The 72,089-nt window shown below is 37.2% G+C and overlaps 2 protein-coding genes and 2 long non-coding RNA genes across 6 annotated transcripts in view; 2 read left to right on the plus strand and 2 right to left on the minus strand.

Moving 5' to 3' along the window:
* Positions 1-391: 391 nt before the first annotated feature.
* mthfd1b (methylenetetrahydrofolate dehydrogenase (NADP+ dependent) 1b) lies at positions 392-22,810 on the plus strand. The gene is made up of 27 exons (XM_046856211.1): positions 392-579; positions 2,710-2,794; positions 4,478-4,537; positions 4,671-4,724; positions 5,965-6,101; positions 6,687-6,787; positions 7,490-7,626; positions 7,790-7,901; positions 8,863-8,990; positions 9,081-9,178; positions 9,836-10,009; positions 10,213-10,349; positions 10,438-10,484; positions 10,959-11,066; positions 12,052-12,126; positions 12,291-12,393; positions 12,484-12,560; positions 12,670-12,810; positions 14,829-14,897; positions 15,184-15,295; positions 16,050-16,189; positions 17,182-17,223; positions 17,747-17,847; positions 18,528-18,705; positions 18,819-18,926; positions 20,502-20,654; positions 21,650-22,810. Exons 1-27 carry the CDS (start codon positions 542-544, stop codon positions 21,737-21,739), a joined length of 2,805 nt encoding a protein of 934 aa, XP_046712167.1. The 5' UTR covers positions 392-541; the 3' UTR covers positions 21,740-22,810.
* A 3,108-nt stretch (positions 22,811-25,918) lies between these two features.
* On the minus strand, positions 25,919-27,458 carry LOC124390240. 2 transcript variants are annotated; one of them, XR_006926706.1, is made up of 5 exons: positions 27,444-27,458; positions 26,753-26,844; positions 26,552-26,593; positions 26,380-26,393; positions 25,919-26,255 (listed from the first exon to the last, which is right to left on the minus strand). It is a non-coding gene; the product is annotated as an uncharacterized LOC124390240 (long non-coding RNA). The 2 variants fall into 2 exon arrangements; XR_006926705.1 differs by lacking the exon at positions 27,444-27,458 and having other exon boundaries at positions 26,753-26,856.
* A 7,092-nt stretch (positions 27,459-34,550) lies between these two features.
* Positions 34,551-49,411, minus strand: LOC124390172. Its single transcript, XR_006926696.1, has 2 exons — positions 49,200-49,411; positions 34,551-34,736 (listed from the first exon to the last, which is right to left on the minus strand). It is a non-coding gene; the product is annotated as an uncharacterized LOC124390172 (long non-coding RNA).
* LOC124390171 (coiled-coil domain-containing protein 9B) overlaps positions 43,227-72,089 on the plus strand; it is a 49,618-nt gene continuing 20,755 nt past the window's right edge. The window contains exons 1-8 of one of the 2 annotated variants that reach the window (XM_046855953.1): positions 43,227-43,386; positions 43,545-43,663; positions 49,177-49,269; positions 56,571-56,678; positions 57,341-57,445; positions 57,562-57,702; positions 58,039-58,170; positions 71,804-71,881. In XM_046855953.1, the coding sequence (XP_046711909.1) occupies positions 43,368-43,386; positions 43,545-43,663; positions 49,177-49,269; positions 56,571-56,678; positions 57,341-57,445; positions 57,562-57,702; positions 58,039-58,170; positions 71,804-71,881 (795 nt within the window). In that variant the 5' untranslated portion in view covers positions 43,227-43,367. The remainder of the gene's footprint in view (positions 43,387-43,544; positions 43,664-49,176; positions 49,270-56,570; positions 56,679-57,340; positions 57,446-57,561; positions 57,703-58,038; positions 58,171-71,803; positions 71,882-72,089) is intronic. The other variant, XM_046855954.1, reaches the window with a different exon arrangement.

Here is a 72,089-nt window from a genome sequence, read left to right on the forward strand (position 1 = left end):
AGGGTAAAAGACCTGCGGCTGGAATAAAGTGAATGTCATGACAGCCACTGCTCTTAAATTTATGTGCTAAAACTGGATATTATTTATGTGCTAAAACTGGATGCTATGCTGAGGAAACAACTGTATGTACAGCAAATTTTAGATAATAAACAGTGGATACTGAGTAATGATCCTATTAATTTTCACCAAGACAAATTCACATCTTATTTAATAAGGATTGATTATGTATAAAATTTTCCATTTGTGTTATAGCTTTCATTTTCCCAACTTTGCATAAGTGTTATGTGTAGTTGTGTTGTGTATAACTGTAACATGGACATTATATGTTCGTTCAGAAAAGCCAGCCTGATTGGTTCAATTAGTTACGCCTACACCAGTTACGTCAGAACTCACGGCCATTCACGAAGGCTGTTTGCGCACAGGTCGATCAGCGGAAATTCTGTGTGCACGTTTCCAGCGCGTGGGTTCGCGTTCAGCTCCGTGAACTTCAGGAAAAGTTTCAGGGCAGTCAACTTCATCTTTTGCAGAAGAGAAATCCACCATGTCGGCCCAAATTATCAGCGGAAAAGAGGTCTCAGCGTGAGTTTTTCATGCATTTTCTTTACGCAACGCACATGAAACATGCAGCGGTAAATAGAGAGCGTTTTTGACGTGCACGTGATTTATTTTCGAGGGATCACGTTTTTTCAGGTAGACGTGGTGCCGATGGACCTTTTGAATATGTGCACTTACGTGGGGGGAGTTAGGAATGAGGAAGTGCTTTGTTTTTAATTAAGCACGTGCAACTCTGATGTAGTCTTGTGTTACATCTATTTTTCTATGCGCTATGATTTTTTAGTGAAATGCTGCAGGTGTGCATGAGATTTCAAATGAAGTGAATGAAAGCTTTATTTAGTTGTGCATTGTAACTAATAAAATCTGCAATGCAGTCGATTCCTGTAAGATAGTGGTTTTATTGATGTATATCATAACTTCCATCAATCTGAGATGATGCATTGATAAGAAATAAGAGATAAGATTGTGGAGCTTGTTTTCAGCATTCAGATTTATCACAAGGCTGAAATCTTTCTGGGACAAAACTTCATGATTGATTTAGAAATTACAATGGCTACCACTGACCTACCTTTTAACCATGAACCCTGTCTCAAAGCAGCTTTACACAGATACAGTTCCTACCACTAATGCTCTCACCTTCTTTACTTTTTTCAAATCATTGACTATCTGATGACCATAATGAGCTCAGTCCTGGAATTTAGAGGCATGATGTAATCATTTGGCCTGCACACTGACCTTTGTGCATGTCTTTTTTTTTTGTCATTTAGAGATAAAGACAGAACCAGTGTTCTATTTGTTATCATATAATACAAGGCTATGTTAGAAATAGAATTAAAATAAGAAAAATGTCCAATAATCTAGTGTGTGTGTGTGTGTGTGTGTGTGTGTGTGTGTGTGTGTGTGTGTTTTACAGGATTGATTTTTGAATCCTAATGCGTTCCTGCCTGCAAAGAAATTTCCGACTTCTGTTTCTTTCTCTTTTCTTCTGTTTCCTGTTATATAATAAAATCAGAGTAATTTTATCCACACTGTGTCTGGTTAGGATAAAGTATTTCCTGAAGATGAATTACTGGTCATTCATCGTAAATACATCACGAGCACCTTACTTTTTCTGATTCAGTCATATGTTTATCAAAACGTCTCTTCTTCGTTGCACAATTTCTAGACACCTGGTTTCACGTATGCAATGGTAAAGTTAGTAGCTTTCACTTAACCAGGACTTAATGAGATCTCTTTTTATAAGAGTGACCTGGTCAAGAAGGCAGCAAAAGACACAACAATTAACATATTCAGAATATCTGGGTTCTGTGGGATCCCAGTTTCTTCTGGATGCATGGCTCTACATTGTGCTTACTGAAGCTATTGTTTAGTATACGGTTTTACACCGTCTTTGATTGTCTCTTAGATGTGCCAAACCTACTCATAATTAAACTATAAAACAACTGAAAATTTCTCATCTCTCTCTCTCTTTCTGTCTCTCTCTCTCTCTCTCTCTCTCTCTCTCTCTCTCTCTCTCAGATTTAAACATGCATACAAATTCAGTTGCAGTCTTATAAAAAGGCAAGAGGTTTACTGAACAACTCAATGTAGTAGAGCATCCAGAGCTGTGCCACAGATGTTTAACCCAGACATACACCGATCAGGCAAAACATTATGCCCACCCACCTAATATTGTGTTGCATTTATATAGCATTAACTTCTTCAGCAATTTGAGCTACAGAAGCTCGTCTTTTGGATCGGATCACACGGGTCAGCACTTTTTAAAACAGTTACTGTGATTGATGTCTGTATGATGAGGGGAAGAGTAGAGGGATCTGGACCGATACAAGTAGTACACAAATCTCTTTGGGTAGACATGAAGCAGGGCCTAATTCTTACATAAGCAGGTATCCATATGGCATTGTGGGTAATATTGAAATGTATTAAAGTAAAACTTGACCAAAATAAATATCGGCGCTCATTGTAGATGACGTCCTAATTATGAAGAATAATTTGAACGCTGTTCAGCATGAAACGTTACTTTAAAACCGGAAGCAAACGACAATCATGACAGAAATGGCAGACCTCATTTACAAAAAGCTCACATTTTTCAAAACTGATTTCTGAAATTTCTTAGAATAAATTGTTGATTTTTTTTTTCTCCCCCCGTCACAGTCAGGTGAGAGAGAGGCTGAAAAAGGAGGTGGAAGAAATGAAGGCTCAAGACCCAAACTTTAGACCAGGCCTGGTGGTGTTACAGGTGAGTGAGAATAAGTTTGTTTGTGTTCTATTGAACTTAAGACACCTGCATGTCATAGCAATATGATATTTTATATTATATATTATATGATCTTTATATGATATTGGTGTTCTCATTTAAACATTGTGTTGACCTTTTAGTATTTTAGTTGATTGCTTCAAGTCAACAATAATTTTTTTGTGTATATATAGATTCATTTACAAATTGCTCATATTTCACAAATGAATTTTTTTTTTTTTATTAATACAAACCCTATTCCAAAAAAGTTGGGACACTGTACAAATTGTGAATAAAAAAAGGAATGCAATAATTTACAAATCTCATAAACTTACAGTATATTTTATTTACAATAGAATATAGAAACATATTAAATGTTGAAAGTGAGACATTTTGAAATGTCATGCAAAATATTGGCGCATTTTTGGATTTCATGAGAGCTACACATTCCAAAAAAGTTGGGACAGGTAGCAATAAGAGCCTGGAAAAGTTAAATGTACATATAAGGAACAGCTGGAGGACCAATTTGCAACTTATTTGGTCAATTGGCAACATGATTGGGTATTAAAAAGAGCCTCTCAGAGTGGCAGTGTCTCTCAGAAGTCAAGATGCCATTCGCCGTTGACGGATAAAACTCTATAGGACAACCCAAGATGTTATCAGCGCTCAGTTCAGAAGCCTGCATCTCTGATGGTATGGGGTTGCATGAGTGCATGTGGCATGGGCAGCTTACACATCTGGAAAGGCACTATCAATGCTGAAAGGTATATCCAAGTTCTAGGACAACATATGCTCCCATTCAGACGTCGTTTCTTTCAGGGAAGACATTGCATTTTCCAACATGACAATGCCAGACCACAGACTGCATCAATTACATCATCATGGCTGCATAGAAGAAGGATCCGGGTACTGAAATGCCCAGCCTGCAGTCCAGATTTTTCACCCATAGAAAACATTTGGCGCATCATAAAGAGGAAGATGCGACAAAGAAGACCTAAGACAGTTGAGCAACTAGAAGCCTGTATTAGACAAGAAGGGGACAACATTCCTATTCCTAAACTTGAGAAAATCCCTAGACGTTTGCAGACTGTTATAAAAGAAGAGGGGATGCCACACAGTGGTAAACATGGCCTTGTCCCAACTTTTTTAAGATGTGTTGATGCTATGAAATTTAAAATCAACTTATTTTTCCCTTAAAATGATACATTTTCTCAGTTTAAACATTTGATATGTCCTCTATGTAGTATTTTGAATTAAATATTAAAATTTGAAACTTCCACATTATTTCATTCCGTTTTTATTCCCAATTTGTACAGTGTCCCAACTTTTTGGAATTGGGTTTGTAGTAGTTTTAATGGTTATATTTGTAAATAATAGCTAATATAATGGAAATGTTGATATCTACCACCATCCATCATCCCTGCATTACAACTTTAATTAATTCTGTCTTCTCCTGTATCAGCAGTATAGTCTTGTTTTGTTGAATTTCTAATAAATTAGTTTTTTGTGCTAAATCAAGTGGTCTATTGGTTGGTTTGTCTTTCCATCAAGCTCTTAATTCAAGATAGTTTAGTCCTCTATCTGTAGGGGAATATTCTATGATGTGGCACAAGGTGCTCTATGTGGTGTGCTTGAGAAAAGCAGCTCTTCACAAACATAGATCGTTACATTATATCTATCTTGCAGGTCGGAAATAGAGACGACTCCAACCTGTACATCAGCATGAAGCTGAAAGCAGCCGCTGAGGTGAAGAACAAACTACATACATTTTTTCTGCTGACTATTATATAGTTTAACAGGCTGTTTAGGATATTAGTCTCGTCCTTTACCAATTAAAAAATCATTTTCCGGTATGTTTTTTGTTTGAATGTAATTTTAGATTGGAATCAATGCTAAACATCTGAGGCTTTCACAGACTGCTACTGAAGAAGAGGTGAGAGAAACATATATTGTGTCCGTTCTTGGTTATTATGCGTAAAACAGAATCAGAAAACAAAAGAGGTGCAACTTAAAAACTCCTTCCTATTAGTAGCTGGGAATATTTGAAATATTATTTGCACATAATTACGGCTGCAACTGACGATTATTTTGATAATCGATTAATCAAACGATTATTATTGTTTTTATTTATTTATTTATTTATTCCAGGTTTAGCGAGTAATCTGATAAAAACTAATAATTTAAATAAGCTGTTTTCCTTATTATAACTCTATAGGACCCTCATTTAGGGTATTTATGTATAAAAGTTTAACTCCAAAAGCCAGATATTGAGTTTAACTATCTTAAATTGTGACATTTTAAAGCTTATATTGGCTGTAAAAGTTTATTACTTTGGCTTATATTTTTCTGTAAAAGAAGAAGAAAAAGCATTTAAGTATGCCTGGTGTATATTGTGTAAATCAACATTTGTATTGTTTGTAATGATTGCAGGTGGTATTTTATTTAGTTGTGAAGATATAAGCATCTGCAATATAATTTATTTAATTGTGTATAATAATTAAATTATATATGCAAATATTAAATATACAAACATTGAAAACTAGCCTTTGAGCGTAGTAAATCTGCAGTTAATCACATTTGAAAACTGGTAGATTACTGTTGTAGTAGACAAATGCTATAAAAAGAGAACGGAACGGTACGATTATCGTAATCATTTACTGCTGCTGTTATTTGTCATTTTATATTTAGTGTTTGTTTGCGCTGTTTTAATTGAATCCATCACTACGGCGAGCTGATTGTGCAACCTAATGCTCGCGAGTCACGACAGAACAGATCCAGTGACTGACTCGAAGTTACAATTTACACAATAGCAGTTCATTAAACTGCACCATTTTTACAAGATTAGGATTTTACAGTTTTTGCTTACGGTTCTAATGTTTCATCTTCGTGCGTGACATCAGTGTGCTTTCTTTTCTTACTGCCGGTTGACCCTGAACTCTCCATTTCCAAGTGACCGTGTTATCTGGCCGTCATGCTAAAGCGTAACTTGACCAGCCCGAATAATCTATAACGCCATTCGTTGACGACGAATTTCATTATCGAGTTTATCGATTAGTTGTTGCAACCCCCTTCACATAATTAGTATTTTTATTCATTAAAACCCAGTTATTTTGAATTAATGCATATCAAAGTATTGTTAACTTTTCTCTTAAAACAATTCCACGTGTGCCTAGGTCCTGAAGAGCATCACGGAGGTCAATGAGAATTGCAGTGTGCATGGGCTCATAGTGCAGCTGCCTTTGGACTCTGTTCATCCCATTAACACTGAGAAGGTCACCAACGCTGTAGCTCCAGAGAAGGATGTAGATGGGTAAGTGAAGAGACTTTCCTTTAGCTTTCCTGTCTACCTCATAACAGGATTAAAACATTCTTTCAAAAACCATATAGACAAATGTTTGTGGATATCTGAAGATTTATATAGGCTGTTTTGAACAACTGTTTCCACATTTAGTTCCTAGTTCACTGTAATAACCTCCACTCCTCGTGGATGATGCTCCACTATATTTTGGAGATTTGTGCTCATTCCACAAGAGTTGTAGTACAGTCAGGTTGTCAGATGAGGTGGTCTGTGGTGTAGTTAGTGTTCCATTTAATCTGAAAGATGTTTAATAGGATTGCGGTTAGAGCTCCATATCAGGCTTCTCAATATCTTCCACTCTAAACCATATCTTCATTGAGCTGGCTTTGTACACAGGGACATTGTCATGCTGGAACAGGTTTGGGTCTCTTGGTTCAAGTGTATAGAAAATTTTATGCTAACTTTAGTTTACCTTCAACTTTGTGGAACAGGCATGTGCTCCAATATGTTTGTCCAGAGAGTGTAGAGATCTGTATTTATTTTAATGAAATTTTTTTGAATGTATTTATTAATTAGCAGAGGCTTTTTGTTTTATAGTTTGACCAGCATTAATGCAGGGAAACTGGCTCGAGGTGACCTTGGGGACTGTTTCATTCCCTGCACTCCTAATGGCTGTATGGAGCTTATTAAACAGACAGGTAGGTGTGTGGGCTTCTGCTCTAATAACTGATAAAACATGCTTTATTAAACACTCTTTTGTATTGTGTATACATATTTTCATATGCCATTTCAAGAATGGAAAAAGGTGGGTTTTTTTTCATAAGAATGATTTTCTTCATAGACACACGCGTACTTTGAAATATTTTAATAGCCCTTTCTATCAATGACTGCTCATGACGGCTAAATAGTAAATGAATGTCTGCTTAGTGCTAAATCTTATAATGCAGCTCATCCACTGCAGCGCATCCCTATCAGAGAACCTATCTCTACCCTCCTTCTGTGGGATTCTATTTCATTTGTCCTAATTTAAAAGCAAATTTTATTCGTTGTCATTTGTTTTTTTTGTTTTTTTTTTGAAACCATGAAAACAATGGATTTGCCAAAATTTACCCTTAAATATTTGTGTTCAATTGAAATGCGAATGCAATTTAATCAATTTATTAATAATGTCATAAACGAATAAAAATATTTTTTCCTCTCCAAACTAAATCTATCTTCATTTCTGTCACATTTATTGGGCAAATGCTCATGTGAATGTTCACAATAAACTTAAATCCGGTTTGATAAAGAAGGCTAGATGTCACTGCCATATTGTTTAAAGAAATTCTTTGTCATGTTTGCAGTGGTTTAATTATAAAGAGGAGTTTGATATAGTTAGTTAATGCAAAGCTTTTCCACAGGCGTATCTGTGGCAGGAAAAAGGGCTGTTGTGATTGGCCGCAGTAAGATTGTGGGCGCCCCAATGCATGACCTCCTGCTCTGGAATCATGCCACTGTTACCACCTGCCACTCAAAAACTGCTGACCTGGCAGCTGAGGTAAACTTCCAAACATGACACGTGTACAAAACTGCACTACGATATGATGTGTCTCTCTCTAGCAGTGTAGTATCGTGTCGATAATATGTTCTATCCCACAATTAGCATTGTTCTAAATGCAGAGATGATGGATTACTAAAATATGCACCATTTTTCCCCACAGGTGGGAAAGGCTGACATCTTGGTGACCGGCATTGGGAAGCCGGAGATGGTGAAGGGCGAGTGGGTAAAGAAGGGTGCTGTAGTCATTGACTGCGGTATTAACCATGTTCCAGGTGTGTGGAGGGAGAAATACACTATATTTCCAAAAGTATTGGGTCAAATGACCTTTCCTGCTATATGTGGTTCTTGTCCAAACTGTTACCACAAAGCTGAAGGCATTCAATCATATATGAAGTCTTTAGATATAATCAAATATACTAAGTTATCATTCACTTCAACTTGGAAACACCTGTTCCAGCATGGCAATGCCCCTGTGCACAAAGTGAGCTCATTGAAGATCTGGTTTACATGCTTTGGAGAGGAAGATCTTGAGTGGTCTGCTATTGAGCTCTGAACTCATCCCTATTGAACACCCTTGGGATTAATTGGAATGCTGACTGCACCCCAGGCCTCCTCACCTCACCTACATCAGTACCTGCCTTTCGTAACACCCTTGTAGCTGATGAGCACAAATTTCTAGAAGCACACTCCAAAATCTAGTGGAACATCTTCCCAGAATAGTGGAGGGAATTATAAGAGCAAATTAGGACTAAATGTGGAATGCAGTGCTCAAAAATCACATACCGTACTTACGACCAGGTGACCCAATACTTTTGTTTGTGGCTATGAGGCCCCTCATTGCATCTTAACCATCTGGGCCATTTCCTGCTTTCTTTGAAGACATGCAAATTTGGCTTCTCGAGTGGCACAATTCTCAGGAGTCCCTGATGTTTCTTTCTTAATAGGAGGAATATCAGTTCTCATCATTGTCAATCATGTCATAAACGTGTAATCTTCAGTATGAGGTAGTGGGGAAAATAGTATTTATTGTTGCATTGTTTTATCAGCAACCTTTCTGACAATATTGTGGCTGACCTCATGTGACTCAGAGTCAGCACATGGTCACAAGGCTAGGAAAGAGACTAGATCAATTACGGCTTTTATTTACTTTGACATAAATTGCTTTTTTTTCCTTTTTTTTTTCTTCACAGCAGTGAAAAAGATGTTTTTTTTTTTTTTTTAATCTTCTAACAGACAGCACCAAGCCGAGCGGAAAGCGGGTCGTCGGTGACGTCCACTTTGCCACTGCTAAGGAGCAAGCAGCCTTCATCACGCCTGTCCCAGGTGGAGTTGGACCCATGACTGTCGCCATGCTCATGCAGGTATTTGTGATGCATTCTGTTTGCGTATTCTATAGCAAAAAGAATGTTATCTTTTTCTGAGCTGTATTTATTATTTTTCTCCTTCATTAGAATACTGTGCTAAGTGCAAAGCGCTTCCTTCAAGCACATGAACCAGGCAAATGGAACATCACTTACACAAAGCTCAACTTGCAAAAACCCGTACCCAGGTTTGATTATTTCTTTCTTTCTTTCTTTTTTCTTTTTTTTTAAATGTATGTTTCATGTCGAATTTTGAAATCTAATTTGTTGAAAGGTATTGATTTACTTTCTTTTAACAGCATGCCTCAGATAGCAGCATTAGTTTGTATTCTGAGCGCAGAATCATATTAACGCAAATGTTTTTTTTTTTTTCCTGGGCACAACATTAAATCTTCTAGTGAAAAAAAAAAAAAGACTGATCATTGATACGTGATTCTTTTAACATTCATTTAACATCTATGGAAGGAGTCTGATGCGTGTGCATTTTATGAAGGTTGGCATGTTGGCATGTTGGCATGTAGCGGTTAAAGGTTAAAGGGTGAGATGAATATCGATACCTCAAACGACAGTTAAAATGAATGAGTCATATAACAGTATACAGGTTGAGGTAAACATCATGATGCATGCAATATGCATTGGTACAGAGGGAATAATAGGGGAAAAAAACGTTATAAATCTGTGTAGTGCCTCTCGGCCACTTATTTTATAGCATCAGTTGCTAATGGCAAAAAACATACAAGCTTAAAAAAGTTCCTGTGTGGTCTAGATAACCATTTACACCAACTGTAACTATCTGGCATCTCAACACTGAGAATTTTGCTTCATTTTGCCGCTCTCTGTCACAGTGATATTGTTATCTCTCGCTCGGGTATACCAAAGCCCATTGACCGTCTGGCCAGAGAGATCGGGCTTCTCTCGGATGAAGTCGAGCTCTATGGCAAGACCAAAGCCAAAGTTCAACTGGAAATTATTGATCGACTGAAGTCCCAGGTTGATGGCAAATACGTGGTTGTTACCGGGTAAGAAATCTTTTACAGTTCACCTAACATTTGTCTTTATTGATCAATGTCCAAAAGGAGTATTTTGACACGTTTGTGTCAAAATGATCCAGGTATTTGTATAAATGAAAAGATTTCGGACTGTAGCTCTGTTCCAGTGCTGTGCATAAGAGGTCAAAATGTGGACTTATATAGAGTATGTTTCGGGCCTTTTGTTTTTGAAGTATCACTCCAACACCACTCGGTGAGGGAAAAAGCACCACGACAATAGGGTTAGTGCAGGCTCTCGGTGCCCACCTCAAGTGCAACGTATTCGCCTGCGTGCGCCAGCCATCTCAAGGCCCCACGTTCGGCATCAAAGGTAAGTCACGTGATCGACTCGCATGATTTGGTGAGCATGTCTCTGACCACATTCACTGACCATGAATGTAAACATGTTTTCTTACTAGGTGGTGCAGCTGGAGGGGGCTATTCTCAGGTTATTCCTATGGAAGAGGTAATTTGGCAGCTATCTGGCTAATTTGAAAAGTTGTTTCCGAAACATGGAATGAAAAGCTGTTCTTAACTGTTTCTTAAATAAAAACAAATCCTGAAAGTGAATTTTTCTTATACTACAAAAATTTTGTCAATTGAAATGTTTAAAATACACAAATGATTTTTTTAACCATTTATATTCACAGTTTATTATCTGTAAGACACGTCAGTGGACAATTTATTGACTCTTATCTGAGATTTGATATGATATGATAATCTCTTTATTATTAGCCTCGGGTTATGTGACTAATCAGCCATAGTTGTTCCAGAAATAGTAACGTGGTGGTAGTAAATTAATACTAAACCCTCCATTCGAATTACATTTGTCTATATCATCATTACGGATTAAAAAATAAATAAAACCCTGATCAATTAGACTTGAGAATTCTGAATGCATACAGATTAATTGCTGTATTTTGTTTGTATTTGGTTGTAGTTTAATCTTCATCTCACTGGTGATATCCATGCCATTACTGCTGCAAATAACCTGGTGGCTGCTGCCATCGATGCTCGCATGTTTCATGAAGCCACTCAGTCTGATAAGGTAAAGAATTCATCAGGCACATTTTGAAAGCATTAGTGTTGTGTAAAGCTGGGCAATATGACCATCTTAATATCCTGATAAACTATGTCAACCTACAGTTTACTATGATGTTGTTTAAGACTAAGATTATTAGCATTATTGCATTTAGGTTTGATTTTTCTTTTGTCATTTTAATACGCTTTACACTGGTAAATATTTTACACGTGTTTTATTAAATTACAGTTTACTAGCAAACTTTTTATATCTAGTTTGTATTTATTTCCTTTAATATCCCCATGCCATGTACAGTAATCCCCCTATTTACCACGGCTCGAATCTCGCGCCCCCGGTTTATCGCAGAATTGCATTTGCCAAATAACTAATGAGTTTGTCAGATTTCCCCGGTCTCTCACGGATAGCACGATAGACCAAAAAACTTATAGGGAATTGTTTTATGATATTTATGAATTTGTTTTTTGTATTAATAAAAATATAATTATAAATTTTAAAATGAAGTAAAATGGTAATACAGCACAGAAAGTAAAGAATTCAGTGACGAGTATCTTTAACGCAGCCTCTTTTTTTGACGTCATATGACACTTCAACCAATAAACAAGCAGAGAAACTACACATAGGCTACGCTACTGCAGAACTGTACACTGTACAGTACATGTACTCACTAAATGTGATACAGTGCACTGTGTTTCTACGAATTTGCCCAAAATTCATCTCACTATATTTTTGCAAATGTTTTCTGTGTGTGGGAGGATGATTTACGGCTTAAACAATAAAAAAAAAAAAAAGCATTTTTGTGATGGTGTCGGTTTATCGCAGGCGGTTTTGGAACGGAATTATCGCGATAAACAGGGGGTTACTGTAGATGCACACCACTGGGTTGTACAATTTCAACTGTCAATTCAATTGTCATATCGTGCGTCCCTGATGTAATAATATCATTAGCTAATATATACTTGCAAGCTCTCTTTTGTGCTCATAATCCCTTCAGGCACTTTTTAACCGCCTGGTGCCACCAAATGGAGGCCAGAGAACGTTTTCTCCTGTGCAGATCAACCGGCTGAAGGTATGAATATTTGTTTATCACACGTTTTAAAGACTGCCTTGCATTGTTTTTTTTTTTTCAAAATGTGCTGTAGATCAGTGTAATTTTTTGGATAAAACATTAGCGTTATTTGTTTAACATTTATTATTTTGCCAGTAAATAATGTGTATGTTTTGTTACTGCAGAAACTGGGTATTGAGAAAACCGATCCGTCTGCACTGACTGAAGAGGAGATAACTCGCTTCGCCAGGCTGGACATTGACCCTGAATCGATCACCTGGCAAAGAGGTGAATTGACTGCTGTGATTCCTTTCCACTCATGCTGAAATGCACTGATTTGCTTCCTGATAAAAAGTGTTATTTCCCTACAAAATGTAGTGTTGGACACAAATGATCGATTCCTCCGTCAGATTACCATCGGCCAGAGCCCCACTGAAAAGGGCCATACCAGAACAGTAAGCATTCTGAATGCACTAATATTGTAAACGTAATTGTGTATAGTATTGGAATGTAATTATTACAAGTGCCTGCTCATGAGCTGGAAATGTGTGCTTTTTTTTTTAGGCTCAATTTGACATCACAGTGGCCAGTGAGATCATGGCTGTTTTGGCTCTCACCAGTAGTCTGGAGGACATGAGGCAGAGGCTGGCAAAAATGGTGGTGGCAACCAGTCGCAGTGGCGATCCCATCACCACCGAAGACCTGGTCAGTGATTTTTTTGATGTTTAATCTACATTCAGCAATCTCTTGTGGATTTTTTTTTGTATGTCTTTGCTGTGTGTATGTTGGAAGACATCCAGTGTGTATATTATGTCGAGAAATTCTAATCTATTATTAAAAAGCACATGCAGTGGAGGTCAGGACCAAAGTTTTGACTACTAAAGTGTCTGTAGAACTCGTGTGATTCGCCTACCAATGAGAGTCCAGACACTATCGAGCATGCGAGCTGCCTTCCAGTAGAAAAGAAGGCGGTAGAATGCACAACGTGCATCTACAATTGGGAATGTAGATAATAGAGTGCACCTGATCTGATTTTAAATGGGAGTGAAGATATTAGCGTGCACGAGTCGAATTCCAATGAGAGGCAAGACAGAAGAGTGCATGTGATTGGACTACCAAGACAGTAGAGTGGAATGGATTCACATGCCAATAGAAGATGGTAGATTTCACATGATCCGACTACTTATGGGTGTCAAGACAGTAGAGAACATAAGATCTGATACCTGATTTGTCAAATGCTAGTTACCTCACTTAATTCTAAAAGTCTGAATAAATACTGTTGCCTTCCTAGTACAGTGACTGGTGAATTACAGATGTTAAACTGCTGCATGTGTAGCATAGCTTCAAATAGCTTAAAGTGTGCATGTATTTGTTGCGCTCAGTTGCTTCGAAGTTAAACAGAGTGGACAAATCAGTTTTACCCTGTGGACAAGTTACCGTAATTTCCGGACTATAAAGCGCCGCACCCACCATATAAGCCGCACCCACTGAATTTGACAAAGATGTTTATTTTGAACATAAATACGCCGCACCTGTCTATAAGCCTACATTGAAACTAATTAACTTTACACAGGCTTTAATGAAAGACAGTGTCTGTTACACGGCTTGTATCTAAAAAGCAGCCTACCAAGAAAGTCATTATTCACTTTCTTCCTCCTTCCTTTCACAACAATTTCTCTCGGGAGTTTTTCTTTTGGCATCGTCGTGTGTTTAAAAATCACCATCGGTGAAGCTTTTCTCCCGATGCCGTGCAGCTCAGAACACAGGTTTTTTTTTTTTATGCCCGGTTGTTTTTAGCGTGACGAATGATTCGCATTTCCTGTAGACAGTCCGAGTGAGCGGCAGGTCAAACGTCAGAGGAACCTCATCCATATTTATGATGTGGTGCGGCCCGATTCAGTGGGAGCGCATCTGATTTAATATAAAGAATTTCATTGGTTCACCTGAACCCGTTCAGCAATTTCATTGGTCTAATGTTATGGGGCTCAGTGTTTTGGCATGAAGTTTGTGAAATCGAGAAAAACCCAGGAAAAACCATTTATTAGCCGCTTCGTTGTTTAAGCCGCAGGGTTTAAAGCGTGGGAAAAAAGTAGCGGCTTATAGTCTGGAAAATACGGTAAGCTGTGGAACATCTAGCAAAATTAATTTTCTTAAAAACATTTTTTTTTTGTATAAACACATGCTCCATTTGGTTCAAATGTTCATTAGTGTTGCAAATCATTTTTTCTTTTTTCCACCCTTGGTTTCTTGTGGATTCTACTGACTATGCAAAAAATCTGCTCTTTCCCTATGAATAACAGGATTCCAGCATAATGCAATTGTCAAATGAAGCTACTGAATGAATGTAAATTGGTAAATATAAATTGATGTTGAATTGGTGACTTGAATTAACAGCAGCTGTCGGTCACCTCACATTTAAACACTAGTCAGACTGTAGACATCAGCCATTATCACATTCCTATACGATGAAAGAGCACAATAGCTCACTGTAAAGTTAACCAAGGACTTTCTGTCTTTTTGTTGAAAGCACAAATTTGACCTTTTCACCACAGATGTTACTAGAAGAATATAATGTGCACACAAAGAGGTTGTAATAGGTTTCAGTTGGCTAGTTGGTGCTTTATAGCTGAGTGAACCTGCACAACCTGCAAATAAATTTCCACTCGCTATAAAATCAATTTATGATTAGTCCAGCCCTCAGTCTTCTTTTAATCTGTTTTCAGGGAGTGTGTGGTGCATTGACTGTGCTAATGAGAGATGCCATCAAACCCAACCTTATGCAGACCCTAGAGGTATGAGATCAATGCAAGAAAAGAACATGCATTATTAGTTAAGTTAGCAGTGGTCTATAAGTTTTGCATTTTTATATATATATATATATATATATATATATATATATATATATATATATATATATATATATATATATATATATATATATAATAACAATTTTTAGTGCTTGGAACTTCCTTTATTTTTTTATTCTAAATGCAAAGTAGAGATCTGAGAATACACATTCAGTACATTCGGGTGCTTTTCTTTGTCATAAAAGAAGCTTTTTGTCTTTCTATCTGTCAGGGTAACCCTGTGTTTGTTCACGCGGGCCCTTTCGCCAACATCGCTCATGGGAACTCCTCCATCCTGGCTGATAAAATTGCTCTGAAGCTTGTCGGGCCTGAAGGGTTTGTTGGTATGACAAATTAAGCTTTTAAAAAAAGCTCTTGCAAAGATGATTAAATTAAAAGCTTGAATGGTAGTGTTATAGAAACATTACAGCAAATTTAGCGTTAGCAGTGTTCAGACTTTATAGCCTTTTCTACATGGCAAAAATCAACCTATCCGACTTTTTCAGTCAGTAGAATCAAATGAATTGTTTTATCTCCGCACGTCCGTTATAAAATTAGTCAGGACAGTTTTGGCGTTTCTGTATGTAGAGTATTTTGACTGTTTAACTGCCTGTGAGCAAGTAATGAGAAATTGTACAGGTGTGAGATTCCTGCTGGTCAAACAATTTACTCCTCCATAAAAACATTGTACAGAGATCAAGCTGATGGCAAGTTTTTTTTGAAAAATGCAGCTGCCACAATAATATTATACTCATTTATACCTAGCAGGGTATAAAAAAAGAAATACTAATGAAAAACCTTTGCAACCAGCAGCCTTTTAACTACTACAGTATATAAGTCACAGATCCCTATTAGGCTTTTATTTTAGACTTACATAATATTTTGTATTCTTTTAAAAAATATTTTTTTTAATAGTTATTTAATAGCACCATAATAGTTTATTTCACAAAATTGTTGACCAATTCATATAGGCTAATACTTTATAAAGTCCTTAATCAATATAATAGCTTTAATAATAATAATCACAAAAATATACCTCACTGCACCACTCGTGTTTATTTTTTATCTGCTTTTGTGCTTGATGTTTCTTTCTGGCAGTAACTGAGGCAGGCTTCGGTGCTGACATCGGCATGGAGAAGTTTTTCAACATTAAGTGTCGTTACTCTGGGCTACGGCCTCACGTGGTGGTGCTGGTGGCCACTGTGAGAGCGCTGAAGATGCACGGGGGTGGACCTAAGGTGAGTCGGAGCACTAATTAATAGCTAATAAAAAATACGATTCTCTGAATTTTTAGGGAAGGACCAAATGCTTTTTTTTTTTTTTTTTTTTTTTAATACTGTAAATTATCTATACTCAATGCCCATTTTATTAGGAACACCTCGGTTTATAAAGTTTTCCAATCTGCCAATCATCTGACAAATCAAACCATGTTGATGGAGGCCAAGAGCTTAAGTAAATGTTCACATCAAACATCTGAATAGGGAGAAAGTTTGATCTCTGTGACTTTGATTGTGGCATGGTTTTGGTGCCGGTGCTGGTTTGAGTATTTCAGGAACTTCTGCTCTCCTGCACTTTTTAACACACAACAGTCTTTAAATTGTGCACAAAATGGTGCCAAAAAAACAAACAAACAACTAAATTGTGGAACAGTTTTGTGTAGGATTAGCAGGATTGAAATGGCATTTTGATCTGTGAGGAAGGATATTTAAACTCCTTAAATTATTATGTACAACAGTGGTGAGCGAAAAAGCATCTCAGCAGATACTAGACAGGTGAAGATTAGGAGGTAAGGAAATCAGCTGTCCAGTTTAGTTAGTTTGTTACTCATAAGCGTTAACAGGACACACGTACAGATAATGCTATTGTGTTATGTCTCTGATGTAATTAATTGCAAACATATTCAAACAAAGGACAAGGAAGTAGAGTAATATCCTAAATCTGTGTTCAGCCCTTGACCCTTTCTTCTCCTTTTTTTCCTGACCTTTCTTGAGCTTAATCTGACCTTCGGAACAACAAACTGGTTGAAACCTGAAAATTATTCAATATTTAGGGTCTGTGTCAATAGTAAGTGACATGCTGAACATGTTGGTGATAAATATGTTGAATTATTAAAAAAGTGACTGAAATTGTCTTTGTTTAAATGCGCTTTTGCACAAATTTAAATATGTGAAAGTAATACTGCAATGTTATAGTAATTGAAGTATTTGAAATGTATTTTTTTTCCCTCCAGGTCACAGCTGGCATGCCTCTTCCTAAGGAATACATAGAAGAGGTGATTAGTTTTTCTGTCTGGGACAAATCTGCTTGTGCATATATAATATTAGCAGCATATCCTTTATATTGGTATTCTGTATAAACAAAAATTGATGTCATGGTCTGTCTGAATACTTACTTTTGATTGGCTGAAGGTGGTTAAACTGACTCATTCAAGCTAGTTTAATTACTGTTTAAATTTTTTGTGCTGTAACTATAGTACCAGACAGTCACATACAATGTAAGACAGCTAGTATTTTCCAGTATAAGTATTTACTAATGACCATACTGAGCTAAATCAATGATTTTATATGGTGATTTTGAAAAATGGGCTGAAGCACAAGATAAATTTTGCTAATATTGAAATGGGAAATATAATAAAAATGGCAAAAGGAAATAACACAAAGCTTTATTATCAGAATCAGGATTGTTAGTAGAGATGTAGCACACCTAGCTGTGGATTATCTCTTACAAATCTGTGCAGTGTTTTACTTACATTTATAGAAATGTAACTATCACCTATTCATATGGTGGTGATCTAGAACTTGGAGCTGGTGGAGAAAGGCTGCAGCAACCTCAGGAAGCAGATCGAGAACGCTAAGCAATTTGGTGTGCCAGTTGTTGTAGCAGTCAATGCTTTCAAGTAAGTGATGTAATGGCAATAAATATAATCAATTTAATTTCTCACACAGACTGTACATTACATTAAAAAGAGGTGTGAGAGATTAGATTACAGTGAAAGACTCGTCTCATTCATAAATAGGTTTTCTATTCTGATTGGTCAGCATGTGCTGGATTGTTTTTTCTTAATTCAAAGTTGTATAATAGAGTAATACTTTATACAAGGACTTGTATAGGAGACCTACTACATAAGGTACATCTAGGCTAGTAATAAATGAATTATAACAATTTTTATCTATTTATATAAATACAGCAATGAGGATTTTAAGCTGTTGATGCTTTCTGTGAGATGTTTATGCAACAATCTTGGAATGAGTCTTCAGTGTCAGTGCTTTGTGCAGTCAGTGGTCATGGTCTAACTTGATTGAAAGCCTTGATTGACATATTTGTAGTTTCTTGATAAATTGGCAGGCTGCATATTTTGAAATATGTTGCACAATATTACCTGTAACTATAAATGGATAAAAATGTATAATCATTATTTGTGTGGTATAGGAGAAGTAACACTTATGGGCTTGCTGCTTAAAGACAGAAATTTTTGTTGTTGATTATTTTCCCATAACTGTATGCCCTGTTGTGTGTTATACTTTACATTGGAACTGAGATAGTTTGTGAATGTTTTTGCTGCATGCTTGTGTTCAGGACAGACACTGATGCTGAACTGAAGCTGATCTGCGAGTTAGCTAAACAAGCAGGAGCATTTGACGCAGTGCCCTGCACTCACTGGGCAGATGGGGGCGCTGGAGCCACGGAGTTGGGCAAAGCCGTGCAGAAAGCTTCTAAGGCACCCAGCAACTTCAGCTTCCTTTATGACACTGAGGTAATATCATTCACAATTTCAGCACTTTGGCTGTATTGTATATACTTCATAACTTTGTTGATCTTTTGAATGCTATTATATGTATAAAATGCTTCTGTATTGCATTTCCTCAGCTGCCCATCATCGATAAGATCAGAATAATCGCACAAAAGATTTACGGCGCTGACGATGTCGAGCTCCTGCCAGAAGCCCAGCATAAAGTGGAGCTGTACACTAAACAGGTAAGACATTTATCAGGGTTGCATCTTGTGCTAGCGCTTGGAGGTCAGGTCCAGAAAGTCCTCTTGAGAAGGAAACCAATTACCTCATCACCACGGTTAGAGGCCCTGATTTCTGGAAAAAGTATTGTTTTTTGAAGTGTAGTCACATGTTCAAATCCAGTTTATTAATGTGTGTGTATTCATCAGCTCCAAAACCAAAATGTATTCACACACACACACACACACACACACACACACACAAAAATAGCGAAGTGCCTTTTCAATGATCCCACCATACAGAAATGAGTGTCTGTATGGTGGGATCATTTGAAAAGACACTTCGCTATTTTTTTGTGTGTCATTTATCAGGGTTGCATCTTGTGCAAGCACTTGAAAGTCAGGTCCAGTAAGAATTCTCGAGAAACTATTTTACCTCATCACCAGGGTTTTTTGATTAATAGTACTCTAAGTGCATGATCCATTGAACCAGTATCAGAATGTATTTATTCATGCAGACACCACAGCACTTTTGTAAGTGTCTCTGGATAATAGGCTTCTGCTGAATACTTCAAACATAAACATAATCCAAATAATGGCACAATGTCATTTATACACTCAGTGGCATGTAATAACAAGATGTAAGATTTTATTTATTTTTTTATTCTAACCCTTTGAAGCCTGACATATGAAATAAATGACAGAAAATTCTTATTTTCTCAATTTTTTGGCAACTGTTTTGAGGATGCAACACATGATCAGGTGTCCTTAAAAGATTTGTCAATAGAGTGCCATATACTGTTTTTGACTGAAGTATTATTTGAATGTTTGTGTAGGTGTGGGAGAGTGGGTAAGGTGTGCGTGTGTGTTCTATCAAGATGTGATATGAGGTCACTCATGGCAACATAAACTATATTCCACTAGTGTAGCCAAAAACGCCAAACAGCTTTGTGTTGAAACTTGTGTCTGGAAATAAAGGTCACATTGTTTTTTTTTGTTTTTTTTTTAAAATCTAGCAAACTTGTATCTGCAAAGTCTAGGTTTGGGCAGGAATGTTTAGAATATGCATGCATGACTATGCGTTTTATTCATAGCTAACTTAATGCCGGTTGATTATCACAAGACAGTAGTGCTGTAGACAACCTCAAAGCATCTGGAACACAAGACACCCCTCGAAACACAGTGTGCTGCATTTAAAAGCTTTGGACTAGCAAAACATGTCTGCTGTATGATATTACAAAATTTGTTTAGCTGCTATTATTTTTGCCTGCTTGCTATCCAGGCAACCAGAACATGGTTTGGTCGATCGAACTTGCCCAAGCCGCTGAAATCTGTGGACGGTTTTAATTTTATCATCTCCATTTTGTCAACGTCTCTGCAAAAGAAAAGCTATTCATGCCCATGTGACAGACAGGAGCAGAAAGGGTGGAGGCCCCTTTGGCCAAAAATGCTTAAGGAAGCATGTCATGATTCTACTCTAATTTAGATCAATTAGTCGTACGATGGGTAAAATAGTTGCACTTAATCACGTGTACAATAAAATGCATGTTACACATGTTATGATTCTAAACGTTTTCATCCCTCCCCTTTTCTTTGTAGGGTTTTGGCAATTTGCCCATCTGCATGGCAAAGACGCATCTGTCTCTTTCTCACGATGCTGAAAAGAAGGGTGTGCCCACTGGCTTTGTCCTGCCTATTCGTGATATTCGTGCAAGCGTCGGCGCTGGCTTCCTCTACCCGCTCGTTGGCACGGTGAGCACTTTTTTGTCATTTTCACTTACTTTTCCTTCACATGCACTATGGAGAGAAATACATTCAGGAAAACTGACTGTAATGGCTTAAGCAAGAATTTCCATTTCTGTTTTTACCTGATATTAAACTCCTTATATGATTATGATAATTCCTACAAGTCTATACTTGTTGAATTACCTTTGCACCTGTCAGTCCATATAAAGTATCAACATTTTCTTAAATGTTTTATTCCTCTTATTCTATACCAGTTTGTCAACTCTAATATTTCTTTTTTTCCCTTTAAGAACAACACAACATTCATGTACATGCTCAGTTTTAGTTACAGTTAATATTGTGAAACAACTTTGTTTCTAATATCACTCAGTTTTTATGCATTCTAATTATATTAGCTGTAATGTATACTAAAACTTTATAATATATAATGTTATAATTCCCCCACAGTCTTTTCTTTCTGTATGTCTACTGAAGACATAAAGTACAGTTGAAGTACTTCCATTAAAACATTCTTTGTCCAAAGCATTCCTTTAAAACAGTAAATGACCAGCATACACATGTTAAGAGCTTAAAAAGTCCATTAATAACACATGGCATCACTTTTACTTAGGAAAGTGGCATTTGGAAGTCTGGAGAAGGAGAATCCTGAAATTCAGGGATAGTGACAGACCTCATATAGCTGCTGTTTGTTGACAGAGTTGAAATACTCTAAGATTCTGTTGCTGTAATGTTATAAATATGACTAAAATGTCTTACCTTACCTACTTTGATCCTGCCTTAAAAATAGCCAATGATGCTGGCATGGCATTAAAAGAACAAAAAAATAATAACATCTATGTTTAAAGCTTCACTCTATCAATCAGCTTAACAAAAATTGAAAAATAAACTAAACAAGTTGTTCGAAAATTATTATAAAAAAATCAACAGTTTTGACAGTTTTGATAAACAGTTTTGATAAATTATAAAATATAATTTGGACTTTTTGTGCTTTTCTGATGCAGATGCCAACTATACCAGGCCTCCCAACACGCCCCTGTTTCTACGACATAGATCTGGACCCAGTGACCGCCGAAGTCATCGGACTCTTCTAACAGATCTTATACCCTTTGTAGGTGCACTTCTACACCAGATGTTTGTAAGTGTTTATTTAGGGAGAAATATGAATAGAGTTAGAATCATTTCCTGACTCCTATATGATGTTAGTATTAATAGTTGTGTGGTCAGGTTTACAGCTGTCAGAGTATTCCCCATCAGAGATGTTCTTATAATTGAAAGCTCCCAGAGCCATCAAAACCCAAAATAATGTTTTCAATGAAGCCAGAATGTATTTTTAGGCTATCAAATCTAGCATCTGATTGGACTGTGGAATTTGTACGTTGTGGGTGGATTTACTCCAACACAAACTCACCTTCTAATTGGGCATGCTTTGAGCAATTATGTATTAGTATGTTTTGTATAACACCATGATTTTCATGATGAAGGTGTGAAACATCATGAAAATAATTGCAAAGTCGGTCAGCAGACAACTGGCCACGTTATTGTGTGCTTATTACATATAATACAAAATGCAGAAATTTGAAAAAAATCCATTCCAATTTATTATTTTTTTTTTTTTATTTCCTTTCGTTAAACACAGAATTAAAATTTGTCACAAATAATGTTTATGCAAACCTGCTAGAAATTGCACAGTGGAACATTTTTGCATTTGTAAAGAAAGTTCAGGAAATTCTTTCCACGCATACAGCATTTCGTTAATGGTACACTACATGATTAATGAGCCACTATGTTAATTAAAGCTAACATTTTCAGGAAAACACAGAATTAAGAAGTACTGAAGAACTAAATATGGTGTATGAAAGCTGGTGTGGAGACAAATCTGAGCACCGTAATAATTTCTGATGTCCGTTTCCTTTATATCCGTTTCAAACAAACTGTAACATGCAGTTTTGTAATAGGAAAAACTTACAAAATGTAAAAAGATTATAAACTGTGAAATGTTTCTATGATGTCTTAAGCTTGACTGTTTTCTTAACAGAATTTGACTGTGTAGGTGAATATTTCATGTATATCAGTGTTTTGTCTTTTTTGCATCATGAAACATTTCAACCTACAACTGGAACCCAATCTCTTTTTGGAAATAAAGTCGTCCTTTCATAGCGTTATTGTGATTCTTAATTTTTTTTAGCACACTACAGCAAGTCCAAATACCAAAGTGAGACGGATAAATGAACACAGCGTTGAGCCTACAGGACAGTTGGTGTGGTACAGTGCCAACAGGACATTATTTTGCTCTTTGTAAAGTGAAAAGTACAGCAGAGGGGCAGAGCTTTCTCTTAGAAAATCCCACTTTTCTGGAAAAGCCTTCCAATTAGTGTTTGGGACACAGTCTCTGGCTATAAGTCTAGGCTGAAAACATATTTGTTTAATCAAGCATTTTGTGAATATATTATTAATAAAAGAACAGCTCTGGAGAGATCATGGATATAGTGTTCACTCAGGTGTGTTAAAGGTGGTCTTCTTATATCCCAGAGATCCCTTGTGTCTGTATTACCTTTTGTCTTCATTTTAGTTTGGCTGTCCTAGCTAATCTTGCCAGAGTCCTTACTTTTACACCCTGATCACATTGTACAGTGTTTTGAACTTATATGTAACAAGAAGTCTACCTAATAATGGCTGTCCCCTTCGTTGAGTGAAACATGCTCTAAGGTACCAGTGATCCTGTCTTTTTCTCATTTCTGGACTTTCCTGATTCATCCTGAAGCCCTACCTCTGAATGGAGTTCTTTTCCAGTTGGGACAATTCACGACAGAGGCTGGTTCCACATAAAGATCCCCTAAGATACTGAGCTGAGTTCAGCATGGAGATGGATTTGTGATTAAAGAAAACAAAACAGGTTTGGATCTCGTAGGTCAAGTAAAGAGAAAATGTAATTTTACTAATCCAAAGACTTTCTTTGTGTGCCTCAAACATTGTGGTAGCAGTTTGAGGAAGAACCACATAAGGCTGAAAAAACAGTTCTCCCAATACTTTTGTCCATTTAGTCTAGTCGAGGGGGGAAAAAAAGGACCCGATTTATAGTTGAGACTGAGACACTGTTGAATCAAACCTGTTTTGATGAAGGCTCATCACACCCACTTGATCTAATTTGCAATGAAATGTAAGCCTGGAATGTCTGTTTGAATTTTTCTTTGCTATTAACCCGATAATAATAACCACAGTCAAAACTGTTAAAACAGAAAGTCGGAACACACATTAATTCACTTATCCTCCATTACTTGTGACTTTGATCCGTGTCCTTATCTTAAAATACCGATCAAAACCATACCAAGCCCAAAATATTCTGAACATTGTTTTATCTCATAAAAAACAAGACATATCTAGGTGTTCTTAAGCCATGAAGTGCGTAAGTGATCCATTTTGTTTACTGAGATTGAGGGTAGGGTTAAATGTATTAATTATCCTATTAAATCATTCTCCTCACAGCAAAAATGTGTCTATGAAAATATAAATGTGTGTGTCTGAGAGAGGTGTATCCAAAATGTATACAAAAAAATAATACTGGTAAAAAAAAAAATTCTAATTCAAAAAGTTTTTTTAATTTGGAACTTTGAAAAATGAATGATACCTAAACTCGCCCATAATGTTATGCTCGCCCAAGTTAGATTAAAAAGTCTGATCAGCACCCAGCCAGACTAATTATGAGAGAGTGTGACATTTAAGACTCTGCTATTGAAGCATAGCATATCACATATCATATATCATCCAGAGCAAAATGCCAGAAGGTCTAGATGAACATTATAATCGTTAGGAGCTGTGGTATGTTTTTGTCTCAACTTTGTCTCATTTTCATTTTTTACTGATTGTATTCCTAATTTACGTTGTCTACTTTGTGTCCTTATGAAAAAGCATTAGAATGTAAATTTAAGTGTTTTAAATGTGAGATTACAAACCAGTTTGTACTGCATTGTGCTGTATGCAATAACTGGTTTTGTCTATATGTCTTTCATTCTTTAAATATAATGAACATGATTATTTAAGTGCCATGGCATCTGGAACACACATGAAATGAAAGAAATGTGTGACTTTGCAACGTTTATTAAGAAATCGAGCTGGATAGCATTAATGCATTATTCAGAAAATCTATTTGTGTATTTTGTCATATACTGTCTATACTTTGTAAACCTTTTGTGACAAAAGCAGACTGAGAAAAACATGTTCATGTACTGCAACATACCTGTGTAAATGGCAATAAACTTGAAACTTGAGCCATAAGTACTAAATAAAGGGTTTTAAAGACTGAAATAGTTGAAGAGTTTGTCATGAAAGCAATAGTCAATCAAAGATTCTCGAGCAGACACTAATAAAAAATAATTGCCATGTTATTGAAATCGTTTTCCTCATAATAATGCCACCTAGCAGGCAAATGAGGCGAAACGTAATAGTAGAAGTGCATAGAGGGTGGATGGAAAATATTTGCGTTGACATGAGTTGGCATTATGCCTAAATTCTGTTTATTCCAAATAGTTGCAGATTAAATAGCAAAAAAAAAAGTTTACGGAGCAAATGGCAAATAATGTGAGATGTTTCAGGGTTGTTGTTGTTGTTCCACCGAAGATTCTCTATTGCTGGTGCCTCGAGCCATTGTTGAGATATGCTCTTATTTCCTGTTTGGTGACTTCACTCTTAAAATTTCTTTGTTAGAGGCTAACTATTTTTTAGATAAATGATAAAGGATGATCTTAGACAAAAGATGTGGAGTCTAAAGATCATCTAAACCAAATTTGTACCAAGATTGTACATTTTGCAAACAAACAGACTAAAAAAATTGACATGAGCAATGGATTCATGAGGAAAATAGTTTTGTTTTTTGGGTTCAAAAGTTATAAGCATTTATGTACCTGAAATCTGACCCAGTGGTGGCGCTAGAGGCATTGGGGTGCAGAAACCAAAATGTCCTTTGGCACTCTACCCATTCAGTGTGGCAAATGGTTACCATACATTTTAAGAGCTGCCTTTATTGAATTCGTAAGTAGTAATGAGTTTTATAGTGGAAATATAACCTTTTCAGCACCATAAAATATATTGACATTTTTTTAATGTGCACTAGTTTTATTGTTTGTTTGGATGTATGTTTAAACACCTTGCAGGAGTGGCATGATCAGTACTGCAGAGATGATTCATAAACAAAGTGGGTTCATCCTTAAATCTAGAATTCAAGATTTAATATTCATTTAGCATCTCGCTCTGTAAAATGTAATACCTTGCAACCATTTTATTGTACATCTGATTCATTAAGCCATTCTTAAATACCAACACTTTATTGATGATAAGTTAATTGACAATTAACAAATATATGTTGATTACTAATACATGTTTTATTTCATTATTGATGATCATGCAAGGAAAAGACAGACTTCAGAAGTATATTCAATCAGCTTTTTAACATTATTTTTTGCCTTTGAATTCCTTTCCTTTTTCTTGTCCTTGGCCTTGACCGTGTCCATGTCCATGTCCATGTCCATGTCCTTGACCCTTGCCTTGACAATCTCCTTGTTCCTTTCCTTTACCTTTGCCCTCCTCGTGGCATCCTTTCTTGCCCTTATCACACTGCAGCAGAAATAAACATCAGCTTCATATTTCTCTAAACCAATGATGCTATTCCTTCTAATATATACAGTAGGCATACAGAATATCTTTCAAAATAATTTTTTAAAATGATTAAAGCTGTTACCTGTGGTGGTTTATCTTTCCATGCAAAAAAACAAGAAAAAAATAAAAGAGCAATTTATTAATATATATATATATATATATATATATATATATATATATATATATATATATATATATATATATATATAAAATTGAATACTTAAATATATATATAAATATATATAAACTCTTACCTGGGTTATCTGCCATTGTTCTCAGGAATAAGAGCACAAAAACTGCATGAAGAGAAACAAGCAAAGTGTTTAATTTTGTATTTATTTAGTTTGTACACAGTTCAACAGAAAAATATACATGTCCATCACTAATAAAACATTTTTTTAAACTTCTCATGCTGCACAATAATCACTTAAAAAAATTGTTGTATTGTGTCCTACCTGTTGCTTGATGAGTCTACCTGTGAAGAAACCAGGTGCACTGTCTGCATTTATGATGTAGCCACACCCTGGAGCAGATGGACTAGTACAGACTGGTATAACATGTTCAGTAAGTGAAGAGAAAAGTTAAGGCCAACCCTATCATAAGATGCCGGTTATGCAATCAATTAAAGTAGATGAATATCATAATAAAATGTTGATGATGCCAAGATATTTGGAAGAGACGGGAGGAGAAAACAAGGAAATAGTATATGAGAAGCAATTTTCTTTCATCGGTTGCTATTAGAAGATCTGTTTCTGAACAATAAAATGTAGTAACTGTCCGTATACATTTGAAAATAGTCCTATAATAAACACATTGTTTGATCTATTAGTAACTGCAGGTTTTACTAAATAATAGTATTTACAACACTGTTTATAATCGATGTAAATGCACTGGGTTGTGAATGCGTTCTGTGCATAAGTGTTTATTGTTTTTTTCTTGTTTTTGTTCTTTTGCAGTGGTTTGTTGTTTGCACCACTCTACAATGCCTTGTCATACCAGGTTCTTATTACACAGTGTTTATCTTGTTTGCAATCATGGGATTCCTTTCAAGCTAATTCACTATTTCTAACCCCTTTGAGCTTCCAAAATGTTTCTAGCATATGAGAAACAGTGTAAGAATAAAATGTAAGGTTTTGCATTACTGACACTTTCATGCAGTATCCATGCAGTATCCAGACAGTCACCCTGCATGCCATGGCAGAGGAAACCTGTATTAACTGGATATAAACGACAAAACAAAGCAAAAAACATCAGCCTGTTAAGCAAGGTTCTTTTTTATAGGTCATAGGCATTGGGTAGGTAACAAGAGAACACACACACACACACACACACACACACACACACACACACACACACATGCACGTACAGTACACACACTCACACACAAACAACAAGCCCAAACCGAATGGGATTTTATCTTTCGCTGGCTCTTTCTCTTGTTTATATCTTTCTGAATTTCATCTGAATTGATAGCTTTGGTAAATAACACAAGTCACAACACAACATTTATCAGGGTCAATAAAAAAATCTACAAACAGGATTGTGAAGTACCAGGGGTCTGAAAAAAACTAGAAAATAACATAGACTAAAAAGAATTCAAAACTATGAACACTTTCAACAAATTGAGTTTACATCTACAGACCCTACACACTGTATATACAATTGTTAACAGACAGACAGAATAAATTACTGATCAAGGCAGATGCAATTCAGGAAAAACAATACAAACAGGAAGTAAAACAGAAGGCTGCATTATAAAAAATAAAACCGGGCAATGCAGAGATCTTCACTGCCTTATAATTCCTACATTTTACCTCTTTTTAGCACCTGAGAAATTGGATCATGTGCACATGTTTGTACATGTGATGTGCATAGGTTGTTTTTCTTCAGATTATATAGAGTTGAGTCATTTTACAGTTTCTGTCTGGTTCTATAAGCAAGACAGGTGTGTTTCTGAACTGAGGAAGGGAGGCTGGATTGAGTTTCCAAGTTGAGGTTGTGGGTGCAGATACAGAGAGTAAAATACTGTATGTCTAATAATTACCGAATGTGGGCCAAAATATTTTTTTGCATAAGAAAGAGTAGGCAAAAATATGATTTATTTAGATTTTGTTCCAGGTGAGCTTAACATTGAAAAATTGTGAAATTGGAAGCACAGGAAGCTTATTCAAATTACAATGCTATCAAATTACAGTGGTACAGCTGGTAGCATTGCTGCCCTACAGCTCCATGGTCACTGATTCGATTGTGAGCTCAGGCTACTGTGTGTGTCCCACCTCACAGAAAAATAGTGTCTGCAAATGTAATTTAGCATTACTATTTAATTTGTCAGAGCTGACACTAAATACAGTATGTCAGATAGGGTAGACCTGGGTTAATAATAAATTATAAATGGGCTGTATGCTTACACAAAAAATTGAGAGGTCTTGTAGCTAAAACAGCAGATGGTATCAGTCCTTCTGACTCAAAGACCAAGGATCTGACTGTGAAGCTTTGAGACAACATTGTTAGATAGAGATGTCCAACAGTCCAACTACAACACTAAATACTGTAAGTTACAGGGAAATTGGAATATATGCATTAGCAATATCTTCTACTATTCACAGATTTTTTTTTGTTAGATCTTCAAAATAATAGACAGAAATAAACCCCTTCTTAGAAAGATCATCTGAGAAACCTGAGAGCTTTTAGAAAAATATATGTGATCTAATGATAGTAAAGTTAAGGTACTTGGTCTAAAGCCCAAACATAATGTTTAGCACCAACAAACATTGCATTCAATTAAATGTAAATGGTCACATAATATGCTTTACAGAAGTAATTATATTACAAATATAAATAACAAAATTATTAATGAGTTCAAATATGGTTCTCGTCAATGAGCAATCCAGTGTTAATGTTGGCAAGGAAAAGCTTCCTGAGACAACATGAGGAAGAGTTTTTGAGAGGAACCAGACTCAACAGGCAGCTCATCTTCATCTGGGTGACACCGAATATCAACAAAGTGGTCAACTGAAACACAACCCAACACTTACGGTAGCACGGTTTCTTTGTTTAAGCATCATAACATCAAGCATCATGCTTTATATTTGCTTTTCAGCAGGATGAACAGGAACACTTGTTACAATCACAACAAACGATGGCAACATGGATTGACCCAAATATAAGCCAACTGTTCAAGAGAACATGTTTCAGTCAGCTAGACATCTGCATTGATGAGGAAAATTTCAATTCCATCAGGACAATTAGCAAAAACACAAAAACTACAGAGAAATAACCTGTGTGTGTGTGTGTGTGTGTGTGTGTGTGTGTGTGTGTATATATGAACACATATGTATATGTATAGAAATACATATTAATTTAGCAGCTTTTTTAAAATCTTTTATTATAAAATCATTCTGACAGCCAAATACATTAAAATATGATTACCATCAAAATAATGTAAAGAGAAAAGTAATATTTAGTAATATTTAGGGTTTCAGACTTTCAGATGGTGCTCTATTTGAAAACTTTCAGTAAAATTGCTTTACTCTGGTGAAGGAGAAGAAAACGCCTACAATAATAGCATAGACACATTGACAGGAATTTTAACTGCACATTCACACCTACATTTTTCTTACCTGACAAGACCTGTCTAGGTTAGAAGGGGTTTTTTTTAGAGCTTGTATTTTTTTCTACACTGTAATCAGCAAACAAAACAACAACAGTAGTATTCAATATGATTCATATGTCATATAACACATTATTGCCACACTTTCTTGATGTAACACAGTGTACAATGCTTCATAGGAAAACGAATTTACAACCAAAGGTGCAACCTGTTTACTGTCGATGCTAATAAAATTAAAAGAATTACACAAAAGCAGAGAACCAATACAACTGCACAAAGGGATTATATGAACTCAAGGGTTGACTAGCTTTGAGAAGAAAGGGGTGCGGTCAAGAACAGTGTACTTTGCCAAAATACTCATAATTGCACACTGGAAAAAAAATAAATTATATATATATATATATATATATATATATATATATATATATATATATATATATATATATATATATATATATAAAATATATAAAATTTGTATAGTTATATGTATTTCAGTTGCTTAGGCGAGGAAGCACCACCTTCAAAATGTTTGTGTGCATGTGTCATTAAATACTGCATTGTTTAAAAAGACAAGGATGTCTCTTTTGATTGACATTAATAAAGACCAAACACCAATAACAATGTCATAAATACACACAAACAGGGTGGGGCTGGAACCACATTTATGTCATTGTATCTCTGGATTTGTAGCCTGTATGTGGGTGTGTCTATGTGGGTGTGTGCTCACTCCCTTGTTTTACACACTAGAACATTCTGAATCTACACATATAATGTTTTACATTTTGTACTTTGTATTTTCTTAATAATTAAACAAATTTACTTTTATTTCTCCACAATTATTGTCTTGGCACTAATCTCCCAGGCAGATATTTGTTCTGTAAAACCTTTTAATCCCACTTCTTAGTGCTCTGTAATGTGTCCAAGCCTCATCGCTGTACTTTAATGTTTCTTCCTTGGCCTCAAGTGGCATCAAGTAATTATTGAAGAATCACTTTAATACAAGAGGCCTTCTGTTATATTCAGTGGCCACTTTGCAGGTGTGTCTACAGAGGCTGTCCAACCAGTTATGAGCTATTATGTCAACAGTTGTTTCTGCAAAGCTTTTGTTCATAGCTTAAGCCATGCATGCAAATCCATACAGAGTCAAATAAAAAACAAAAACAAGGCAGCAAATCATAATGTTTGGTACCATCAGATGCACCAAGATTAAATATATTGCATGCTTCTCTTGTATATGTATGCTTCTCTTTGTATAGTGTGCATGTGTGTGTGCATGTGTGTGTGTGTGTGTGTTTGTGTCTACAGTGTATCCAGGAAAGTGTTCACAGCTTTCTTTCTTTTTTATTTTTTTAACATTTTGTTATGTTACGAACTTATTCCTAAATGTATAAAATCCATTATTTACCTCAAAATTCTAAAGCCAATGTACCATAATGACAACATGAAAGAAGTTTGTTTGAATTTTTTGCAAATATATTAAAATAAATAAAATAAAAATAACATGAACATAAGTATTTACAGTCTTTGCCATGACACTTAAAATTTAGACACAGGTGCATCCTGTTTCCACAAATCATCCTTGAGATGTTTCTACAACTTGACTGGAGTCCACATGTGGTAAGTTCAGTTGATTGTACATGATTTGGAAAGGCACACACCTGTCTACATAAGGTCCCTCAGTAAACAGTGCATGTCAGAGCACAAACCAAGTCATGAAGTCTAAGGAACTGTCTGTAAACCTCTGAGACAGGATTGTATTGTTGAAGGTCCCAATGAGCACAGTGGCCTCCATCATCCATAAATAGTAGAAGTTCCAGGACTCCAGGACTCTTCCTAAAGTGGCCACCTAGCTAAACTGAGCAATCGGGAGAGAAGGGTTTTAATCAGGGAGGTGACCAAGAACCCAATGGTCACTCTGAAAGAGCTCCAGTGTTTCTCTGTGGAGAAAGGAGAATCTTCCAGAAGAACACACATCTCTTCAGCACACAGTGGCCAGACAGAAATTAATTTTTCAGTAAAAGGCACATGACAGCACACCTTGGGTTTGCCAAAAGGCACATGAAGCACTCTCAGACCATGAACACTCAGACACCTGATAGAACAAAGATTGAACTTTTTGACCTGAATGCCAAGCGTCATGTCTAGAGGAAACCAGGCATTGCTCATCACCTGGCTAATACCACCTCTACAGTAAAGCATGGTGGAAGACTAGTTAGAATCGAGAGAAAGATGAATGCAGCAATGTATATCTGGAGACCAGGGCGATGGTTTATAATCAAAGTCAAGTCAAGTCAAGTCAAGTCCAGAAGCTTTTATTGTCATTTTAACCATATATAGCTGATGCAGTACAGAGTGAAATGAAACAACGGTTCTCCAGAAACCCTGGTGCTACATAAAACAACATAAAGCAACAAAACAGAAAACACAGGGCTAAGGACTAGTAAGTGTCCTCGCCACATAAAGTGCATTGTGTGCAACCTGGTGTAAACAGTGCAAAGACAACACAAGACAGTGTAGGCTAAATACACAAAACACAAAATGGCTCCGCCAGTAAACCTGCTGTATATTACACAATGCGGTGTGTAAAAGTGTACTGAGTACCGGAGTAAACATTGTAATTAAACAGAATGTAAACAAAATGGTTTGTGCAAAAAAAAAACAATAGCAGCAGTCAAAAGAAGATGTGCAAAAACAGAATGTAAACAGTTTGTAGTAATGAGGTGATATAATATGGGCATGGATGTGTGACGTGAGTACGATTGCGTGTTTGAATCCGGGTTGTACAAATCAGTCACACAGTTGAGTGTGTGTGCTTGAGTTTTAGTGCAGTTCTGTGTTGAGAAGCCTGATGGCTTGAGGAAAGAAGCTGTTACACAGTCTGGATGTGAGGCCCGAATGCTTCGGAACCGCTTTCTTGATGGTCGCTCTGTGCTCTCCTGAAGTCAACAACTATCTCTTTAATTTTCCCAATGTTCAGAGACAGGTTGTTCGCTCCACACCAGGCTGTTAACCGTTGCACCTCCTCTCTGTATGCTGACTCATCGTTCTTGCTGATGAGACCCACCACAGTTGTGTCATCGGCAAACTTGATGATGTGATGCGAGCTGTGCATTGCTACACAGTCGTAAGTCATTAGAGTGAACAGCAGTGGACTGAGCACACAACCCTGAGGGGCCCCAGTGCTTAGTGTAGTGGTGCTGGAGATGCTGTTTCTGATTTGGTCTGACTGATGTCTCCCAGTCAGGAAGTCCAGGATACAGTTACAGAGGGAGGTGTTCAGGCCCAGTAGGCTCAGCTTCTCAATCAGGTGCTGAGGGATGAATGTGTTGAATGCTGAGCTGAAGTCTATGAACAGCATTCGAACATATGAGTCCTTGTTGTCCAGGTGGGTGAGAGCCAGATAAAGGGTCATGGAGATGGCATCGTCTCTGGAGCGGTTTGGGCGATATGCGAACTACATATGTTCCAGTGAGGGTGGAAGCTCGGTCTTGATGTGCCTCATGACGAGCCTTTGAAGCACTTCATCACTATGGGTGTGAGCATGATGGGACGATAGACATTGAGGCAAAAGACAGTAGACTTCTTCTGCATGAGAACGATGGTCGTCGTCTTGAGACAATTAGGAACAACGAGGCTGCTCAGGGCGATGTTGAAGATGTCGGTGCGGACATCCGCTAGCTGTTTTGCACATTCCCTGAGCACTCTGCCAGGAATGTTGTCTGGTCCAGCAGACTTCCATGGGTTAACTCTGCATAGAGTTTTCCTCACTTCAGCTGTGGTTAGACAGAGCACCTGGTCACTGGGAGGAGGGGTGGTCTTCCTTGCCACCATGTTGTTCTGCACCTTGAACTGGGCGTAGAAGTCGTGCAGCGCATCCAGGAGGGAGGTGTCACGGTCACAAGCAGGTGAAGTTGTCTTGTAGTTTGTGATCGCCTGGATGACCTGCCACATGCGCCATGTGTCTCCACTGTCCTGGAAGTGGCTGTGGATCCTATTGGCGTGCGTGCATTTCGCCTCTCTGATGCCACAGGACAGTTTGGCCCTCCCTGTCTTTAAAGGCCTTCTTGTCCTCTGCTCTGAAGGCGGAGGCATCCACGGCTTCTGGTTGGAGCGTGTGGTGATGGTCTTGGAGATGGTCATCAATGCACTTGCCATTGTAGCTGGTCACTGTTGACATGTACTCCTCCAACAGGACAACAGCTCTAAACACACAGCCAAGATAACAAAGGCGTGGCTAGGGGACAACTGTGTGAATGTGTTGAGTGGCCCAGCCAGAGCCCAGACTTGAACCCGATTGAACATCTCTGGGATCTGAAAATGGCTGTGCTCCCCAATCCAACCAGATGGAGCTTGAGAGGTTCTGCAAAGAAGAATGGGAGAAACTCCCAAAAATAGGTGTGACAAGTTTTAGCATCATATTAAAAAAAGGCTGTACTTGGTGCAAAAGGTACTTCAACAAAGTATTGAGCAAAGGCTGTGAATACTTATGTAAATTTTTTATTTTGTTGTTTTTTAATACATTTGCAAAGATTTCAAACAGACTTCTTGTCATGATGTTGTCATGATGTGGTTTTGTTTGTAAAATTTTGAGGAAATTAATACATTTTATCCATTTTTGAATAAGGCTGTAACATAACAAAATGTGGAAAAAGTGAAGTGCTGTGAATACTTTTCAGATGCACTGTATATGACTAAGCACAGGTTTGTTTAAGCAGAAGCTCAGTGATTGTGAATTTCACTCATCCTCACAACATCCACAGAGGGACAATCGAGAGCATCCTGAGCAGCTGCATCACCGCCTGGTTCATGGAATTGCACCATCCTGCCATCTGGAAAAAGATACAAAAGTATTTAGGCCTACATCTCCCAACTTGTTTTATGTAGCACCGTGGTCCTGGGGAAACGTTATTTTATTTTACTGTAAATACTGCACTATATATGATTGGAATGACAATAAAAGCCAACTTAAATAAATTAAATTTTAAGACATAATTTGTCTAAAATATCTAAAATTAATAGGTTTTTAAGAGACTTTAGGCATGGCACAAAACATTCTTAGACACTTTTAACTTTAAATCCATATTGCTTGAAAAAGGTTTTTCTCATAGCTTAGTGGTTTATTATAAACAGGCTTGTCAGAAGTTTGTTAAAACCTCTCTGACAGAGCACTAAACGTCTCTTTGGGCATTCATTTATATTACTATATCCTGAAAAAAACAACTGAGTGATTAGGGACATGTGCACTGAGATAAAATAATGCTGTATTATTTTTATTTTAATAGACTATAAACAACAAGCACAATGAACAACTGTGTCTCATTCCTGAGAGAATTCTGAATTTGATATAGAACTATGAATAAACTTAATTGTAGCCCCATTCCTGTCACTGATCCTACTAGCTAACAATATGATTTTTTTAAGACAGGCACAAAGGGATCAGAGAAACCCAAAGGAGATTGGCGGATTTCTTTATTCTAGTGGTGACACACTTCAACAACAATAAAGACTTTATCCGTTTGTATCACTAGCTGTTGCTAAGAGAAACCCATAGTACAAATTTCATGCTTTGACAACAACAATTACAGCCATTTTGAATATCTAGTGCTTTTGTCTGCCTACAGATTGAGGCGCACAGTTTGCATAGCTGTCAGAGTCGTACTGCCATGGAGCCAATGTTTGCAGCCAGTTATATACAGTATAAAGCAATATTACACAAGCAAGAGTATTGGCTTTAAATATTTAAATCCAGAAGTTATATTCCTGAAAATATCATTTGGCACGTCTGCTGACATTGTCACTAACACTACAGTAGTAACAATTCAAACTAAAAGTAGGATTTTAATTATTATATTTTTACTTATATGTTTTGTAATTGCCATTCCTTTACTAAGATCTTTTAAATGCCCAACATTAGCAAATAGAATTGAGCAAAGACCAGGCCCCTATGCCTTGTTTTTTATATATCTGAAGGGAAAAAGATACATAAAACTTTTCAGTGTAACTATGGAAATATTGTAGACAACTCTATTGTCTATTTGCTTCAAATTAATATAATTAATATATTATATTAATGAATATATAAAAGTACTTACTTCTAACTAAGAGTCAGAAAGGAGTCATATAAAAAAAAAATAAAGGCAAGAGTAAAATGACTATAAAGGGCAGGTTGGGAACCCAAGGCCGTCATTATAGATTATGGTGTGTGCTTTTAAGTGTGTTGCATACTCAATTATATGCCATATCTTACTCTACACATATGTATACTGAGTAAATGACAAACTCCTCCTTACAATAAAAAGGATAACAAAAATTTATTCACACAGATTTAGAATTCACACAGTGCAGTCGTACTCTATAGGAATTCCTTTTTTTCTATTAGCATTACTAATTACTATTTACTTACAAGTGCGATCAATAGTGGTTTTATCAGCTTAATTTCAGTCTGGTTTAGAAGCTGTACAGCCCAGGAATGTAGGCTCTCCTACACTGGAGCCAGAGTAATCGGAACAGCCCTCAAAAATAATCAAAGACAAAGAAAGGTGCTTCATACTTATCACATGTACTTTACTGCATAGTGGAATTCTTTTTTTACATATCTCAGAGATGTTATGAAGCTAGGGACAGAAAGCATGGTCAGCCATGATACACCACCCCTAGAGCACAAAGACCAGGGCTTGAACTATCCCCCTCCTGATCAGTAATCCAGAGCCTTAACCACTGAGCTACGATATACAAGGACACTAGTCACCACCAGCACAGCTTTTTAAGACTCTGGCCATCAGATCCTAGAAGATCCTAAAAAACACATCCACTGTCTTTTTTTACCCCCATTGCTGCAAACACAGATGGATGAAGACAGACTTACCTTCACCCTTCCTACACACATTCTACTGCTAATATTGTCATAGACAACTGAATCTTCCTCCGGATAGGTTGAGCACACGCACACACACACACACACACACACACACACACACACACACCCTTGCAGTATTTTGCACTTACAAGGTTTCCATTTTTGCATTGTACACTGTACATTTTATATATGCCCATGCTGTTTTTGTCTCGCATTGCACTACTGTAGTTTCTGTCACTAGTGTACTTTTGTTCATTTGTAATTTACAGCACATATTAAAGGTTTGAAAAAAAAGAATTGTATTGTTTTTAAGACACATGCATGTTCTTTTGTTTGTCACTTTGTCTTTTGTTTATATGCAACAAGAGGCAAAAACACTCAAGAGCTGAACAGTGAATGATTGGAATACAGATGAGTACAAACTTGACATTTCTGAATCACACATTCTTTAACATCCTTATCCTTGTCCATTTTCCATTTTCTTTTGTAGGAACTGACTTATAATTTCACCCATTGACGTTTGCCACTGTAATGAAAAAATCAATATAATTCACTTCACCTCTCAGTGGTTTTAGATTTCTGGATGACTGAAGAATTTGTCTACTGTATGTCTCTTTGCTGATTAACAGGACTGACTTTTTAGCATTAATGGTGTGTGTACTAATAGCATGATGATGTCAAAATTCACCAAAGATCATTTAAAAATGAACAAATTACATCAAAGAAATAATAAAACATAATTGGTCAGAATTCCCTTTGGTTATTCCATAGCCTTCAGCTAAACCTTCTTGTTGAGTTGAAGATGCCCTTTGCTGTATATTACATATATTTCTTATGAAAAGAATGATTTAAAGCAGAGATGTGATATAGAGTCACAACAAGGCAGAATAAAATATGTGTGGTATAGATTTTATGAACAAAAATTGTATAGCTATTATATGCTGGGGATGGGGGAATGACTCTTGAGTATTTCTATTGACCTACTGTAATTTTTATTTATAATAGGCTGAGCATCAACTTACTGACCTTTACACTACACTGTTGGGACAAACATTCCTACTCTACTCTGTACATTCTGTATTATCTCTCATATGTACAGCGATGAGAGTGATTCATGTACAGAAGGTGCAGTAGGTAATAATATATGGTATATATAAATAAGGATATATGTAGTAATATGCAGTATTGTAACTGTGCAAAGTAATGACATGATATAGTTATGTACAAGTATGAATGTATGTATGATACAGTATATACAGAATAAATATGGGTGGAATATACACTAGTGCAGTGATAAACATAGTTATGGATCTTGCAAAAAATACGTGGTGGGTAAAGGAGTTCAAAATACACCGAAAATGGCAATGCAGTTGTGTTTTTGTAACAACCACAGGAAAAAAGCTATTCTTCAGTCTGTTTGTGTGGCTCTGAGGCACCTGTAGCGTCTGACCAATGGGAGAAGTGTACCACACTGAGATGTAGTTTGTGAGAATGCTTTCAATGGTACAGCGTTTAAAAGTTCTCCAATATCCTCTAGCACAGACGGGATTTATTTATTTATTTATTTAATTTATTATCCTAGATAATACTGACTACCTGTCCAAAGACACCACAATTTCCAGGTCGTCTTCTAGAATCAGATCTTTTTATGTCTGCTATTTAACTCACATGAGATTAACAGTACATATGCAGCAGTTTATTAAAGCAGTAGTAAGCTGAAACATAATAATCAGTTTTTATGGTTACCAATCTTCTTCAACAATATATAGGTGTGAGAGATGAGTGATTTTTTCATGTACTGATATATTTCCAGACATTTGACTTTGAACAACATTTACAATGTCATACATTTAGCCACATATTTAAATAATAATAATAATAATAATAATAATAATAATAACAATAATCCATTATTATATTATATTATTTGATGCTGATGGCATTCTGACGCTACTGCAACAATCTATGAATAAATGTCATCGAATTTCATATGAATGAATGTCACCGAATTTAAAAAGAATAAATGTCATCAAATTTAATAAGAATAAATGTCATCGAATTTAATAGAATTTAAATGTCATAAAAATATTAATGCCAGAATTTAATTAATTCTTTTGTGATTTTGCTGATGGTGTTCTCTTTTTCTCACTCAGGAGCTCCAAATGTCTAGCTTCCAGAATGGATTGTGCAAAATGAGCATTATACTGACCATGCTACTATCTGGAGTCTTGGCATAATCTCTAGATGAAATCATATTTTAATGTTGCAAACAGATGTTAAAAAGTCTTCCCAAAAATTTCTGTCTGATCATATCACTGCTCACATTCTGCTGCTATTTGATAACCTGGTGCTTGGAACAGGACAAATAATGTAAAGATTAAATATATTTGTGTAATTATTTATTCGTGTGCAGTATAAATGTTAGGTTTGATCATGCCCGAACAACAATTTTTGGAGAGGCTTAGGAGAGGTATCCGATGCAATCTATGATGCCCTTGGTGTAAAGCCGATCAGGGAACGAACAGACAGCACACAGTGTGGTATGTACTTTCTTCGGTTTAATGCAGGAAACAGACAAATATATACAGTGCCCTCCACAATTATTGGCACCCCTGTTTAAGATGTGGTCGTGGACTTCTAAAAATTCTCCTTTTTTTTAAAACAACATAGAACCCAAATGCAAAAAAAGAGAAAAATCCAACCTTTCATTTAAGTACATAACTTTGGTGGTAAAAAAAATACATTTAGAAAAAAAAAACTTGAAATCATGTGTGCCACAATTATTGGCACCACTAACAATTCGTCTGAAAATTTTAATTTAATTTAATTTTTTTATATATTTTTCTGTATTTGCTAAGGTTGGTCAGGGTATCTAGGGACTTTTAATTAGTAATTCATGATTTCCTGTTTCCCTGGGGTATAAATATGACGTGACACAGAGGCCTAATTCTCTTACCCATTTGTCAACATGGCAAAGACAAGAGAACACACCATTCAAGTAAGGCAGATGTGTGTCGACCTTCATAAGTCAGGCAATGGCTACAAGAAAATAGCCACTCGCCTTAACTTGCCGGTATCTACAGTCAGAGGAATCATTAAGAAGTTTAAAACAACTGGAACAGTGACAAACAAGGCTGGAAGAGGTCCCAAGTTTATCTTGCCACAACGCACAGTGAGGAGGATGGTAAGAGAAGTTTCCCAAGCTCACCGTCACAGAATTGCATCAAAGAGTGGCATCTTGGGGTCACAGAGTCTCCAAAACAACCATCAGACGCTCTCTACATGCCAACAAGCTGTTTGGGAGGCATGCAAGGAAAAAGCCTTTTCTCACTAACACTCACAAACGTAAACGCCTGGAGTTTGCTAAGCGGTACTGGGACTTCAACTGGGATCGTGTGCTTTGGTCAGATGAGACTAAGATTGAGCTTTTTGGCAACAAACACTCTAAGTGGGTCTGGCGTAAAACAAAAGATGAGTATGCCGAAAAGCACCTCATGCCCACCGTGAAGTATGGTGGAGGATCTGTGATGCTGTGGGCCTGTTTCTCTTCCAAAGGCCCTGGGAACCTTGTTAGGGTGCATGGCATTATGAACGCTTTGAAGTACCAGGATATTTTAAATAAAAACCTGATGGCCTCTGCCAGAAAGCTGAAGATGGGTCGTCATTGGGTCTTTCAGCAGGATAATGATCCAAAACATGTGGCATAATCTACACAAAAGTGGTTCAGCAGTCACAAACTCAAGGTCCTCCCATGGCCATCTCAGTCCCCAGACCTCAACCCAATCGAAAACCTGTGGGGCGAGCTAAAGAGAAGAGTGCATAAGAGAGGACCCAGGACACTGGATGATCTAGAAAGATTGTGCAAAGAAGAATGGTCAAAAATCCCTCTCTCTGTGTTCTCCAATCTTGTGAAATGTTATAGGAGGAGATTAAGTGCTGTCTTGTTGGCAAAAGGAGGTTGTACAAAGTATTAACATCAGGGGTGCCAATAATTGTGGCACACATGATTTCAAGTTTTTTTTTTTTCTAAATGTGTGATTTTTTTACCACCAAAGTAATGTACTTAAATAAAAGGTTGGATTTTTCTCTTTTTTTGCATTTGGGTTCTATGTTGTTTTAAAAAAAAGGAGAATTTTTTGAAGTCCACGACCACATCTTAAACAGGGGTGCCAATAATTGTGGAGGGCACTGTATACACTGTATACAAACCCTGAGCTAAAACTATTCCTTATTGGGTAATATGATATAGAAATCCAGAGATGTGTTAACCCAGACAAGAACGTCATGTATACCTCGTAGATCTTACAGGCAATGCACAAACAACATAGGAATGTGTGTTAAGAGAAACAAATGTGACTAAATATATTTTTATCCAGCCATTGTCGAATAGAAATACAGCTATTAAATTCACACAAATATGTTTGAGCTGGCGCAGTTTGCGACAGATGCGGTTTGCAAACTCTGACTAGTCTCTCCCATTCAATCAAGGATGTAAAATGCTGACATTACTTTATGCCTTCTAAATGGCCTTTTAAATCAAAATCTCTTAGGTTAATGTAGATTATATTGATGGCTGCTTGTTATCTTCCCTGTGCTGTCTATAAGCGATGACGTATGATGTCCGGGGGCATTATAGGTGTATCATGGAAATAGGAAGCAAAAAAATCATTCTACAAAATAGTGTCAGTTAATTTTTCTATACGCATCTACAGTTAAAGCAACATCTTTCAAGCAACACAGATTTGAATCTAGTGTTGATTGGGAAGGGTTTACGACGGTTCCCTTTGGCCCCGGCAACACGTGATGTGACGGATATAATCGGATTGGATAGAAACTCTAACCTAAAGCAATATTGGGAATGATATATACATATTCATGGATAAAAATATATTCAAACGTGAGCGATTCACGTGAGGGAGAAGGTCTTGCAGGCCCTGACGGCAGCCACTGATACACATATGTTTCTGTAAAACTGCTTTGTTATATATATGTATTTGTAATAAAGTAGTCCCCAAGGTGAAATCTGTGCACAACTATTTTTTTTTTTTTAGAATTATGAGTAGAAATAGGATTTTCTACAGAGTAACTGGTAACATGTTAGAAATATGAAATGTTTAATTCGTGAATGAATCAGTGTTTCTGAGCAAAACCTGTAGATGAACGAATATAAGTCTCTTTCAAAGTCACGTGACTGTGTTAGGTCTGAATAGGAGTGGTGCTCTGCTATCACGTGACATGAGAACCTAATCTTTTTGTACTGGATGCAGAAAGTCACTATTCTTTTCACACATTTTCTACATTTTTGAAATATTTTTTTTATTCTGTCAGGATTGTTATTTTCCACTAAGTCTGGTAATAAAGAGTTTCATAGTTTAGCTTTATGATGAAGCCAGATACCAGTTTAAAGTGACTAAACAGCGCTTTTACCTTAAAACAAAGGCCTCTGCGCATGCGCATCCAGACGTGTTAGGGAATGTGGGCTATTAAACATATAACACTTATACTATATTTCGCTCTAATTAATAAAATTTTAAAGATTTGGTCATTTTTCTGAACGAGATTCAACCCATCACTGGTCCCGCCTTCTCGTTCTTACTCTCCACACATGGTCATGTGGGTACACGCCCTCACACATCCATTGGTCCAACTGATTCTCGTCTCAAGAACTAGACAAGTGATTGGTTAGGAAGAGTAGGGGGGTGGAGTCTAAAAACAGCCTACATAATGCCGAAAACACTGGTCTGAAAACAGACATTTAATGGAATTTAATTGTATTATTATTGTTGTAATAATTAAACAAATTAAATAAATAAAAAATAAACATGTTGAATAAAAAAAAATCGAAATGTAATTAATGTAAAGTGTCTGCATTTAAAATTAAGAGCAGTTATTTATTTACAATTAATAAATAAACATTTTATAAAATTAATAAATATATAATTGTTTAATTGTATATATATATATATATATATATATATATATATATATATATATATATATATATATATATATACACACACAAACATGCAGATCACACGGTGTGAGTAGTTTATTTTGATCAATTAACAAATGATCTATCTATCTATCTATCTATCTATCTATCTATCTATCTATCTATCTATCTATCTATCTATCTATCTATCTATCTATCTATCCATCCATCCATCCATCCATCCCACTTTCTTCCCTTATTTTCTGGGCAGAAACAGTTAACTGATGACAGGAATTAAACCCAGTCTGGTTTAAGATGACAGGAAGTTAATGACATCTCAAATACACACTGCATTCATGGTAAGCAGAAAAAACATGCAGAAGCACAACATGCAGCACAAAAACACATCATTCTTATAGTTTGATGTGTCGTGAATATTGACTTGAATCTGTCGGTTTATGTGATGGTTGGTTGATTGGATAATTACAGAAATGTGCAGGTGGCCAAAGACACTGCAGTACTCTTAACAAGACCAAATGCGCCATCTAGTGGTAAACACAGGCTCCGCGTCTGCATACTACACTACTTAGTACGTTAAAGAAAATAGTACAGTGTTTTAAATGTCCACACAAGCCTCAGTGGTCTGAGCACTGGCTTCAGTGTCCTGCGACCATGGCGTACTACATCCAAGGTACATTTCTCTTTATTTGTTATAAATAACGAGTTGCTTGTTTGGCCACATCATAAGTTTAATTAACAACGTGGGGCCTTTATGGCATGAAGGGCGTCAGCCGGCTGCACTACAAGACTGAATGGATGTTTATGTTTGTTTTGTTTATGTTCATGTAGGTAAAATAAGAAATCAGTGGGCCAACACAGGCGTGTATAATTACCCTAAAGATTCATTTATCGACCGGGAGCACCATTTCAACATAGAGGATTTCCAACATGTTGATCTCAATGAAAAGGTAACTGCAGATGTACAGTATGTAAAGATGGAGGTTTCCAATAAAAATGATCATCATCATCAAACTGATGAAACTTACTGGAATCTGGATGACTTGGTCCCAGTAAAACAGTCAAAACAAAACAAAAAAACATAGACGTTCTTTTGGTTCTTAATGTTATCCACTAAACAGAACATGTCACCAATACAATTAAGAACCCACAGGAACCACTTTTCATTAACACCAATGGACTTTGCACTATTAGCATTACATATGCATTTATAGTTTCAGAGTAGATTGTGGAGATGAAATGGTATTTTATTCGCCCTGACAAGGAAATGAACTCATACAGATTTACTTTGTTAGGCAGTTAAAGCTCTGCCCATTGTGCATAGAGAGCCCATGTTCTCCACAGGCTTTGGGGGTCCTCTGGGTACTCTGGTTTCTTCTGGTTGTCCTAAGTGTGTGTGTGTCTGAGTGATTTTGATCTATGAAGTGTTGGCACCCTGTCCATCCTGCTGTCTATAGTAAATGTAAAATTCAGTTTCATTAAATATAAACAAATACACTGCCTGGATAAAAAAGGCGTAAGAGGAGATTCAAAGCACTTTTGTATGTCGCTCTGGACAAGGTCGTCTGCTAAATGCCGTAAATGTAAGTTCTTTAACCCTAACCGATGCGGTAAGTAGCGTCTCATTTCTTAAACAAGCATCATATCGTGTGGCTGTGAAAAATATTGGCTTGTTTTAGATTGGTCAAAGATTAGCCTGCATCAAGCAAAGAGATGTGGCTGTTACTAAACTTGGGTAAAGAACTGTCTAATAAGTTAATAATACCGAGAAGGATGGTGGTAAATCATCTGTGAGGAAGAAACGTGGTTAAAAAAAAATCATGCTCATGATTGTTCATTTACTGTAAATGTTTGATCAAATCATAAACATCATCAGTAGAATTCCTGTGGTCTTCTGTGTTTTATCGTGAAAGCAAGATCATTTCCATGCACAGAATGCAAAGACAGTTTAAGGGATTACGACTAAACAGCTGTGTAGCCTTAATCATCATCTTCTTGCAGCTTCTCCCATTAGGGGGCGCCACAGCAGATCATCCATCTCCATACTACTGTCCTCTACATCTGCCTCTTTCAAACCAACTACCTGCATGTCTTCCTTCACCACATACATAAACCTCCTCCTTGGCCTTTTCCTTTTACTCCTTCCTGGTGGCTCCATCCTCAGCATTCTCCTACCAATACCACAACGTATCTTTTTAGCAAACCCTACACATAACATACTCCACAGATCATAACCTTGTGCTCCAGAACATCTGATCAAATGCACATTATCAACTTGTGCTTGTTAATATCATGAACAGCAGCTATGCTCATTTTTCTCCACTGCTCCTCTTTCTCTCCCCATCCCGAGGCATCCTGAAGTTGCTCCTCATGAAGATTATGGACCTTTAAAGAAATAGATTCCGAACTCGCAAACTTCCCGTACCACACAGAGACGTAACATTGCCAATTGGATCTCACTTCATGTAGAGTTTTGACACTGGACCTCCTGGAGTGTTTAAAGGCTTTGGCATGGAGAAGCTGGTGTTGGATCTGTGATGATCGCAAATGTTGAGCTATTTTATGAGTTGCTTAGTAGCTCCTAGTTTTATAACCACAATGACTGTATAAGTCTGTAGAAAGATCATTACTCATAATCTTACACTCCAGTGCTCATGTTAGTTTTCACTCGCCAGTGTTCTGTATTGTTGAAAGATTTATGATTACACTCTTGATGTCACCCAAATGAGGATGGGTTCCCCTTTTGAGTCTGGTTCCTCTCAAGGTTTCTTCCTCATAACATCTAAGGAAGTTTTTCTTTGCCACAGTCGCCATGGCTGTTCATCAGGGATAAATACACACCATTCACCTTAACTGTTGTTTTTTGTGCATGTGCTTTGAGACAGTCTCTGTTGTGAAAAGTGCTATAGAAATAAACTTGACTTGACTTGACCAATATACCCCATGTCCCTCTTCTGCACATGTGCAAACCATCTCAACCTGGCCTTCCTCACCTTGTCTCCAAAACATCCTACATGTGCTGTCTCTCTAATATACTTGTTTCTAATCCTGTCCATCCTCGTCACTTCCAACGAAAACCTTAACATCTTCAGCTCTGCTACCTCCTGCTCCGCCTCCTGTCTTTTACTCAATGCACTGTCTCTAAACCATACAACATCACAGGTCTCACCACAGTCCTATAAACTTTCCCTTTCACTCTCGCAGATACTCTTCTATCACAAGTCATTCCTGCTATCACTCTTCTCCACCCACTCCACCCTGCCTGTACTCTTTTCTTCACTTCCCAAACACACTCTCCATTACTTTGCACTGTTGACCCCAGGTACCTGAACTCCTCCACCTTCTCCATCTCCACCTCTCCTGGCTCTTCTTAACCTGCTCCCTACTCTCCCCACGAATAATATCATCCTCAAACATCATAGTCCGCAGAGACTCCTGTCTGACCTCGTCCGTCAACCTGTCCATCACCACTGCAAACAGGAAAGGGCTCAGAGCCGATCCTTGATGCAATCCAACTTCCACGGTAAACCTGTCTGTCGTTTCTACTGCACACTTCACTGCTGTCACACTGTCCTTATACATGTCCTGCACCACCTTCACATACTTCTCTGACACACCTGACATCCTCATACAATACCACAACTCCTCTCTTGTCACCCTGTCGTATGCTTTCTCTAAATCTACAAGCACACAATACAATTCCTTCTGAGCTTCTCTATACTTCTCCATCAACATTCTCAAAGCAAATAATGTGTCCGTGGTGCTCTTTCTCGGCATAAAACCATACGGTTGCTCACAGATGTCACCTTTTCTCTTAGCATGGCTTCCTATAACGTCATGGTGTGTCTGATCAACTTAATTCCCCTGTAGTTACTGCAGGTCTGCACATCTCTCTTATGCTTAAAAACCCTTTATTCCATCCTTGATTGCTTTAACTTGTAGCATATCCTTCCCAGGTTGGTCCCTCTGCCTGGCCAATCGGAACAAATTCTTTTCTCCTTTCTTAGTGTCCAACTTCTCATACAGCTCTTCATATGTCTTTTCCTTGTCTTCTGCCACATCCCTCTTAACCTGCTTCCGCATCTCCTTGTACTCCTGCCTACTTTTCTTATCACTCTGTTGATCCCAATTCTGTTTTCCCAACCTCTTTCTCCTTATGCTTTTCTGCACTTCCTGATTCCACCACCACGTTTTTTCTTCTATTTCCAGATGTCACACCAAGTACCTTTCCAGCTGTCTCCCTTATCACTTCTGCAGTAGTTGCCCAATCATCCAGCACCTCTTCACCACAACCAAACCACTGTCTGACCTCTTCCCTGAATCTCATACTACACTCTTCCTCATTCAGATTCCACCATCTTATTCTTCTTTCAGTCCTCACTCTCCTCTTCTTCTTCTTCACCTCCAAAGCTATCATACAGACCACCATCTGATGCTGTCTAGCTACACTGTCACCTTACAGTCTCCAATCTTCTTCAGGTTGCATCTCCTACATAGAAGTCCACCTGTGTGCACCTTCCTCCACTCTTATACGTCACCCTATGCTCCTCGGTCTTCTTAAAATAAGTGCTCACCACTGCCATTTTCATCCTTTTAGCAAAATCTACCACTATCTGTTCTTCAACATACCTTAAACTCCTTAAAGCTATACCTACCCATCATCTCAGTTCCCTTCACCTACATGCCCATTAAATTCTGCCCCAATCACCAATCGTTCATTCCTAGGTACACCTTCTACCACTTCATCTTTCTCCATTTCACAACCTACTTGTGGAGCATAGGCACTAATGACATTGATCATCACCCCTTCAACTTCACCTCACTTCACGTCCACTACACTCTTACTAAACTCTTCCCTCAGGATCACCCCTAAACCATTTCTCTTTCCATCCACACCATGATAGAACATTTTAAACCCACCTCAAATGCTCCAGCTACTTCTTTCCCTTTCCAGTCATAGTACCAACATTTTAAAGTGCCAACCCGAACCTCCACTTCTCCGTTCCCTGCATGTTAAATTCGGAGTATATTTATATGGTGAAGTGAAGCAGTGGAGGACATTAACGAAGTAAATGTTATTTGTTATTGTATTTAAGTAGCTTTTTACATACGTGTACTTTACTGATGTATTTCTATTTGGGGAGACTTTTACTTGAACTTCACCACATTTCAAAGTCAAATATCTTTTCTTTATCTTTCTATTTTACTCAACTATATTTTGCTAAATCAGCCATTCCATTTTTGAGTAAATAAAAATGTAACTGGTCAAACACACAGCAAGACACCAATCGGTATAGAGCGAACTTGTTTTGATTGTTTTGAACGCATCACCTACATACAGTTCAGCATCCGTTCAACAGCAACATTTTGAGAAGAATAAATGATGGAAGAAACTTCTGAATCGAACTTGCCACAGCACCCATTGCATAATTTGCTCAAGTGTCTTGTGACAAAAAACGATAATAGGAACATTTATAGCCTTAATATATCATAGTACTTCGGATACTTAAGTACATTTGAAGGCAAATACTTTTTACTTTTATTCAAGTGAAAGTTTAAAGGGAGCACTTTTACTGGAGTGATATATTAGTGTTTCTCTATTTTAACTAAACTACATGGTTTGTCTACTTTGTCCACCACTGCGAGTCTAATGATTGGTCTGTCCATGTACAAAAAAAATCCATAAATAGACCCCACCTTGTATATTGCATATTGTAAAGATTCCAATCAAAACAATCAAATTGAGAAAGAGTTGCACATAACTTTTATGCATTGATTGGTCCATGTCCAGACCTTAATCAATTGAGATTCCTTGAGATGTGCTGAAGAAGACTTTACTTTAAAATTAATGGATAAAAATAAATGACATTGCATCAGCATATCAAAATATTACCACAGAGAATGTGTGCTGCAATCAATGCAAAAGGCATTGTCTAATGAAATGATTACCTTTTATTAAATGTTTTTGGCCAGGCAGTGTATATTACTTTTTATATGTACAATACCTTTTTGATAAAAATATTTTTAATTTTAAATTTTTTTAATGATTTACAATAAATCTTATGACACAGGTTGAGTATTTAAAATCATGGTAAAAGGTAAAAGTTTTTGACTGAAAGCATTGGACTGCTTTGTTTCTTTTTCTAGTTCAACACAAAGGGAGAAGAGCGACAGGATGAAGGGTCGCATGTGCTTGAGAGAGAGAGAGAGAGAGAGAGAGAGAGAGAGAGAGAGAGAGAGAGAGAGAGAGAGAGAGAGAGGGGTGGGGGAGAGGGGAAAAGGAGGTGGTGGGGAGGGAGGAGTGGCAGACAGTGAGAGTGAGCGAAGCAGAAAGTATGTGTGTCTGTGTGTATATGAGTAAGTGGGTTGTTGCTATAAAATATGTGAGCAGGGGTGCTCCTTTTGCGTTTGCTTGAGATTAGGGTTTTTATTTTTTTCCCCCTTTTTTTCATTTGTAATCAAGGCATGCTTGCACAATCCACTCACTTCTCTGTGCCTCCTCGGCTGCCTTGTGTCTGGAAGCCATCCAGCTCTCGTCGCTGACATGGACCGATCTGTGAGTGGCTTTAACTCTATCTTGTCTCGTGTTTCTGCCGCTGTCTCGCACCGTCTCCCTTCCTCACTTCTGCTCTCCCTCACTATGTGTCTGTCACTAAGCTCAGACTGTCATTGGCGTCCTGCTGTCTCTTTTCCTCGTGCACGTCTATGAGTAAACCAGCTCTCTGTACTGTCCGGCTAAATATGATTGCTGTGAGCGAGGCCTCTTTTTTTAGGCATGGACGCTGCTGTCAGCTGATCATCTGGGCTAATATGTGTTGGTATTTTCAGTCCGACTTGGGGTTGGGGTGGTGGGGGGAGGTTTGGAAGTGCATGCTGAGATTATTATGGTCCTTTCGTGAGCCAGTGACTCATTTGGGCACTGTGTGTGTGTGTGTGTGTGTGTGTGTGTGTGTGTGTGTGTGTATGCATACTTGCTGTATTTGTGTACCCTGACAACCAGAGCTCGAGTTTCTTGGCCTGCAAAACCTTCATGTCTCAGTCTACATGATGTAAGACCCCATCTCTCACCTTGTTCCGCTTAATCAAAGTGTTTGGTCATGTGTTGGGCTTCAGATCAGATTTATCGGTTCGGCAGATTTCTTCCCCGCAGAGGACAGACTTTCTTCCGTAGGTTTGCTGACACTATTTTGCAGACTCCATGCAATGTGCTTACTAAACAGAGATTCTGTTTCATTATGGCGAGACAGCTGAAAATGCAGGGAATCTTAAAGTTTGTGATACATTTTTTTATGTATTGCAGGAATTATTATTATTATTATTATTATTATTATTATTATTATTATTATTATTCATTCTTTTTACACATCAATCCAGTCTGGATCTCCTTCCTCAAAATGAACAAATTGAGAATACAAACGCTTCATCAGAGTTCCTGTGACGCTCAGATTACTCCGTTTTTTTTTAGGTGGTCCTCGTCGGCGTCAGTATTCTGACTCATCATTTTGTTTTAAACGAGTGTAACATGGACGACGGATCAGCAGCTTTTCATTGCATTAACATCTTCCTTCTCTCTATTATTTTGCTGTCAGAGAGGCTGCATCTGCTTTTGTAATTGTAATATATGTGGTGATGCAGATATAGTTTCCACTGTTTTTTTTTTTTTTATCTGGAAGTTACAAATTCTTCAGTGCATAAGAACCATCAGTATACATGATAGGATTTGCATTTCACATGTTCCTATGCACAGCTGTACAAAACAAACCCATATAATCCTACATATTTAAAATCTTTGTTTGCATGGCCATGCTTGTTTGCATATAGAAACACCCCCAATTTGCCACATATAGCAAACAATGGTGATTTAAATGTTGATTTATATATATATTTTTTAATAGCTAGTGTGTGTGCCTTCTGCTGCCCTAGTTATGTTTGGAAAAGCTCTAGTGATATGATCCCTCATTATTAATGTTATTCTTTTTTCAATGCTGTATTTGGATTTGTGTGTAAGACGTAATGTTTCAGCTCATGGTTGGTTGTGAAATGCCAGTTTACGATTCCTTTGTTGAAATGTGCCAATGTAAAAAAAAAAAAAAACCTGCAGTTGAAAGGACTTTATTGTGCACAGTGGTCTTATATGTAGTGTCTATTAAACGCTTGGAAACAACTAGGCTTATATTGTGAGCGACACATAAATTTTGATTATACACATCAAATTTAAAGCTATGAAGATTTATTTTGACCAAACAAATATATAAATGCACAGATGTTAAATCATTTTTATTCAGAAATTCTCCCTTAGCATGAATAACAGCTTATCACACTCTTGATATCCTGACTGTTAGTTTATCCATTTATTTAGCTGTAATACTTTGCTGTGTCTAATGTAAAACTTGCTGGTTGGAAACTTTCTGATTATAATTTAGGTCAAAATACTAACTATGGACCAATGTTAGACATCATAGCTTTCATGCAAAAAAATTAAAAAAGATTTTCTTACCAAGCTGCATTATAGTGGGCTATTATAAGTGGTTAATTGAGAAGCAGGCTGTAGAGTCAGAAGATTGTCACCAATTGAATTTCATTCAATGCATGATTAAGTCAGTGTTACTAGTGATGCAAGCTACACTTAATTCGAGGTGAAACTTTATTTTTATTTATTAATTTTTTTGTCTAAAGCACTGATTGTGGATAGTGGAGGCACTGAGGCATCAGCCTTTTCCTGCCATTTGTGGTCTTTATCATTGAGTTGGAGGCACAAAATTGCATAGGATGTCTTTGGATGTGGTAGAATTAAACTGTCCCTTTACTTTAACTTTACTTGAAGACTCAAACCTATTTGAACATGACCGCTGAAACAAAGCCAGCTCCATGAAGATATGGTTTGCATGGGTTAAAGTGGAAGATTTTGAGAAGCCTGATATAGAGCTCTGACCTCAAACCAATGAACACCTTTGGGATGAATTGAAACGCTGACTGCATCCCTAGTCCTCTTCACCCTACATTAGTACATGACTTTACTAATGCCTTTGTGTGTGAATAAGCACAAGTATATCACAAATAGCTAGTGGAACATCTTCCCAGAACAGTGGAGGTTATTGTAACAGTAAATGGGGACTTACTATAGAATGAGATGTTCACAAAGCAAATACAAGTCTTATGTTCAGGAGTCCACACAATTTTGTCAGTATAGTGTATATTCATATATATAATCATAAGGGATCATGTGATGGACCATTTTTATGTCAGGAGCACTTTGTGTAGCACTATATGTTCAGAGAGAATTAGAGTTGGTAAGGTACAGATTTTTTGTATGTTCTTACACCTTATTCAGCATTTTCAAATGTAGCTTGAGTTTGCTGCGATTTTTTAACAGAAGCATCTGCATTACAAAGAGCGTGTAAGTCACGAGTTTATAAAGCCCAGTCTTTTTGACTAACTTGAGAGACTAAAGTACAATTGGAGTGAGAGTCTCAATTCTGGATGTAGTATCAGACCATGATTGTAATTGGTGGCTGAAGGTGTAATACATCACTCTGTGTGACAAAGTGCATACTACTAGCTACAATGAACAAAGCTACAATGGCCTTAGTTATAAGACACTTGAGCATCAGAATATGTTTTTTGAACATCCAGTTCAATGCTTGATCACCTCTTTGCAGTTAGAATTACCTCCAGGATTCTGGGAAGTCTTTCCATTAGATGTTGGTGTTTGACTGTAGGGATTTTTGCTAATTTAACAACAATAGTATTAGAGTTCAAGCACTGATGTTGATTTCAAAGATTGTGGAGACTGTGTTGAAGTGCATCCCTAATGGGTTCCATGTGATTGAGGTCAGAGCTTTGTGCAGAAAAATTCAATTCAATTCATTTTTATTTGTATAGCGCTTTTAACAATGAACATTGTCTCAAAGCAGCTTTACACAGATAATGTATGGTTGACGGGAAGAGAAAGATATGGATTATTGTGTCTTTATTGTTGTATGAAAGTAAAAGAGACTGTGCAAGTTGGACTCCGGCAAGATTAGCTACGGCAGCATAGCTAAAACGGAGAACCAGAAGGTAACACCGACATGAGGGATCTCTGGGATAAGAGACGACCCACCACACCACTGTCAACAAACCTGAGTGAACGTGTAAAAGTGAGGGGATGACAGCATACAAATATGCCAGTTCACCAAACACTCTATATCCATGATCCCTCCAGATCTGAGCCTTTACCTAAGAAAAAATCTACTGATCAAAGGCTTGACTAAATAAATGTGTTTTCAACCTCGACTTGAACACTGAGACTGTGTTTGAGTCCCGAACACTGATTGGAAGGCTGTTCCATAACCGTGCTTTATAAAAGCTTTATAAAAGAAAGATCTGCCCCCTGCTGTAGTCTTCATTATTTGAGGTACCAACAAATAGCCTGCACCTTTTGATCTAAGTAGGCGTGGAGGATCATACTGGTACAGAAGTTCACTCAGATACTGCGGTGTGAGACCGTTAAGTGCTTTATACGTCAGTAGTAGTATTTTATAATCAATGCGAGATTTGATTGGGAGCCAGTGTAGACTGATTAAAACAGGGGTGATGTGGTCATATTTCCTAGATCTAGTGAGGACTCTTGCTGCTGCATTCTGAACTAACTGAAGCTTATTTATGCACTTACTCACACACCCAGACAGTAGAGCATTACAGTAGTCTAATCTAGAAGTAACACAAGCATGAACTAGTTTTTCTGCATCCTGTAACAACATCATATTTCTAATTTTTGCAATATTTCTAAGGTGAAAGAAGGCGATCCTGGTAAAACTTGAGTTATTCCACTCCAACTTGATCAAACCATGTCTTTATTAAACATGATTTGTCCACAGATGCATCATCATACTGGAACAGGTTTGGGCCCCTTAGTTCGAGTGAAGGGAAATTGTAAATTTACAGCATACTGAGGCATTCTAGACATTTGTGTGCTTATAACTTTGTGACAACAGATGCCTTTGCATCCTGACTCTCAGGGTGATTGTAACAGTCACTGCCTTGTTTTTTTTCCACACTGTTCAATAAATAATGAATTTTTTAGTGTGTGAATATTCACTTGGAGACACAGTTACCTGGGGATAATGTGAAATTATCATTGTGCGTGGGAAAGTACTTCATTTGAATCAGCATGTAAATGAGTGCCACTTTCATTCTGACATGACTATAAAAATTTCTTTGTTGCATGTGTGTTTGTGTATTAGGGATACAATGAAATGCCACTGTTGTATTTGTATATACATTCAGGTTCATAAATGAAAGATTTATATACATTTCTATAATTTCTTTGTACACAATATTGAATTGAAATGGTGCAATCAAGATGTGATTTAAGAGGTTTGACAAAAATATAGCATTTAAATCATTTTAATTACACAGGAAAACAAATAATTGGACTAATAAGCAGTTTCATGTCCCAGTGTGACTTGTTTTCTGGTGTGACCTCATTATTTCATTATTAGAAATAGATCAAAAGTCTAGAGTTTCTACCAAATGTCAGATTTCTATTTATTAGCTGTTCGGTACCAGAGTTATCAACACTTAACACTGGTAACACACAAGACATAACAGACTTTGCTTTTAAAAGAAAAAGAGAGAAGGCAAGGAACGGCTTATTATCCAAAGCTTAACACATCATCTATTCAAACATTATGGAGAGAGTTATGCCATGAACTTGATTGTTTATAGTGGAGCTGGGACACTGTGTCTTTACTGATGATATGACCGCTTATAGAAGTAGCAGGATGAAGTGTATAGACCTTTTACTGTCTGTTTATATTCAGTCAAATCCCTGCAAATAGAGCCCAGCAAATCACAGTACAGTACAGAGAGATAATGCTTTTACTATTTGAAGACAGAGAGACCAATCATCAAACAAAGCTGGCTGCAGTAAAGGACTTTAAAATCGAAATCCAGCATTTGGTGATACCCTTGGGTTCCAGACTTCAGATAGTCATTGACTATAAAGGATAAACTTACAAATAATTTTAATATTTACAGTTGCAATATTTACTTTAATTGCTCTTGAGTCTGTGAAAATCAGACAAACCTTTTAACATTTACATTCATTGTAGTGGTATACAGAGGCAAAATTACTGTCCCTGTCGATATAGGTATGGACCTGATTGAATCTGCAAGTATTCCAAATGCGTGTTTCTAGAACCTTAAATTTACACAGCAAAGCTTTTTTTTTTATTATTTATTTTTAAATTTATTTTTACAGTTTGCAGTTTTTTCTCTTTTCACCTGTCTGTGATATTCCCTGATGAATTTAGTTTGTTCTAATTTGGTTTGTTAATGTTCGTTATTCTAAATTACTAATTCCCAAAACAAATAACACAAACGATTAGCTTCTTTTATACCACTGTGACCTGGAGCAGACAGTTTACAAATGAATCTATACTTAGTTTGTTCCCAAGTTTCATATTTCATCTTACTAACAGCCGAAAAGAAGTAAGAACCTCATGCTTTTATTTATTTATTTTTTTTCCTCCTCACATTTACACCTCTCAGCTCAACCAGATGTTGTCAACAAATAGTGTGTCTTCTGTTTGTATCTGTTTAGTGTGTGTGTGCCATGTCTTTTGCCAAAAAATTCCACATATGAAAGAATCTTGTCAGCTCATCTGAACCACTGTGAGTTGAATGTTCTGTTTCTGCCTCTTTGTCACATTTAATGGCATGTGTCTTTCACAGTGCTACTTCACACTGCATAATGAACCTAAACCAGCCTGCAGCACCACCTTCCTCTCTTCGGCTTTTAATTTTTATTTCTTTTTGGTCAAAGAGCTCATAAGCATCTTGCCTACACAGTCCCCTTAACCGAGCCCAAGGCCACCAGCAGCCAAGCTCTCAAGGGAAACTGACTCCAGAAGTCTATTTGTGATGATGTCTCTAAACTCCTGACTGGACAGGATGCTTATAATGTCTCCAGCCAGTGTGAAGTGTGAGCTCCTCATTCCCCAAGGCTTCTCAGACATGGCATTTTAAGAACTAGCATTACTCCAAAGCCATTACTGAGGCCCCATGTGTAGACCATAAACATAGTGCCATTTTGGACATAGTTTTGTAAGCACAGTGCTTACTGTGAGGAGAAAAATATCCAGAATCATTCTTGGTTAAAAATGTCTTCCGTTATGTGAAAAGTAAAATTCTTTAATAAATGTTTATGGGGAATCTGACATTTATCTTATTCTATGCTTTGGGACTCTTGTAAAACTATAGTTTTATTGTATACTTGAATTGTATTGTATAATAATACTGGAATGTGAACTGAATGGGATACCAGTCCATTGAAATTATTAGTAGAAGTAGTAGTAGGTCATCCATGAGTGGTTCTACCTCACTGCTCCAGGGTTCAGAGTTTGATTCTGAGCTGCTGTTTGTATAGAGTTTGTGTATGTTTCTCCAGTGTCCTATTTTTTTTCCGCTTCCCACACTTCACAAAAACCTTCCCCCATTGGTCTACTGGGTACACTGACTTTCCCTCAGGTGTTTGTGTGTGCATAGTGCCTTAAGATGGACTAGTGTGCCGTCCAGAGCATTTACCCTTCTCACTCTCAGTATTCCTGGGATAAGCTTCAGATCCACTATGACCTGAAGATCACTGAATTATTAAGAAATATTATTATTGAATCTTGAAAGAACAGTCTATAACACATTCTCCAGTTACAGGCCTCAGGGCACAAGATGACTTACTTGGTAGACAAGAGCCAATGCTGCAAATAGTTGTGCATGTGAATGCGCTTTTTCTGTGGTTTTTTTTTTTTTTTCTGTTTGCTGTTTTCTCCAGCTTATTGAAAAGACTTGAGAATTTTTGGACTCTGTTCTCCTCAGAGCCCCACGGACATGATGCTTTTGAAGAAGGAGCAGAAAGATGCCGAGCTGGATAGGAAGATCGAAGCACTGCGAAGGAAAAATGAGGCGCTTATGAAGCGCTATCAGGTGACGATCAGGACATTTGTATTTATTTCTAGCTTAGATTTATGTATTAAATGTATTTTTATGTGATCTGTGATTAGGTGTGGATTGTGATAAACCCCCTTTGAAAATGGCATTTTCAGAAGATGTCAAGTTTATTTCTATAGCGCTTTTTTACAACGGACATTATCTCAAAGCAGCTTAACAGAAATTTGAGTTAACAGAATTTAAGAGTTAAGGTGAGCAATGTGTTTTTATCCCTGATAAAGCAAGCCATGGCATGGCGACTATGGCAGGGAAAAACTCCCTGAGAAACCTTGAGAGGAACCAGACTCAAAAGGGAAATCCTCCTCATCTGGTTGGCACCGTTGAACAATAGTTCAATAGTTCAATAGTTCAAATAGTTGAACATATCGGAGTCATGCTCTTCTTGCATGTCTCTGACACATGGAAGGTGTTGAACATATCAGACACTAATACTGGACTCGTAATTATCTCCCTCATATTAGAGACACACCTCTCTTCCAAATATTAGATTTATTTCCCTCTTGCACACCAGAAACCCTAATGTCAATGTAGCAGTGCACAATTTAGGAGTTTTTTTGGATGAGGTCACATGCCTCACATTGTTTAATGTATTAAAAGAAAATTAGGAAATTAATCATTCGTTAATCTTTTCCTTTCAGGAGGTAGAGGAGGATAAGAAACGGGCAGAGCAGGAGGGCATGGCAATGCAGAGCCGCAAAGGGAAGGTCGAAGACCTGACCATCACCATCAACAAGTCTCCCACTGTGAGAAGAAGAATAAAATGTTTAAAATAACTAAACGCTCATTCTCTTTTGTGTGTTTGTGATACACTTTTGAAACAACTGCTTTTTCTCACCTTTTTTAATTCCCCCCACCTAAGGAGAAGCGTGTTGTTACCAAGAAGGGTTTAGGAGACGCAGTTCCTAAAGGAGTGCAGAATCAGGAGGACGTCCACAACATTTTCAGTGCCGGTCGTGGTAAAAGGAGACAGATACTAGTCACTGCCCCAGGAAACACCAAGGCAAGTTTGGCACTGGTACCATCTAATGTGTGTGGATTTGAAATATTGAGTGTTTCCATAGTTACGCATTTTTTTTAGTGACCATGTCAGATCCTTTTGATTTGCATGTAATGAAAGCAGCTGAGATGCTCCCTGAATCTGGACAGAGTGTGCAGGAATTCACATTTAAACATATCAGCTTTGATAGAAGATTAATTTCATTATAGGGGGAAACAAGCTTTGATGATGCGTAGTGAAGCTTTAAGGCAAAACTCTTAGTGATTGAAAATTGCACAAGTAATAATTTGCACCCCGAATCCTGAATAACTTGTCGTCGATGTGCTCTGAACCCTGCAGGGGAAGAGGGTGGTTAGTGAAAGAGTGGAGAAAAGCAGTCCTACTGGAGTAACCGGGATAAAACTCTCTAACGAGGGCAGCAGGGAACCGATAGATTGCACAGCAGGAAGAAAGGACTGTTCAAAAAGCCAGGTAACATTTCATATTGTCACATGACAGGTTTTATAATGTCACAGAAATGGCATGGGTCTAAACACAGAGGATTTGATTTTTGACTTCTTACATCATTGTAAAATAAAAAGTAAAGGTCTTTTTAAATTAATTAATTAATTTTTTACTTTTTTACTTAATACAGTAGTAAGGCTGACAAGTCACATTTTTCACTAGAAAGAGAAATAACAATTCACTGCATGGGGAAGGAATTAAGACATATTTGTGTTGTGGTTTGTTATTTGATTTATTGCAGATGAACTGTCAGTAATCGGTAATAATCTGAACCGTCGTCTTGTTAGTCAGTAGGGGATGTGGTCCCTTTGGTCAGTTAAAAAAAAAAAAGAAATGAAGGCATTAGAATTCATACCTGATTGTTACCTGGCTATTTCTTTAATGTTGGTGTATGTGTTATGGAAGTGTAAAGAAAGCTTTAGAAAAAAAAAATCACTTTTATTACAAAAAAAAAGTGAGAGATTTTAAAGTGCTTTAAAATAAAGTTTGCGTTTCTTTTTCTAAAATGATGCATTATGCTGTTTGGTGTCAGAATCAGAAAAGTGTAAATTTATTATCATATAAAAACATCCCATCTCTTACAGAAGACAAAGAACAGAGATGTAAGAGACTCATGTGTATAGTGAGAGTGTGCATCCTTATTATTTTTTTTTTCTGCTTACCAGATCTTGAACTAGATAATATTTCTGTAGATGGGCCGTACATCAACCTCTCTCCATCTCCATCTCTCTCTATCTCTCTCCCTCTCTCTTTATCTCTCTAATAATACAAATATTACAAATATATTTTAAAGCATATGCCTGGTTAATAGAGGAAGGAAAATAGTCAGATATGCACTGCTGTACAATTTGTCAGAACGGCTAATCATTTGCCTGTGGTAGGATACATGATTGTTAGACACGTTGAAGTGAGTTTTACAGGTTCTGTAAAATTGCTTAAACATGTGGAAAATGTATATATACTGGCACTGTGTGTGTTGAGTCCTGTTTTAGCAGTTTACATAATGCAAACAGAACAAAAAAATCAAATCAAATAAATATTTACTAGGACTACACTTTGGCTTTAAACCAGCATCAATTTACACTTGCACACACTTAGGAATGTTTTAAGATCAGTGCCAGATGTTTCAGCAAAGTCTCTACCAGGCATAGATTTCAAATCAGACTGGGGTTTCAATGTGTGCTGTTCAAGCTAATTTAAAGTGGCACAAAGAACTGGGCAATGTTAAGGACCGTAGATGCAGTAGTCAGCCAAGGAATTTAATGTAGTAGATGAAATGCAGATCCTACTTCCCTTTTACATTGTAAGATGTCCAGCAGTGGCATCAGCAAAGAACTGGCAGTCTTCATGAAGAATTGTGGTCAAAAAGCCATATTGCAGATTTGAAAACAAGGCTCAACTATGCATGAAAACATTGGAACTGGGGTGCAGAAAAATGGCAGCAGATGGACTGTTGAGTCAAAATCTGAAATCTTTGGCTGCAGCATGAGGAAAGTTGTTTGCTAAAGGGCTAATGAGTGTCTGTAGGCAACAGTGTAGCATGGTGAAGGTTCCTTGAAGTTTGTGGCTGCATTGCTGCAAAATGTGTTGGAGATTTGTTCAGCATTAATAGTGTTTTCAATGCAGAGAAATATAGGCAGATAATTACCCATTTGGCAATAACATCAGGGATGTGTCTGATTGGCCCTAAATTATTCTGCAGCAGGACAACAACCCCTTACAGCCAATAACATAAGCACTATCTTCAGCGTAGAGAATAACAAGGAGTCCTAAAAGTGATGGTTTGGCCCAAACAGAGTCTTGATCTCAAAATTATCAAGTCTGTCTGGAATTAAATAAAGAGATGGAAGGCAACCTGCAACTACAGAAGATCTGTGGTTCGTTTCCAAGATGATTATAACAACCTACCTGCTGAATTCCTGCAAAAACTTCACCCTTACTTCACAGCTTTTCCACAAGAGTATAGGAGAGAATGAGTGTGAGAGTGTGAGTGTGTGTGTGTGTGTGTGTGTGTGTTTAACCATTGAAAGAGCATTTATTTATTTATTACTATTACTCCATTAAAGTGTCAGTTTAGCTGAATTGCACCCTGTTTTCTGATAATTACATTTCTAATGGTTCTGAAATATATATTTTAAAAAGTGTATAACCTTTTAGGTAGTCAATAAAGTCAAATAAAATTCTTGATTGATTTCACGTATCATCAGGTTGCTAGGCTACTCGTCTTTATACAAACAGGGTTGCCTCCATTTCATCCAAGCAGCGTATTATATAGTTTTTTTTTTTGCTTTTCTTTCTACCTGCTGTAATTTTCTTAGACATTTGCTTGACCCCAAATAAAATGCCTTCCTGCTGAAAACATGACGTAGTTTGACTATTTAGACCCTAAAAAAAAGATGCTGGAGGGAAGTACTTGTGCAAAATTGCTCTGCACATTGTGCCACCTTGTACTACGGTCAAAATAAGACTTTTTATTCTTCCTACAATTTGACAAATTTTAAATAGACCAAAATCGATTTGTGAGAACTGTTATTGTGAACATCTCATGCTCTAACAGTATGCTGACTATCATCAGAATCTGTGAGGAATCTGCATAAGGTTTCATAATCAGAGGGTGAAAAACATCTGTACCACTTTCCTCCTCTCTCATTTGTAGTCACCTCGTTGCTGCATTTCTGATTTGCATAAAATTTCTCTGTACACCTGCTACTTCTCCTTCGACAGTTGCTTCACCACTTTATTTTAAATCCTCAGAAAAACATAATGCATTGGAAAAATGCACAAAAATAGATTAATATTGGTGTTTCTTCTAGAGATGATGTATGTGGGTGGTGTGGGTATGGCTGCAGTAAAAGGGGACTTGTTGTACCTGTCTGTGTTATACCTAATACCTGCTCTGTTATATTGTGTTTCTATATAATATTAATGGTTGTTCTAGCCATGCGGTCATAATTCCGGTATTGAGAGGTGGATTAATTTAGGCAGAACACCACTAAAGGTCTAAGTATAAAATGCATGACCCAACACTGATTAATACAAAGTCAGTTTAAGTTAGAATGTTAGCTGAAGTGCACAATCTGGAAGTACAGCAGAAATAAATTTATATATTTATTTATTTTTAAGATTTTTTTGAGGTTCCGAAAAAAGGGAACTAGAGGCAGCTTCAGGTAATTTAAAAAACAATAAACCGATCTCAGCAGATTTTTTTACTTTGGCACTTACTTTCCCAAGCTCCACCCTCCATTAACAATTTGCCGCTTGACCAAAGCCTCGTAGTTTGTTTGCACATACTTGATTACAGTCCTCTCCAAAAGTATTGGAACAGCAATGCAAATTGAGTTTATTTGTATTTTTTTCTTCTTCTTCTGTACACAAGACTTTTAGTTTTTTTTTCCAATTAAAAGATTAATGAGATGTATCAAAAGTTTAGCTTTATTTTTTTCTATTAACACCTAGAAGTGTTAATCAACTTTTAACATGACACTTTAAAAAATAAATAAATAAATAAAATAAAATAAAAAAAAGCACTCCTGTTTATTGAGTGATCCAATATTTTGGGACATTCAACTGACTTTTTGTGTTGCTCAGGGGTGCCAAGTTAAATTGATTGTTGAACAATTAGCAAATTTCAATGTCTAATTTTGATTTGTGTGCTAACCCAGCCATTAGGGTTGCAAAAGCCAGTGCACTCTTAGTGCCGGTCCCAATCCTGGAAAAATGGGGAGGGTTGCGTTAAGAAGGGCATCAAATGTAAAACATGTGCCAAATCAAATATGCAGATCAGGAATCACAAATTCATACCGGATCGGTCGAGGCCCGGGTTACCAACGACCACCACAGCTTTCGTTAACCAACAGGAGAGGAGGAAGACGACTACAGAGACAGCAGGAAAAGCGGAGGTGTAGGGTTAGGGTTGGTACTTTAAATCTTAGTACTATGACTGGTAAAGAAAGAGAGGTAGCTGATATGATGGAGAGGAGAAAGGTAGATATGTTGTGTGTTCAGGAGACCAAGTGGAAAGGGAACTAAGCCAGGAACATTGGAGGTGGGTTTAAACTGTTCTATCATGGTGTGGATGGAAAGAGAAATGGTGTAGGGGTGATCCTGAAGTAAGAGTGTAATGAAGGTAAAGAGAGTTTTTGATAGGGTGATAAACATGGATGATTGAGCAACTACTGCAGGAGTGATAAGGGAGACAGCTAGAAAGGTACTTGATGTGACATCTGGGAAGAGAAAGGAAGACAAAGATGTGGTGAAATAGGAATGGAACAGGATTGGGATCAGCAGAGAGATGAGAAAAGTAGGCAGGAGTGCAAGGAGATGTGTCGAAAGCCAAGGAAAAGTGCTGCAAGTTAGAGAGATAAAGGATGGAGATAGAAATGTGTTGACTAGTATAGGGAGTATTTTGAGCAGCTGATGAACGAGGAAAATGAGAGAGAGAGAGAGAAGGTTGGATTGTGTGGAGATGGTGAAGCAGGAATAGGATAGGATTAGTAGGGAGAAAGTGAGAGCAGCGATTAAGAGGATAAAGAGTGGACAGTCGGTAGGACCAGATGACAGTAGAAGCATGGAGATGTTTAGGAGAGATGGCAGTGGAGTTTTTAACCAGGTTGTTCAAGATTTTGGAAGGTGAGAGGATGCCTGAGGAATGGAGAAGGAGTATGCTGGTACCGGTCTTGAAGAATAAGGGAGATGTGCAGACCTGCAGTAACTACAGGGGAATAAAGTTGATCAGTCACTCCATGAAGTTATGGGAAAGAGATGTGGAAGCCAGCTGAGGGAAGAGGTGACCATCTGTGAGCAACAGTATGGTTTCATGCCGAGGAAGAGCACCACAGATGCATTATTTGCTTTGAGAATGTTGATGAAGTATAAAGAAGCTCAGAAGGAGTTGCATTGTGTTTGTGGATTTAGAGAAAGCGTACGACAGGGTGCCGAGTGAGAGGAGTTGTGGTATTGTATGAGGAAGTCTGGTGTCTCAGAGAAATATGTGAGGGTGGTGCATGACATGTATGAGGACAGTGTGACAGCAGTGAAGTGTGCAGTAGAAACGTGGGGGTTGAACTGCATCAAGAATCGGCTCTGAGCCCTTTCCTGTTTGCAGTGGTGATGGACAGGTTGACGGACGAGGTCAGACAGGAGTCTCCATGGACTATGATGTTTATGGATGATATTGTTATTTGTGGTGAGAGTAGGGAGCAGGTTGAGAAGAGCCTGGTGAGGTGGAGGTATGTGCTGGAGAGAAGGGGAATGAAAGTCAGTAGGAGTAAGACAGAGTACATGTGTGTGAATGAGAGGGAGGGCAGTGGAGTGGTGCCGGTTGCAGGGAGAAGAGGTGGAGAAGGTGGAGGAGTTCAGGTACCTGGGGTCAACAGTGCAAAGTAATGGAGAGTGTGTTAGAAAAGTGAAGAAAAGAGTGCAGGCAGGGTGGAGTGGGTGGAGAAGAGTGGCAGGAGTGATTTGTGATTGAAGGGTATCTGCAAGAGTAAAAGGGAAAGTTTATAGGACTGTGGTGAGACCTGCGATGTTGTATGGTTTACAGACAGTGGTATTGAGTAAAAGACAAGACATATTTTAAACAGTGCAAAATAGTGCTCATGTGTAACTGTATGTGAGACGTCAAACAAAGCATCTTTGTATGGTAGCTGGATTGCCTCAAGGCAGAAACTCCTGAAGTTTTCCCTGATGGTCCTCAGAATGGTTGGTTTCATTTTCTGCATCCCATGAAACCTGCAGTTTAACAGGGGTGTGTAGACTATTTGATAGCGGATTGTGTTGGCTAGCTGTTGTGTTCAATAAAGTTAGGACCATGCTGTATGGTTCTTCCGTCCGTCTTTGTCATTTTCCAAAAGTGTGGGCATAAAGGGGTATAAATGATGATGAGAAGCACGGGAGTAATGTACTTGATAGGGTAATAAAAATTAATGAAATATTGTAGCAAAAGAAATTTATTTGAATTAGAATTTTATACCATTATGCTACTGATGCCTTTTTCAATCATTAATACTTCTGAAACTAGTATAACAACCCTAGATCTTAATTTGTTTTCTGACTTTTTTTGAAAGCTTCAAATGTAAAAAAACTAAAACATAATTCAATAACCAACCCAAGAATGCATGCCTAATTATTAGTGAATATAGGGTTATTGAATGTCCCATAGAATAATCTTGTACAGAGAAGCATCTTTTATGTTTTTTAATATTTTTGTTAACACATCACAATATCTGAGAAAAAAGTCTTTATCAATAATAGTTATATTGCTTAGCACTAATGATGGTGTGCTCTCAGCTTTTCAAAACATTTTTCTCTTGGGGCTTTTTAATAGCATGTATGTTTTAATTTCCTTGAGCAGCGTGAACACTCGTCTCCTCCCTTTCTCAGTGTGTACGTAAGTATCAGGGAATCCTAAGATGTCTCATGACCCTGTTTTGAATAACTATCAGACATTAAGTAATGGCTCTCCAGTGACTCCCCAGACCATTCCATGCAAGGCCAGACTGTCTGTAGTGATTGATGTGGAGGCGCACACAGCACTCGACAGTGCTCGTACAGCTAATTCACAACAGTGCTTATGAATATTCAGCAGGGCTAAACTTCCTTGTTCTCTTGTCTAGACACAGTGCAGCGGAAAACAGTTGTTCAGTTGTTCCCATGGATTTTACAGCCTTTTCCCCTAGTCACTAAGCCCTCGCCTTGCATTGTGTCTCTATGGATTTGTCTGTCTAGGAAAAAGCAGAGGAAACAAGAATGCAAATTGGAATGCTATCACAATTCTAATGAAGCAAACATGCAAAGCGATTAATGGACCTTTTTTTTTTTTTTGCTGTTCACAGTAATGTCTGAAACATGGTTTGGGTTAGTATCATAATAAAAAGTGTCATTATATATAAAAAGTGCTGTAACATCACTATATCAGTATAAAAGTCAATTGTCATGTTGCCTAGCAATAATAATAATAATAGTGTGCATCTTGCTTGTTTTGCATTAGATTAGATTTAATGAGTGTCTCAAAAAAATAGGGACCATCTGGAGGATTGTAACATGTTTTCTTTAGAGGTAAACATGACATTGACTGTGTTTACGGCCAGTCCTGTCCTTAAAAATATATTTTAAACATTAAAAAAAATGTTATTGAAGAACAATTTCAGATATTTGACCTTTCTGTTTGGATCAATTAGAAAATCTCATCTAATATTAATCTGCAGTTGTGTTCCTTAGCAGCAAAAACTGCAATCGAGCGTTTGCGATAACTTGCAATGAGTCTGTAACAGAGCTGAGCAAAAAGAACATAGAAAACATCTTGAGGATCCCCAAGACTTTTGGGAAAATACTCTGTGGACTGATGAGACAGAACTTTTTGGAAGGTGTGTCCAAAATTTGGAGTGGGCTCGTCAAAGTCCTGACCTGAATCCTATTGTCCACTCCTAGAGTCCACTCATCTTTGCAAAATTGTTGTAATTCAGCCACATTGGAGAGTTTGAGTCTGAACCGCCTTTTTAAGGTCATGCCACAGCATCTCAATATGATTCAGGTCAGGACTTTGACTAGGCCACTCCAGATTTTGGACACCTTCCAAAAAGTTCAACTTCTGTCTCATCAGTCCACAGAGTATTTTCCCAAAAGTCTTGGGGATCATAAAGATGTTTTCTATGTTCTTTTTTCTCAGCAGTGGTTTTTGTCATTTTTGCCCTGTCTCTTACTTATAGTGGAGTCATGAATACTGACCTTAACTGAGGCAAGTGAGGCCTGCAGTTCTTTGGATGTTGTTGTGGGGTCTTTTGTGACCTCTTGTATGAGTCGTTGCTGTGCTCTTGGGGTCATTTTGCACGGTTGGCCACTCCTGGGAAGGTTCTTCACTGTTCCATGTTTTTCTATTTGTGAATAATAGCTCTCACTGTGGTTTGCTGGAGTCCCAAAGCTTTAGAAATGCCTTTATAACCTTTTCCAGACTGATAGATCTCAATTACTTTCTTTCTTAATTGTATCTGAATTTCTTTGGATCTCGGCATGATGTCTAGCTTTTGAGGATCTTTTGGTCTACTTCACTTTGTCAGGCAGGTCCTATTTAAGAGATTTCTTGATTATGAACAGGTGTGGCAGTAATCAGGCCTGGGTGTGGCTAGAGAAATTAAACTCAGGTGTGTTAAACCACAGTTTTAACAGGGGGACAAACACTTTTTCACACAGGCCCATGTGGTTTTGGATTTTTTCCCCCTCAATTATAAAACATTAAAGTGTGACAAACATGCAAAAGAAATAAGAAAGCAGGAAGGGGCAAACACTTTTTTTTCACACCACTGTAAATATATACAGGTAGTCCTCAACTTACGAGGGAGATACGTTACGACGACTCCATCGTAAGTCAAAAAAAATCGTAAGTCGAAGATGGTACTATGACTGTGACAGTGTTTCCTGCTTCATGCTGATTTATAATTTTTATTTTCTGCTTTAAACTGATGGCTTTACTCTTTTTTTTTTTTTTCACTACCAGCAGGAGACATACTTGGTCGCTTGGAAGACATTCTTTTATCATTTAAAATTGCTGTTTGAAACAGGAAAAAAAATACACACTGAGACAACTTTACTCCGTGGACCACTAACGAGAGTGGGGAATCTCACAGGGGGAAAAACACGCTTATCCCACTAGCACGTCCAATGTACGCTGCTGCCTGTGCCTGCTGCGCTCAATTTGTTATATTTGTACAATTTTGCCGTATCGTTATGTCATCGCAAGATAAGAAAATTGTTATATATACATATATCTTGCCTATAAATCCAGCTACCTATAACATTCAACCACTCCATCTTGAGATATCGCACTAAGGTGTAAACAGGAAGGAAATTATAGTAAAAAATCAGTTTCAGACATTTGACCTTGCTGTGACTGATTAGATTAGATTCAATAGCAAGTACACAAGTTAATCTGCGGGTCAACATAGTAGTAGAAGTTGTAGTAATAGTATTTTGGTAAAAAATGTGCTTTTATATCATATATATATATATATATATATATATATATATATATATATAATAATTTTATAAAATGTTATTTTTTTTAATAATCTATTTAATTTTATTAAATAATTTCCTGTTTATAGCTAATAGTTAAGGTTTTGTTCGTTTTTTTTCTTTTTTCTTTTTCAATACAAGTCAAATACACTTTTTTGAGTGCCGCTAATCTATTTCAGAAGCTAAAATAAATAATGTTACATGATACTTATATAATATTTATGCTCAATGGAATTCGAGTCAAGGTGATTTTTCCATTCTAGTTTCTGCTTATAATTGACTCAGATTCTTGTTATTATTTGATGTTAGTTATAGCTTTTGTTTTTCAGCAACTTTTTGATTAATATACAAAACATGCTTTGATTCTTTTTTGCTCACCACGGTTCATGCAAGTCCTTCCCAGCAGCTTAAACAAATCTCGCCATTTTCCTCTGACTTCTCTTATCAACAAGGTGTTTTCATCCCCAGAACTGTCTCCTACTTTGTTTATTGGATTTCGCACCATTCTGTGTAAACACATTGCTGGTGTTGTGTGTGAAAATCCCATAATCTTCATCAGTGATCACATTTTTTCTCTTTTAACTGTTTGATGTGAAGGTTATGTGAATTTAGACTTGGGTCTGTATGATTAGCTGATTAGATAACTGCATCAATGTGCAGGTCTGCTGTTCCTATTTAAGTGTAGAAGTATTTGTGCTGAGTGGACACAACGTATGACATAATTGTTGGAATCCAGATGCTTTTTCCAGGCTGATGCTGAAAACTTTAGCATTTCAGAAAACATAATGCATTACAGCTCTGTCTACAACTGCAGAATGCAGCCATGAAGAAAATGTGTAATGCTGCTGCTTCCTCTCATGTGAGTCAGAGGCTGGAGGCTTTAGCAGATGGTAGTTATACGGCTGTGTCAGTGTGGGCAGAACTTCAGCGTGACAACACGGAGAAAGAGCGAGAAGTGGGAAACCGCTGACTGAAAGATTCAGTGGCCGCTCTTCACACACACACACACACACACACACACATACATCCCTCTCTCTTTCAGCCAGCCAATTCTGGCACCCTGCTTCTTGTCTCCCTGCTGAATAATTTAGTCTTTCAGAACAAAGTGCAGCTAAATGTTAATTAGTTTAAAAACCTACTGTTCATTATGCAGAGAATCAAGGCTAGAGAGAGTGTGTGTGTGTGTGTGTGTGTGTGTGTGTGTGTGTGTGTGTGTGTCTGAGGAGAAGAATATCTAACAGAGGGCTTTTCAAACTAGAGCTTGTGACCCAAAAGTCGGGTCGCTTAAATAACCCAGACTCATCCTTTATTTCATTTATGTATTTTACAACCTATTATTCAAAGTATTGAAGATTGTTTTTAATGTACTATTTCTTTGCAACATTAGTGTGAGCCACGTTCAGACAAGCCACATTTAAATGAATCTCTGACTTTGTGCAAGTGTAAGCATTGTAAGAGTACTCAAACCAAATATTGATTTAATTTACATCTGTCTTCTGTTTGCTCACACTGCATTTTGTAAATTAGTAAAAAATAAACAAAATATATTTTTAGATTTTTTTTTTATTTACAGCATTTTTCACACCTGTATTAAACTTGCACAGTACTATGTATATAAAAATGCAACATAACTTCATTATCCTACAGTCTACATAAGTAATACCAAAGCTGATAAGATCCATGTCACACAGAGTTGTAGTGTGTATATACAATGTGTATATGTATATATGTGTATAATATTGCTGAACTTGTCCAGCCTGTAAAGGGCATAAGACTGGTTTGGAGCAGTATAATATGTCCCAACGTTGTGCTAATCTGTTGTAAAGTATAATCGCTGTTGGTACAAACGTCCTGCTATTGCACTCCTTTCAACAGCCGAGCTAAATGCATCATTTGCTAAAGAAGCTCCATTGTTTTATTTGTCAGGAGGTCAACAAAGAGATGCTTATTTGTCCTTTCTGTAAAAATAAAAAGCATCTGGACATCCCACTTAAGGTTTTATGTTTTCGGCCCTGATGTGCCATTTAGTGGATGTTTGTTTTAAGTATAGTAATTTTAAGCATTTTTAGGCAAATGTGTATTTTTAAGAAGGCCAAATGGCCGCATTTGAGATTATGTGCAATAATGCAAATAACAAATTTCAAGTGTAATTGAAGAGAGAGAGAGAGAGAGAGAGAGAGAGATTATTAATAATAATAATTCAATTAATTTTTATATGTATAGCAGTTTTAACAATGAACATTCTCCAAGCAGCTTTACACAGATAATGCGGTGATATAGAGAACATCTTATTCATTTATAAGTGCAAGTTTGTCCCTAATGAGTGAGCCAGTGGTGGCTGTGGGAAGGAAAAACTCCCTGAGATGGCATAAGGAAGAAACCTTGAAAGGGACCAGTCTCAAGAGGGAACCCATCCTCATTAAGTTCCCTTTCTCAAGGAGGACGTTCTCATTAATCACATGATACCCTCATCCCTCCACCTTTTTGTCTGGAGTTCCGTCTCTCATTGGACACAATGCAAGATGTTTTACTGTCCATTTTGTCCCACAGGTGAATCCATTTAGTCATCTCACCGCAACATTAGACCTATCCATAACTTTAGTTTCGAGTGGGTGCCTTCTTATGTGGACTACTCAATTCATAGTTTTTAATTGTTGACCATTTGACATGATCTGAGATTGCTTGGTTCTTTGAAACTCATCCTCAAAAATGTCGTCATAGCAACAGTTCTATAAGCTCAAGCCTATTCAGGAGCAGGCTCATTTTACGTAAACAGGATTTAGTTAATAGCTTTTTTTTACACACAGAGGTGATGCAGGAAGTCTTGTCACAGCTATGTCTTCTCCATTTTTATGAGAGCAATAAGAAGAAATTCAGAAGAATAATATGGAACGCTTTAAAGTGGGATTGACTGGATCCTTTAGTGCAATACAGTAGTTTACATATGAACAGATGGTGGTTGTTTTAATGAGGGAACCATTCACCTGATTCATCTGTTCGACCCTCATAATAAAAGACTAATTCGTCAAGTAGAGTATATTAAAAGAATAAAAGAAATATTTTGTAGAATGTTCTTGTATTTATTTCTGTTGACTGTTCAAGTGCTATGGAGATAAAATGTTGTTTCCAGTGAGTCCAACAATAAAGTAATATTAAATGATGTACATATTTAATTGGGAAAAAATATAAAATGGAAAACACAATCGCCTTTAATTTGTCAGCAATTTTTTTTTTGCCAGTTCTCCTTTTTTTAAATTTATTAATTTTTATTTTTTGTTTTTGCATGTTTTTGCATATTTCTAGGTGTCCCTGGTATTGTGATCAAGTTTTCAAATTCTACATAATCTTTGAGCAACAACTCTAAACTCTGGAGCGGTAAAAGAAAATTCAAGCCTGTGATCTCCTCAAATGCAACGCTGCCAATTAGGATTTCTAGCATTTTCAAGCAAACGTGACTGCGCAAATATCTCGAACAACTCACTCGTGCTTTACTTATCACGTCTTCTAGGAATCTAATTAGGCAGAACATAATTACCACAATGAGATGATCACGGATCTACTTAGCAATGTACGAGGAATGGGCCCTAGGCCATTGTTTCACTAAAGTAACCCAGAAGGCCTCAAAAACAGTTAAAGCAAATGTTTGTGCATATGCATTATTACACACTATTCCAATTCGTGTGCTAATTGGAACTTGCATGCATTTGTAGATGGGTTTCCCTTATACATGTGAATAGTTTGAGATATAATAATTTACAACAGCATGCATATAGTGAGTGAAAGACATTTTATCTTTTACCGTGGTATAATTATATTTGAAATTGTACAGTATTTGGATTTGTTTATGTAGTGCTTTTAACAATGGATATTGTCCCAAAGCAGCTTTACAGAGATAAAAAAAAAGTTATAAAGCTCAAATGTATAAATTTAGTGCCTGTAAGATTATTCCTTATAAGTTTATCCTTAATGAGCAAGAAGGTATTAGGAACCAGATACAAAAGGGAATCCATCCTCATCTGGGTGGCACCAAAGATCCATTAAGTATAGTTCCATGTTCTATGATTGATGCCATGGTGTATTTCAAGGATGCAGATGAGATATACACAAAACTTTTTTGTTGATTTACGTCCTGGCTGTATGTAATTTAAACTTACATTGCATGTTTATCTCGAATCTTAAACAATTGACTTTGTCCAGTTGAGGGCAGTAGAATCCTGTACTGCAGGGGTGTCCAATCTTTTCCACAAAGGACCGGTGTGGGTGCAGGTTTTCATTCCAACCAATCAAGTCCACACCAAATTCACATCAGGTGTGGCCCATGATTGGTTAAAATGAAAACCTGCACCCACACCGGTCCCTTGTGGAAAAGACTGGACACTCCTGCTGCACTTGTCCCGCCTGTTGTCCAGTCTTCTTGCTCAAGTGTACTTTCTTATTTCATGTTTGTTTTTCCTGTGTGAAACCTTAATTTTTTTACTTGCACACAGTTTAAAGGCATGTAATATTAAAATTTCATGCTAGGTGAATTAGTATCAAACTTTTCTTGCTTGTAATATGAATGCAGTTTATGCCGTTTCATATGCTGTTTCAGGTTGGAAGGAAGCAGGAACGAAAGTGTCGAGCTGAGGGAGCTCATCAAAAATTCACGGCGTATAATCCCTATGCACAGGTAAGATTCTCTCTCTGTGTCATAAATCACACTTTTCTATTAAATGTGTTTCTCAATACCTTCATCCAGAGGGTGATTGAATCTCATGTTCTCAGGACTAGATTAATTCATTGTATTTATTCATTGTTGATTGTTCTACATAATGAGAATGAATTCTTTACATCTGATTACAACAGATGCAGTACTTGAAATGTCGTTTTTGGTTTAT

The sequence above is a fragment of the Silurus meridionalis genome, chromosome 8 (assembly GCF_014805685.1).
Source record: "Silurus meridionalis isolate SWU-2019-XX chromosome 8, ASM1480568v1, whole genome shotgun sequence".
Taxonomy (NCBI): Eukaryota; Metazoa; Chordata; class Actinopteri; order Siluriformes; family Siluridae; genus Silurus; species Silurus meridionalis.

Coding starts and splice junctions, on each gene's coding strand:
- mthfd1b (XM_046856211.1), top strand. CDS start 542: ATGTCGGCCCAAATTATCAGCGGAAAAGAGGTCTCAGC. Junction 4,538..4,670: donor AGCTGAAAGCAGCCGCTGAG/GTGAAGAACAAA, acceptor ATGTAATTTTAG/ATTGGAATCAATGCTAAACA. Junction 4,725..5,964: donor AGACTGCTACTGAAGAAGAG/GTGAGAGAAACA, acceptor ACGTGTGCCTAG/GTCCTGAAGAGCATCACGGA.